The sequence below is a fragment of the Adiantum capillus-veneris genome, chromosome 18, assembly GCF_014529385.1.
Source record: "Adiantum capillus-veneris isolate H3 chromosome 18, ASM1452938v2, whole genome shotgun sequence".
Classification (NCBI taxonomy): Eukaryota; Viridiplantae; Streptophyta; class Polypodiopsida; order Polypodiales; family Pteridaceae; genus Adiantum; species Adiantum capillus-veneris.
The window spans coordinates 14,875,908-14,947,996 of NC_140948.1; the positions used below are offsets into that span (position 1 = coordinate 14,875,908).

Consider the following 72,089-nt stretch of genomic DNA (forward strand, 5'->3'; position numbering starts at 1 on the left):
CTGGTAGATTTTGGCCATCTGGGCATTCATTGGCTTTCTCTCTTGTGAATACATAGTTGCTTGCTCCGTGGTCTTGTCTTTTGGTCTCACAAGTCTGCCTTTCCATTCCTCTTTGTTATAGGAAAAGGGTACTCGTAAATCTCCACCCTTCAGAGAGAGTTCTAGTCTATTTGTAGTCCAATTTTGTACTGCTTTGTAAGTACGCATCCATGGTACTCCTAACACTAGGTCTTCGTTCATATGCTCATCAAGAAGACATATGAAATGATGCGGGCATGAGAATCCATTGACTAATAGGTTCAGGTTTATGGCCCCCAATGTGGGCATTAGATTCTTATTGCATCCTTTCACCTTTGTGTGGTAAGCTTCTAGTGGTTGAGTCATGGATTTTTTATATGTCGAATAGCTTACTGCATTGATTTTGGCACCTATATCCGTGAGAGCTTTGACTTTGACTTTATTTTTCAGCTCTACTTCTATGCGAAGATCCATTTCGTCTAGCCATTCATCATCAGTTTCTACTTCGTCCTCTGCTAGGGCTTGTGGGAATCTGATTGTTTCCATTTGCATAGTACTAATAGGAATCGGCTCTGTTGGAATCTTCATTGCAACTTTATGCTTCAATATTCTAATGCGAGCTTCTTCTTGTGCTTCATCAATCACTTGCTGTCTTTTCATCTTCTGACCTTTTGCTGCATGCATTCTTTCTAATAGTTCATTGGTTAGTGGCAAATTATATTTTCTTAATCGACATCCACTAATCCAATTGGCCATTACCTCACCATCTACTGTGGCAAGTTTGACTGCTCCACTTGGCGATACATTTTCAATCACAAAAGGTCCGTTTCCTTTCTTTTTAAGTTTTGGGACGTGCTGTTTTAGTGAATAAACCAAAACTAGATCTCCTTGTTTAAAGATTTTTGTGAGTAAGTGCGACTCATGAAATTATTTCTGTTTTCCTTTTTGGACATAGATATGCGCAACAGCAGCAAGCCTTTGCTCATCTAACTTTTCCAAGTCCTCTAGTCTCTCATATAGTTCATGTCCTATCCACTCTAAGTCTTTTGCTACTCGCAAAGTTGGTAACAAAAACTCTATTGGTAGAATGGCATCTAGTCCATCCACTAGATTGAAGGGTGTAGCATTAAGTACTGTCTTGTATGAGATTCTATAGGCCCACAAGGCTGCATGTAGATTCATTTCCCAATCTGTTCGTCCTGAGCTAACAACTTTTGTTAGCATTGAGCTAGGATTTTATTGGTATGTTCAATTTTTCCATTTGCTTGAGGATGATATGGAGCTGACTTGTTGTGAATTACCATGAATTCATTCAGCAAGTACTCAATCACTTCATTTAAGAAATGAGTTCCCTTGTCGCTTACCAATTCAATTGGTAACCCGAATCTCGTGAAAATACATTCATATAAGAATGCTGATGTTGTTCGTGTATCATTCTTTCTTGTGGCTTGTGCTTCCGCCCATTTGGTTAGATAATCCATTGCCACAATGATATATTGAGATTGTGTTTTATAAGTAGGTGGCTGGACTGGTCCTACAAAATCAATTCTCCATTTTGCGAAAGCTCGTGCCCCATCATTGGCCTTAGTGGCATGTTATCTACTCTCGTTGGCATTCGTGCCCGTTGATAGGTATCACATCTCCTTATAAACTCTTTGGTATCAGCAAATAATGTTGGCTACCATGTGCCAGCCATGAGAATAGCTCGAGCGGTGGTACCACTAGAAAAGTGTCCTCCAGCTAAACCTGCATGTGATTGTTCTAGGATTGGAAGTTATTCATCTTCATTTACACACAATCGTAATTGTTGATCTTTACCCCTTTTGTAGAGTTGATTTCCAATCAAGGTATAATCTCTTGCTTCAGTCTCTACTTACTCATGTTCTCAGGAAAACTTCGATCCCTTAAATACGCCACTAGGTAGTTGCTCCATTTAGGAACAATTATTACCCGGAACATAGTTACATAAGGGATTGGTTCTCTTTCTTGACATTGCAAGAATTGTTTTACAAATATATGAACATCTCCCCTCATCATTGTGGCCAATATACACCCAAGCGCACTAATCTTTGAAGAGTTTGGTCTTCAACAAGGTGAAATCTCACTATAGTAGAGCGAGCTTGTTGTAAGTAATGGTCTTGTTCTTTAGGGTTAATACATAAAATTAATATCCCATCTCTATTTTGTCGATACAATCTTCCTGCTAGCAATTTGTACGTAGCAGATTGTTTAATCAATTTTGGACTCAATGGAAGGGGTAATTGGGAGTCTAATTGAGCTATGGTCAGGAAGGAAACTATGTTCTCCGACCATCGTGGTATCATCTCCGCTGAAAACAAATAGGAATCCGGTAGGTCATCATTGACTCCTATGGGTGGTTCTCCTGATACAATTCTGGATAGGTGATCAGCTCTTTGGTGAGTCGTCCCTTTCTTAACTACCACTGTGAAGTCAAATTCCAGAAGAATAATGTCTGTGGCTATACCGTTTTTGGACACTCTGTGTCCCAATATTTTGCCTTGTCTTGCCATAAAGACACATTTTTCTGGGTTCAAGAAAATTCTATGCAATCTGCATATTTCAAATACCTTCTTCAAATGCTCAAAATGGTCTGCTCTTTGGGATGAATGCACACATAAATCATCCATATACACTTCTAGGAAGATCCATAGGTATTCCTTGAATGCATGGCTCATTAACCTTTGAAAGGTTGTTGGAGCATTGATTAATCCAAATGGTATCACCTTGTAAGCAAATATTCCCCATTTGGTTGCAAAAGCAGTTGTATATTGATCTCTTGGATGTATCCCTAACTGGTTATATCCAGAGAAGCCATCTGAAAAGCTATAAGCTTCTTTCCTAGCTACTCTCTCTAAAACATGCTCAGTTATAGGAAAAGGATAGTTGTCCTTTTTGAGGTTTACACATACTCTCAAATTTTCATTCTTTTTAGGTACCACTACAATGGGTGACACCCAGTCAGTATGTTTAATCTCGTAGATAAACTCTGTATCCTTTAGCTTTTCTATTTCTTCCTTTATTCTTTTGGCAAATGTTTCATTGTATGTGCATGGTCTTTGTCTACTGGGTTTTGCATCATCTCTCATAGGGATGGTATGTTGACAGATTTCCGGGTCAACTCCCTTGAGATCCTTATATGACCAAGCAAAAACATCTCTGTATTCCTTGAGTAGTTTAAGAAGTATTTCTTCTTCTTCTTCTTCTTCTTCTTCTTCTTCTTCTGGGCTTAAGTCATTGGCTATGTAAGCGGGTTTAGGTTCTCCCAGTTCTGCTAGATCAACTCTTTTGGTGTTTTCTGGACCCTCATAAGAGTCTTTTTGTTTTCCCTTTTGCCCGACAGGTTGTTCGATTATGGTTTTGCGATCTTGGATAGTGTACTTCTTGTAATGAGAAGGTACACTCATTGCGTCACTGTTTTCCTCTTCAATTTCAGTTGCTATTTTCCAAATATTTTTTAGAGTTTGTTTCAACTCTCGGTACTTGGCTTTTCGCTCTAATCGAGTCATTGTTGGTTTATCTTCATTCTCTACTGATTTCTTTGGTGCTTTTTGGGTCTCGGAAGGGACTTTTGGTTTGCTATCAGTAAGAAATCTCCCCGTAATTTTGTCTTTCACACAGTCTTTAGCATTGATTTTTAATAGAAACTGTGTTTTCCCAGTGATTTTTGGCATAGGCCTTGTTCTAAGTTGTTTTCCTTCTTGTTTTTTTTTTATATCTCCTCTGACATCTAGCTTTCTCATTCGGAAAGTCAAAATATTTTTCTTCTCCTTCTCTCAAGAGTAATTTAGCTCTAATGTGCTCTTTTTCCGAAATCGTATCTTCAGAGGTACACAAGTCTTCTTCTAGCTCATTCGTGGCATCATAATAGTGATCCGAGAATACTTGTTGGGCCATTAGTAAGCTAGGTGGTTCAAATTCTACGTCATCCAACTGCACAAGGGTAACCATGTGAATTGGGACTATATCGTATCCTTCTTCCTCACAAAACCTTGTTGGTGTAGATTCGTTAACACATACATCCATTGTGGCCAAGATTTGAGTCCACTGAAATGGCTCAAATAGATGTTCTGGAAATGGTTCTAGAACATATGTGGCATCATCACAATCTCGCTCTAGTATACAATCTTCTTGTCTTAGGCTCCCATGTTCTGAAGCTCCGCACATCTAAATTGGAGTATCCTTGTTAATCCAAGTAGGGAACTTAGATTCGGTTGATGAGATTGAATCAAACTCTTGGATTGGCGCTTTCATTACATCACGATAAGAGTGATCTTTCAGATTAACTCGAGTGATAGATCCTACTTGCATCAAATATAAGTAATTGTTGCCCCAATCATGAATCAACTGGACTTGTCTCATGAATGGTTCACCTAGAATGATTTCATAGTTCAATTTCTTTTCAAAATCCACAATCACAAAAGTACGTTGATAGTCGATTCCACAAGAATTGACTATTACTTGTTCAAGTAGCCCAAGAGGTCGTTCACTATGACCATCAACTAATTGTAATTTCATTCTAGTCTTTCGGATGGCAGGTTTTCCCCACGACTCTTAGACAGCCTTGGTTGCTATAGCAATACCCGCTCCACTGTCTAGTATAGCCATTGTTTCTACATCGTTATATTTCACAGGAAGAGTAATGCTCCACTCTTTCCCTTCACAGTAGTCTCCTACTTTGTTGATAGGAACTGACTTGAGAACCTTTGATTGATGAGCATCAGGCTTGATACTCTTCAACTGTTCAGGAGTTAGTCCCTTGATTCCCACTTTCTCTAGAGTTTTTCTAAGATCAATCCACAAGTATGAACGAACCTTAAGCAGTTCTCCTAGAGTGAGGGTACATTGGATAGGTGTCGACATTATGGATTGAAGATTCTCCACCTTCTGTGTTTGCTTCGCACTGCTGATTTTCATAGTTTTACACACTATCGAGCTTTCTTCGTTATCCCCTAAGTATGATGGTAGTGTCCTGATGGTTATAGGCTTAGAGAAATCTGATGTATCAGATCCCCAATCTCTATCCAATGATGGTGCTTTGATACCAGTATCAAATGGAGGGCTATCTAGCCAAATATGATGTATCAAATCTGCAATCTCCGTCTAATGATGGTGCTTTGATACCAGTATCAAATGGAGGGCTATCTAGCCAAACTTCTTCAATAGGAGCTGATTTGAAAGTCAAACTCCCATCATTGACTTCTCTTACTTTTCCCCATAAGTACTTTGGCCAATCTTCTTCTACTAGAGGAATCCCATCCTCACTATCAGGTATGATACGCTCTGAAATTTCATGTTTCTGGTGAGGTTCTTCTAGGATTTCCTCTTTTTTACTTTGGGATTTGTATCTACGTTTTTAGCTTCTTCTTCAATTTCCTCTTTTGTTCTCTAGCATTTCTTGCATGATTCTTACCAAGCTTTGCAGCTTCCATGTCTGGGGTTGGGTAATTCTTCCACTTGGTTTCCATGTTTTGGCTAGCTTTCAATCCTGCTTGAAATGCTTCCAAAGCAGCATGAATTGGCTCATAAACTTTATCAACAAAAATAGATCCTCCTGACTTGGGCTCTGATTCTGTAAATTCAATCCCGGATTCTTTAATGCGTTCTTCAAGCGGCTTTTGAGCTTTCTTTTCAATTTCTTATTTTTGTTTTTGTTTCTGAATCTCATATCGTTGACGTCTTTTCCTCTTGGAATCCTGTGAAGATTGCTTAGTACTTTCAAGTTCATCCATAGAGTTTTGTTTTTGTTTTTTTGCTTGAGCTCTAGTAACCACCTTTATTGGGATAGTTTGCTTGTTTTCTGATGAACGCGGGGTTAAAACTTGCACTATATTGACTATAGTTTTACCCTTGTTGGCTAGGTTTCTAGGACAATCTTTTGGAAAATGACCTCCCTTCTTGCCAGATTGAAGGCAATATGCCTCTACAGGATTGGCATTTTTGTCAGATTTTGGGCATTCATTCTTTCAGTGCTCATGTGATGCACAGTTGTGACAATTCCCAGTCTTGGGTTTCATCATAGGTTTCACCATCGGCGATCTTGGGCCTGGGTGAGCTACATAGTAGACCGGAGTTGGTTCTTGGGGAGCGTAATAAACTTGTTCCTCTATCGCTGATGGATGTGAACTGTACCAGTCCCCTTCCATCATGACAGTAGATGGAGTTGTGTCTTGATAAGGAGTGACTGACACTAAATCCTGTTCATCTCCTGCTCCTTCAGAATGCATATACTTCGCTGGTATGGCATTATTTCCAGGTAATGGTGGCTGATGTCCTAAGACAGGTTGAGGTCTATCCATGGCCATAGGCATCTTTTGTACATGTGCTACATTAGGTGGATATCTATACATTTGTTGCCCTTGTGGTCTCATGGGCATATATTGTACATTCCCATCATGTTTAGGCCTGTGATAGCATTCATGGGTTTCATGATTGGTCCATTTTCCTTCTACCGCACACCATTTTTGGGGTCTTCTAGGTTGTCCAGGTGGTAAGCCTTGACCAGGTCCCCTAACTGGCAACTTCTGCAGGTTACTCACCACCTCATTCATCCTCTTTAACATATCCTCTATGGCAGTCATAGGAGCTGTGGTTGTGGCTCCTACTTGAGTTGGTATTGTCGATACAGATTTTTCACTTTGAGAATCTTTCATCGTGACTTCCTCACTATAGATATCACAATTGTCTCCCAAATCTATTGCTTCTGAAATACAAGCCTCTAGAGTGGTATGTTTCTTGCTATAAAGCATGGCATGTAACTCTCTATTCACTAATCCTTCTAGGAACAAAGAAACTAATCGTTCCTCAGTTGGGATTTCTAATTCTAGACATCTAGCAATATATTGCTTCATGCGACTAGAACAGTCCCTCACTGATTTCCCTTGTTTCTGCTTGAAGCTATAGATTTGAGCTATGTATTATGTTTGATCCTTGTTTTAGAACAAGCAGCAACAAATGGGATTTGGGTGTTTTGAGCATTGACCATTGCTATAGCAACTGTGGGGGGGGGGGTTGCTAAAATTGATTTGCACTAGCCCAACAAACTTGCGTGGCCATCTCCAATGAACCTTAGAAGAAAAGCTGGGCTTGAGAATGGTGGATGATTGTTGATTTGAGGATCTTGTGGATAAATGGATCCATCACATCAGATATCTATATTCTTTGGTCCACAACATCTAAGGGTATTCCTAATTAAGAGCCCTATAATCTACGCACATCTGCATAGATCCATCTTTCTTCTTTACTAGAAGAATGGGTGATGTCCATGGACTCGAACTAGGTCTAATATATTAGGGCCAAAAACGGCTCAAAAGGGCTGTGTAACTAGTTGAAAAGTTGGCATTTTTGCAGAGGTTTGACTGGTCAAAATGGTTTTATATTTAGCCATTGAGCATATATTTTCCATATCTAGAGCATTTAAGACATTTGTAGAGATAAAACTTTAAAATTAAGAAACGTCACTTTCATAATTGGTATCCCTTGATTTTTGTGCACCGTTAAGAGTTTTGGCGGTGAAGAACGTCTCTTTTTAAATTTCAAATGATAAAAACTATAATACCTTTTTCTCACGTTCAAATGATAAAAAGCATAATACCTTTTTCTCACCTTCTTTTACGACATAACCTTCTTCACCTTTGCAGTCTTTTGCAGCATAACCTTCTTTTCCATAAGCAGAACCATCACCATTTCCATTTTTATATGAAATGGAGGATTCAAACACCTCTAATCATAAATTTCACTTGAATATCAAATTACACCAGGAATATGCAACTACTCGAAGTGTCAATCAAAGGCCTTGTAAAGATGTCCAAGAAGCAAACCAGCTACAAAGAGAAGGAAAGAAGCATATTGATTTATGGACAGATGGTAGCATTTATCCACCGGACCCACAAACAGGAAGGTACCCCTCATTTCATTCGTCTCATGACTTAGTGAGATTTGTTGGAGACGGAGATGATGGTTTGTTTGGCTACTGTACTAGGCTCTTTCAATCACATAATTACTTTGTCCACTATATTTCTTATCTCCAAAGCTTGATTGGTCTAAGAGAAACACAAATGAAAGGACTAGAAGGAAAAGTTAAAGATTTGATTGTTAGGAAATAAGACGTAGCGAAATAGATAATTGAGTAGATTACTTAATGGAGAGAGACAAATTTATATACACGAGATTATAGAGAGAGAGAGAGAGAGAGTACACACGATATACGTGGTTCACCCAATGTGGGCTACGTCCATGGGAAAGCAGCCACTCAATGGCTTTAGTACTTCAAAACAAGAAGTAGTTTACAAAGGGATTAAACCCTTGATAGAGCTCCCGCCTTGCTTCACTCTCACCACCTCACACTCACGTTGTTGCATCAACTTCACACTATGAAATGTGTGTAGAAATGGCCTCCTTTTATAGGCCAAAAGGGCTGCCCTCTCTTATGAGAGACAGCCATGTGTAGCCGCCCTTGTGCGAATAAGTCCAAATCGGACCCTCCAATCCGCCCATGTGTGGCCGCCCTTGAGAAGACAAGTCTGCTTTTGAATTCGGCCACCGGCCACCGGTCATTGACTTCCGACCACCGGCCACCGGCCATCGGCCATTGACTACCAGCCACCGGCCAACCGATTGGTTGTTTTCCGACCACTTTCCGGCCGCCAGCCGGCCATAATATTCTGGAGAAAAAGAATATTCCGGTGAAAAAAAAAGTCTCGGGGGCGGAGGCCCCCGAGGCCTTTAAAGTTGCCCCTGATTCTTGTCCGTGAAAATTTTGGTTTCCTGTGAGTGATTTTCCTTCACGCACGATGGCTTCTCCTCATAATGGGGGCCTTACAAATGTGCGCTTTTACCACAGAAAATTACAAGGGTAAATCGGGATCCATACTTAACAATCTCCCACTTGGAGACTGATCTCCAAACCAAACCTGTGACTGCTTTCCATTCTGGCTTCTTATCCTTGAATGCCGATTGAAGATGAGCAAAAGCTCAACTTCTCCTTGTTGACCACCTTTGTAAACATGTTTGCAGGATTTTCACTTGTATGCACCTTTCCTAGCTTTAGTTGTCCCTCTTCCAAAAGAGTGCGTATGAAGTGATATCTCACCTCAATGTGCTTTGTCCTTGAATGAAAGGTTGAGTTCTTCGCAAGATGGATAGCGCTTTGGCTATCACTGTACAAGACACAATTGTCTTGTTTGAATCCAAGCTCTTCTAAGAATCTGTGAAGCCACATAATTTCTTTGCTTGCCTCCGTCATTGCTACATACTCTGCTTCCGTGGTAGAAAGTGAAACCACTTTCTGCAGCTTTGAAGCCCAGCTTACTGTTGTGCCTCCAACCGTGAACACATAGCCACTAGTGCTCCTTCGAGTATCTTTGTCACCTGCCATATCTGCATCAGCATACCCTTCTAGAAAAATATCAGTTCCTCCAAAATACAAAGCATTTGTTGTTGTCCCTTTTAGATACCTAAGTATCCACTTCACAGCTTGCCAATGCTCTTTACCTGGGTTGTCCATGAACCTACTCACAACTCCCACTGCATGTGCAATGTCTGGCCTTGTCCAGACCATAGCATACATTAGAGAACCTACCGCTGCAGCATATGGAACTTTAGACATATAGGCTATCTCCTCTTGTGTCTTTGGACACATATCCTTCGTTAATTAAAAATGACCAGCCAAAGGTGTAGAAACTTGTTTTGCATTTTGCATTGCAAACCTTTCTACTACCTTCTTGATGTAATCTTCTTGAGATAGCTTTATTGTCTTCTTCGTCCTGTCCCTTGATATTTTCATACCAAGTATCCTCTTTGCAGCACCTAAATCTTTCATTGAAAAAGATTTGGACAGCTCCTCTTTTAGGTCTTTGATGTCTTGCATGTTAGCACTTGCAATCAACATGTCATCAACATACAACATTAGGATGATGAATTTCCCATCTCCCAAATTCTCCGTGTAGACGCAGTGATCCGAGTTGCATCTTGTGAATCCGTGATCCAACATCCATTGATCAAACTTCAAGTACCATTGTCTTGATGCTTGCTTTAAACCATACAAGCTCTTCTTTAATCTACAAACCATTTTCTCCTTACCTTTTACTTCATACCCCTTTGGTTGAAGCATGTAGATTTCCTCCTCTAAGTCACCGTGAGGGAATGCCGTATTTACATCCATTTGCTCGAGATTTAGATCATGAGCAGCCACAAGGCTTAAGACAAGCCTAATTGAGTTCATTTTTACAACAGGAGAAAATATTTCGTTGAAGTCAATACCTTTCTTTTGAGAAAACCCTTTTACCACAAGCCTAGACTTGTACCTTTTCTTCCCACCTTCTTCTTCCTTCAGCTTGTACACCCATTTGTTTTGAAGTGCCCGCTTATCTTTAGGCAACTCAACCAACTCCCATGTTTGGTTGCGATGTAGTGAGTCCATCTCCACTTGCATGCTCTTCGTCCATTCTTCTTTGGATTCATGTTGCATAGCTTCTTCGTATGATTCCGGCTCTCCAGAATCTGAGATAAAGAGATGGTTGAAGGAAGGAACAAACCTTTCTGGAGGTCTACTTGCTCTTGTAGATCTTCGAGGAATAGGTTGAGGCTCCTCATTTGGTTGACGTTGTTGCACATTGTCACCGTTTGCAGTCCTTGAGTCTTCACCGTCCTCAAGCTCCATGTACTCATCACTTGTTTCTTTTGTTTGTTTTCTTTCCAAGTAATCTTTGTACATATTTTGTTCGTTAAAAATTACATCCCTACTCCTTAAGATTTTACCATCTTCAGGATTCCATAGGCGATACCCAAAGTCTCCTTCTCCATAGCCAATGAAGAAACACTTTTTGGACTTTGCATCTAACTTTGATCTTAGGCTTCTATCTATGTGCATGAAAGCCTCACACCCAAACACTTTGAGAAATGCATAATTCACTGGTTTACCTGTCCATGCCTCTTCTAGAACTCCCCCATCCAATGCCGTTGAGGGTGACCGATTGATTAAGTACACAGACGTACTTACAGCTTCCGCCCAAAGCTCAAGCGGTAGGCCTGCATGTAGTCGCATGCTTCGTGCTCGTTCCATAATTGTCCTGTTCATCCTTTCCGAAATCCCATTTTGTTGAGGTGTCCTTGGGGTTGTCCTTTGCCTCCGAATGCGATTGCTAGCACAAAAGCTTTCAAAAGCTTGGCTGCAATATTCGCCTCCATTGTCGGATCTGAGGCATTTAACCTTGGTACCTGTTTCATTCTCCACAAAGGCTTTCCACCTTTGAAATATGGAAAATACATCGGATTTATTCTTCATGACATAAACCCATGTTTTTCTAGTCGCATCGTCTATGAATGTTACATAGTACAATGAGCCACCAAGTGATGGTGTACTTGCAGGACCCCAAACATCAGAATGAACCAACTCAAGTTTTTTATTTTTTCTTTCATTTCCTGATTTTTGAAATTTTACCCTCTTTTGTTTACCATAAACACAATCTTCACAGAACTCTAAGTCCACTTCTTTCAAACCTGGTAGAAGCTTCTTTGTTTGAAGGATTTGCATTCCTTTGGCACTCATATGCCCAAGTCGGTAGTGCCACACCGCACTGTCAACTTCTATAGTTGCTGCACAAGCTGAAGGTTGCGTGCTAATAGTACACAAGTAAAGTGTACCGACTTTTTCACCCTTGGCAACCACCAAAGATCCCTTTGAGATCTTGCACCGTTTGTTTCCGAATGCAATGTTGTGACCTTCATCGTCCAATTGTCCTGTAGAGATCAAATTTTTGCGAAGAGAAGGAACATGCCTAACATCTTTAAGCTTCCATTCATTTCCGTTAGCAGTTTTGACAGAAAGTGTACCTTTGCCGACAATCTCACAAGCTTCATCATCTCCCAAGTATACATTCCCAAAATTACCTTTGGTGTAGTCTTGGAAATGTTGCTTGTGTGGTGTCGCATGGAATGAAGCCCCGGAATCTACTATCCAGGAATTAGACACATTGTCTAATGAGAGAATTAGAGCATCTTGCTCTACTTTACCTGCCACATTGGCCTCCGATGTTGGCTTGTTGTCTTGAGACTCTGTCTCCTTCTTCTTCTTGGACCAGCAATCCTTCTTGACGTGGCCCTTCTTGCCGCAGTTCCAACATTCAAGAATTGACTTTGTGCGTGACTTGCTCCGCCTTGAGCGATCACGACCCTTTTGGTTTTTGAACCTCTCCTTAAGCCTTCCTCTTGTTTCCACTGATAGTGCAGCACTTGATGATTCTCCTGTGCTTCTCCTTCGCATTTCCTCGCTTAGGAGAACACCCACAACATCATCAAACTTAAGAGTATTTGTGCCAGAGATAGAATTACTTACAGCCATCACAAGGCTGTCCCAACTATTCGGTAGAGATGATAGTATAAGGAGAGCTCGCACTTCGTCATCGAAATTGATTTTCACTGATCGAAGTTGACTTATGTTTGTGTTAAAGTCATTTAGGTGTTCTGCAACTGAACCATTCTCTGCCATCTTTAGATTGAACAAGCGCTTCATAAGAAATACCTTATTGGATGCCGATGGTTTCTCGTAGAAGTCGTCAAGTGACTTCATCAAGTCCTCCGTGGTCTTCATCTCCGAAACATTGAAGGCCACCGTTGACGCCAAGCTTAACCGGATTGTTCCCAGTGCCTTTCGATCAAGGACAATCCATGCTTCATCTGCCATTGTTGCTTCTTCGCAAGACCGCCTAGTGGCAAATAGAGGTCCTTCTGGTAGAGATAGTCTTCAATCTGCATCTTCCAATGTTGGTAGTTTTTGCCGTTGAACTTCTCAATCTTGAGCTTCCCTTCCTCCACCATAGCTCCCACTCAATTCAAGGAATCCTTTCCTTGAGATAATTTAGCTACGAGCAAACCTTGCTCTGATACCAGTTGTTAGGAAATAAGACGTAGCTAAATAGATAATTGAGTAGATTATAGAGTAGAGAGAGAGAGAGAGAGAGAGAGAGAGAGAGAGTACACACGATATACGTGGTTCACCCAATGTGGGCTACGTCCACGGGAAAGCAGCCACTCAATGGCTTTAGTACTTCAAAACAAGAAGTAGTTTACAAAGGGATTAAACCCTTGATAGAGCTCCCGCCTTGCTTCACTCTCACCACCTCACACTCACCTTGTTGCATCAACTTCACACTATGAAATGTGTGTAGAAATGGCCTCCTTTTATAGGCCAAAAGGGCTGCCCTCTCTTATGAGAGACAGCCATGTGTAGCCCCCCTTGTGCGAATAAGTCCAAATCGGACCCTCCAATCCGCTTATGTGTGGCCGCCCTTGAGAAGACAAGTCCGCTTTTGAATTCCGCCACCGGCCATTGAATTCGGCCACTGGCCACCCGCCATTGACTTCTGACCACCGGCCACCGGCCACTGACTTCCGACCGCCGGCCATCGGCCATTGACTACCGGCCACCGGCCAACCGATCGGTTGTTTTCCGACCACTTTCCGACCGCCGTCCTGCCATAATATTCCGGAGAAAAAGAATATTCCGACGAAAAAAAAGTCTCGGGGGCCTCCGCCCCCGAGGCCTTTAAAGTTGCCCCTGATTCTTGTCCGTGAAAATTTTGGTTTCCGGTGAGTGATTTTCCTTCACGCACGATGGCTTCTCCTCATAATGGGGGCCTTACAAATGTGCGCTTTTACCACAGAAAATTACAAGGGTAAATCAGGCTCCATACTTAACATTGATGACCTTATTGCCCTCAAAGAAAAGCCAATTGGATTAAGAGCTAGAGTTAAACCAATTAGAACTTTAAGCAATCTGATAGAAGGCTTTGGTCAAAGAAAGAAAAGAATGAAACTTGCTAGAGAACATGTAACAAATATTTTGGGATTTGATATGTCTAATCCAGCAGAGAGAGTAACATTTTTAAATGAGATTATGAATAAATCAGATATTTTAAGTCTGCTCAGTTTGCCAAAAAATGAAGATATTAAAAACCTAGTGCTTACGCAATTGCTAAAAGATAAACATTTGCTAGTTAATCCTTTCCAAATCCAAGAGGTATGTGATACAGTGGGGGTGAGTAGAAAGGGATATAGAGCTATTTCCAAGAGTTGGTTTCAGGTTTTAAGACACCATAGGGTTAAAACATTTGGACTTCCTAGGCCTTTCAATGTTGGTAAGGTAAGGCTCATGTTAAATGCAACAATACCTACGCATTTTGGTACATATAAATATATCGAAGGAGTTATGTCATACAAAAAAGCAAACAAAAAGTCCTCTTTTGAGTATAATGCTTTTAATAATATATGGATGGATATAAAAAAGGTTCAAATTGCTATGGTACAATACTATGGAGTGACACAGGCTGATTTTGAGGGTAAGCTTAAATTTGTCATAAAGTTAGAAGAGGCTCAAATACAAAAAAGTCAAAAAATGAAAAGAAATAGTATTTCTCTGATGAATAGAGCTTTAGACTATAGCCAAGGCAATCTTGACTCTCCATTAGCCTACAAAGTACATTCGAAAATGGAGTTATGGTGGATAGGGTTATCCCAAGTTCCAGTGGAGAACCATGCCACTTCAAAGTGGCTCTTCTCTCAAACTGACATTCCAAATGTTGTGCAAAGCCAAAATACAGGTGAGCTACTGCAGGTTGATCAGGTTAGGACTTTCAAAGTAGAGTGGTATTTAAATGCAGACTTGAAAGCCTTGAAGGATATTTTTGGCATCTGTGGAGGAGCCAATTCAAAATATCGTTGTCTATATTGTATGGCAAGCACAGGGAAAAAACAATGGATTGCAGAAGCTGAAGTTGGTAAGACTCCCTCCAGACATACAATTAATATTAGAGATTATCCATCTTCCATCATGATCTGGGATCCAATACTCCCTATAGACTTACAAAATGTCCATATATGTACATTGCACGCAGAAATTAGAATATTGGATAAATTACTTCGTTGCATCTAGATTATGCATACTCTCTCAAACCACCAAAGCTTGCAGATGAATGCATTGAAAAATGTGAAGCTTTGCTATCAAAGATGGGCTTTCACAATGGACAGGTTCATCTTAGAAAGGATCCAAAACTTTCAAAATCAACATGTGATGTTCTCCAAGATGTATAAATGGGAGGTGCCAAGGCTAGAAGATTTCTTAGCAATCACGATGGCAAGCAGGTCAATGCTATGTGGTGTTGCTGGAAAGAGCTTTGCTTGATAACTACATCTGTAAAGAGTCAACCATATGTGTCCAATAAGAGAATGGATGTTTGGAAGAGATTGGACCAATTTCTTAAGATCTTAAGAGTACAAGTGTCCACAGCTAACTATGCAGAGGAATATGCAACCACAATAAAAGCTTTGATAAACTCAATTATAGAAGCTTGGGGTCAAAAGGATATCACATATTACTTGGTGAGATTACTCATTCAAAATTGATATGTTAGTCTTGTTATTTTTTCTTATACCTGTTTTTTTTCAGCATATACTATACTTACATGGTCCATATTTTGCAAAGAAAGGACCACTTGCTACATGGAATACATAGGGGATGGAAAAATCACACTACCAAGCACGCACTTCATTTTTTAGACGTACAAGAAAAGGAGGTGGTCACAGAAGGAGTAATCCTCTTATAGAACTATTCAATTGGTTTTACAGAAGACAACTTCAAAGGAGGTGGTCACAGAAGGAGTAATCCTCTTATAGAACTATTCAATTGGTTTTATAGAAGACAACTTCAGAGGATGCAGTACAATAAACAGTCAGGAAATCAGGACAATTGAAATCCTCATTATTTTGACTTATGTTTCAAAAAAATCATTTTGTATTAATTGAAAACAATACATCAACATTTTAGTCTTTTTGTATCACTGGACTCTGGCAACTCTCCTCTATATCTAAGAAATTTTCTTCTTTTGTAACCACCAAGTTGTTTCACATCTTCATGCCTAGAGGCCAAGGCATAGCCAGAGTAACACAAAAAGTAACCTGCTCTAGAACCATGGAATCCAGGAGCATAGCCAAAAATCCTAAAAGCAGTTGTCCTCTGTATAAGAAGGATCTTATTGGCATTCATGGGGATGGGATCAAATCCCATGAACCTTGACAAGGTCTTTATGGCAAAAAGTGGTAGCTCACGATGGTCAAAAAATTGAGCATGGATAGCACAAAACACATCCTTGTCTATCCTTGGTAAGTAGTGAATGAGAGCATGGGCTATATGTTTGGAGGTTCCCCTTGAACCTCCAGCTCTTCCCAAGAAGTTATTCTCATCCAAGAGTTCAATTTGCAAAATCCAAATAAAACCAATAAGTCAAAAAAATAAAAAGTACAAAGTACATCCTAGTGAACCTGCATATACCTTTTGCAACTCATCTAATTCCACCTCCTTGGCATGCTCTAGGTTGACAGATCCACCTTTGTCAGTACTGATATTGTCTAATACAACAATATTCCTTTCAAATTCTCAACTCCAACCTCAACAAGCCTGGCTTCAAAATCTTCATCCTTAAGAGTAGGTTTCTTCTCAGCAACTCTACTTAAACAGAGGCCAAAAGCATCAGGAGCCTCAAGGAATTTTGAATTAGATGTCTCCAAGTCAAGTTTTAGGAACTCCTCCTTGGGCTCTCCTTCCATATCAATAAAGTCCTTTACCAACTGTGAAGCTTCTGCAATTACTGCAAGAGAATAGTCCTCTCTCAAGTTTAAAAGAACTTGAATTGAGGGAAGGGGTATGTAATCCTTGCCATTAAGATGATATGGAGATACTTTCAGTGGATGGGATGAAGGTATCAGTAGAAACACTAGAATGCTCCTCAGGATGTGTGTCCAACAACATATTAAGAAAGAAAAGAAAGGCAACTTACTTAGGGACAAGATTGTATCCTCCCTTTAGATGCTTTTCACAGACAACATTAAGGGAACAGAAAGGTGAAGAGTCAACCTTGCACTTTTTAAACTTTCTAGCTACCTTGCCCTTGTTTATTGGGTCTGATGTGAAGTCTGTAAGATGGACATATTCCCTACCATCACAGACAAGACTAAGATCTTTAACATGACTATCAAACTTTTCCCACTCTTCTACCATGAAGTCCTTGATACTGTCCACCAAGAGTGAAATATTCACTCGTGGGTTACACATGACTGATGGCATCTGATAAGGAACTCCCATCACCACCATCTTTGATAAGAGCATCAAGTAACTTTTCTGATGGAGACTCATCAAGAAGCTCAATTAGCCCTTCTAGCAACTCGGACATGGTTGCAAAAGAATGACCAAACAAAGCGAAATGTACAATTGGACGCTTGGCTGAAGCTCCTACTCGCACCGTATGGTTGCCAAACGAGGCCGTAGGATAATGTCAAAAGAGGGTACGTTTGTACACCAAGGGTAGTGCTACAAAATATCCTCAAAGAGGCAAATTTGCAAGTACGCACGTGAGTCTTGATCGGGTAAGATTTTGACAAATTGAGCTTCAATCGTTATATAGGTGTCAAAATAATGTGACTGTTGATGACACATGGCACTTTGCATGGATGCCACGTGGCACCAACGGTCAAATCAAACTATATATATTGAAAAGTGGGTGTGTCAGACACACATTTTGCCAAACTTTTTCGGAGGTTCTACAATCATTAAGCATTGAATCTAAAGCCTTCCTCCCATTCCAAGTGACCACAAAAAATTTTCACAACCATACGGAGCGATTGTCATCCTTGGCAAGCTTCTCAAGGTGTTTTAAACTATCGCTCCATTCGGTCATCTTTGATACCTCCGACCATACGGCGCGAATAGTTGCAACGGAAGCCTTGCACAAGTTCTCCATCGCTTGGTTCGGTCACTAACCATACGGAGCGAACATCATAATTGGAAGCCTCAAGAAACTATTCACTCGATACGGTCATTTTTGCTTGTCCACCATTCCTTCATCGTGCTCCATCGCCAGGTTCCGTCACCGACCATACGGATCGAATAGCATTATCCGAAGACTTCCAAAAGAAACTATTCACTCGATATGGTCATATTTGCTCGTCTACCATTCCTTCATTGTGTTCTCATTGTTGGAAACTTTTTTCATGCATGGAAAGGACTAAAAAGACTACCAGAATTTGAGGCCTAACCCACCTATATCAAAACCACCATTTGTTCCTCCACTAAACCCTCAACCATGGGACCCTCTTTCAGTGTCTCCTCCATTAGAGGATCTCCCAGAGTCTCCTCCATTAGAAGAGGCTCCCCCGTTTGATCCTTTGTCAAAGCCTCCTCCAGTTGAGCCTCCATCAGAACTCCTTGCAACCCAATCACGAAGGACCAAGGGAAATGCAAGGAAAAGACTTAACCAATAGGTGAAATCTCTTAGAGAGATAAGAAATGCACAAAAAAGCACTTGTTTGCTTATACTACCTCCTTCTCCAAGCTTGTGAGAGTGAAAGCCTACACCAACACTCTTGTCTATGGAATGCAAATCCAACCCCGTCTATTATTCATGAGGGTGGTAAGGGAAAATTCTGACAGGTTCTATAGAATGATGAATACCAAAGTCTTTCAAGTTGCAAGGTGGCAATCATAGGCATTGCTTTGCTTACAAGAAGCTGCTGAGGACTTTCTCATTGACTTTAAATGATGGATTTATAGCTGCTGCATTTGCACACGGAGTGACACTGATGACAAAGGATTTTGTGCTAGTTTCGAGGATTAGGTACAGATTTGATAAAGTTTTGGAGCCTATCCCAAACCAAGATATGCAAGCTTTCCAAATTCTAAATATACCCCCAGCTAGGGCAAGCAAGAAGTCAAGTGTTGTTATTGAGGATGTTAGCCATCTGTACCCAACAAGAAAAGCAGAGGTCTCAAAGGAAAGGAAGAAGGAAAAGCAGGATAAGGTGAAAATGGAGGAGCACCTTATAGAAGAGTCAATCCTCTCCTAGGAAATCAAATCTCTGATAGCTTCCAACTTTTTGGCCTACCAAAAGATCATAGGACAGATCATAGTGAATGTGTCTATGTCTTGGGAAAAAGAGCACTACCTTAGTATGATGCAAGAAGACACAGAAATGCTTGTTAAGCATGACATTGAGATAGGAGATACTATTGTCTTGTGTTCATTGAGGTATGTTTAAGAAACTTGGTCTATTTTTTTCCAAGCTCTTTTGTCATGTGTAACTTTTTTGCACTCATTTTGTAGATTATTGGTAGAGGAACTCCCGGAAGATATTGGGAGGAAACTTTTCATTCTTGATCCCCTTGTGACCCAATGCTTCTTCAACAAGCAAGGAACACTTGGCACACTTGGGACATTCTTCAAGAGTTTTCACCCACTTTGCACTCTTATCATTTACCCCTATGCTGAAGGGTAGGCATATTGTCCTTAATCACCTTTTCATTCTATATTGTTTTTACTTAATTTTTGCTTCTTGCAGGAACCATTGGAGTCTGATTCTTTTCAATCTTTTAGAGAACTATGCAATGTTCATGAACTCCTTGCCAGCCTTGCATGGCAAGCATAAACTGTGAGTATTTTTAAGCATAAAACTCCTCTGCCTTTTTCTATTATTATTTGCATTAGTCATTTAATTGTAATTTGTGTTTGTTTCAGTGCTGCAAAGCTTATTTTCAATCATTTGAGCAAGAACTACAGTACATTCAAGCTTGAAAATGAAACTAGGCCTTTCAAGTTCTTCAATCAAACTGTTCCACTGCAGCCTGACTCCACATCATGTGGGTGGAGGGTGATTGCAAACTCCTAGAGATACATTGAGTCAAAATTTAGATGAAAACCCTTGGGTGTAAGCAATTATAATTCTATTCTTTCCACTTAGATTGTTTTGCACAAATGTTTGATTACAACCTTTTTTCAGTTTAATGACTATACTGATACCTGGGTACAATGGGTGAGGGAGAAGTCGATATGCCTTATTTTATCAAGAGAGAGAAGCCCATTTCAATGATCCTGACTCTCCAGTGAAGCCCAAGGGCATAAAGAGAAAAGAAAAAGGCACCTCATCGGAAAAGATGGATAAGAACCTCAAGAGGAGGAGAAGCCAATCAATGTACCCAAGGAGACACACCACAAGAAGAGACAAAAGAAGGGAGAGCCATTTCACTCTCCTTTGAAGTTCAAGCCACAAGGACAGAAGCCCAAGGCCAAAGTTCAATCACCACTGAAGCTCCCATTCCATCCTAAACAAAAAAGAAAATTTAAAAGGGCCATGGATTTTTCTTGATCCACCTTTGTACAATCAATACAAGTCTTTTGTACAACCTTCTATTGTAATATTTTGTGAAATCAATCAATCTAAATCACATATTTATGAAAAAACATTTTAGAGTTATTGAATCTTTGTTACATGTTTGGATTCTTTGAACTCAAGTACATTTACCTGAAATGAAGCCAAACAAAGATGCCCAAAAACAAGTAAATTTATCAATAGACATTGGAAATTACATAAGTGAAGATTCCAGACTAGTGTTGCTTGATCTTCTTCTTATTGGCTCAAAAGTAATAACTTTTGGAGGAAGAAATGTTGTAGTTTATGTTTGTATTCTCTGCTCTTGAATTGACTACAACACCATATATCTTAAATCTATACTCAAGAGATGTCTCATCAAGAAACTCAAGTGAATCTCATATATCGTGTAATTTCCAATTACTAGTAACAATTAGCCTCCTAGGTTCAAGGAAAGGGTGGACTGTAATCTGCAATTCAAACTCTGGACAATCCTCCTCTGAATCCAGAGGAGGATCCAATTTCCTAGATTTCTCCTCCATCTCCTATAGTCATAGCCTAGTACTAAAGACTGACGAGCTATCTGATAGGAAATGGATAATGAGTTTGGACTTACCCTACAATTGATAGTATCACCAATATGAAAAGTTTCTTTTGACTTCTAATCCTCTCCAAGGATAGAGTCCACTTGAGGTGTAGCTAATCTTCTGTTCAACCACATGGTACGTGTTCTGTGCAAATCCATAGATCTGAAACATGCCACAAAGACATATATAGGTAAAAATGACTATATCCTAATCCTCCTTGATATCCTTCCTGGTGTCATTGCTTTTAGGATATCATTTTGATTCTAAATTTAAAACTTTCCATTGTATATTGATCAGGAACTATCCACTCGAATGACCTTATGGTAGGTTCTGAAAGCTCTTGCAACACTCCATATCCACCCTCTGTGGTTGACACCCTATACTCTACAAAATAGACAAACATGTTTATTGTTTTGTAAAAAGATGGTGGCTTATCTGCGTACATAACATCTACAATTGCTTTATGGATGGCTTTGAAAGTGCTAGTGAGACTTGCTATAGGTTGCCACTCCATTGTTGTTGATGGAAAAACATCTATCCATAAAATTAAGATTCATTGTGAGATACCATCACTTACAAATTAAGACTTCACATTGTCCACTCACAATATGAAGGTAGATGTTGACCATGTTTGAGCACCATATCCTTGGCTAAGTAGACATGTTGAAATCTTGCAAACCAACCACTGTCTGATACTTTGAAGGCAAGAATGCGGCCCTTCCAATGATTCTTTACTTCATCCCGCTTGGCCTTCTTGACTCTGTGTGCACCTTTACAAGATGGCAGCATGGTCACCCAGTCATTTACATGGTAGCACATTGGTTTCCAAAGGTCATCTTCTTTCATATTGTAAAGATTACAAGAGGTTATTTCATTAGCAGGACGACATGAGGAAGACAAAGCCATGAAAAGAGAGAGAGAGAGAGAGAGAGAGAGAGAGAGAGAGAGAGAGAGAGAGAGAGAGAGAGAGTTTTGCAATGAGAACAAAACCATTTTCAAAATGAGAGCAAAACCAAAAGTGCCAACGTCTCTTTTTGGTCATCAATGTCCTTGATTTCAGTGTTTAAAAGTCGATTTCGAATCTTCTGACATTCACATTCTCAAGGACAACACATCTTAGAGAGTGTAAGAAGGACCATTGTATTTTGTGCCGAAGCTTTAAAATTTGAAGGTTCTCAGCTAAAAATGTCTTCACAATGCTAAGTTAGAGGAGACATGGATGCCATACTTTTGTTTACGTGTCATCTTCCTATTCACTATAAGAAAATAGCAAACATCCCATTTTTGCTCGTTTTTGGCTCTAATGAAACCTTTGTTCAAATATTTCGTTAATTGTTTCCCCACTTCCTACGCTTTTAAGTGGCTGGGTTTACTTATATGTTTTGACCCTGGGACTACAGCAATGCCTTGGTCTTTGATGATCACTTGCTACTTGTAATAGTTGTAATTCTCTTGAATAGAATCTTACTTATGATCAGTCCTGTCTAATTCTATTGTTGAATTTAGTACTCTACTCCATAGTACCAAAGCTAATATTCTACATTACAAAACTTTGGTACTGTGCTTTATAGTAATTGGTCGATTGCTATATTACTGTAGCACTAAATTTTGCTACTATGCTTTTTTGTTTTCAGCTAACTATTGTAGTACCAAATTTGATACTCTATATTACCAAAATTTGGTACTATTTCCTACCAAATGTAGTACCAAATTTGATACTCTATACTACCCAGCTTTGGTACTATTTGCTACATTTACAATCATTCAATTACTACTTTGTTTGACAGTACCAATCTTTGGTGGTAATATACCACCAAAGTTGGTACTATAGTACCAAGTTTTGGTACTGTGCTAAATATTTTTAGCTGATTGCTTTGTACAGTAATTTTGTTGCCAGAGTTATAAGTAGCCTTTTTGGTACTTTAGAATAACTATCCACTTCCTCTCACTCGTCCTCCCCTCCCTGGTTTTCATCATCTCTCTCCCCCTTGCTTCCTCTTACCCCCTTCCTTTCTCTCATTCGGCCTTGAGGAGGAGCTACTAACCTGGCAGCCCCTACTTGTCACCAACTCCAAAGTCACCCTTGCAATCAAGAAGTAACAAAAAAGTAACAAAGCAGTAGCACCATTAAAAATTTTCCAGGGACCAAGGTTCACACACAATGATAATTTTCATAAGTGTCATGAAAATGCCAGACGCAATGTTCAAGGTTACAAAATCTTTTACACATAACAACTGGTGGAAAGCAGCATGCAAGTTGTTGCATACCCTTGTAAGTGTGCATTTATCACGGTCGTTCCCACCCTTTTTTATCTTATAATATTTTAATTCCTTTTTACTTTAGTAATATTAAGTTTATCTAGTGAATTTTTCAAGCAATCACATATAATCCTTCAGGTATATCCAATCCTCATTCCAAGACCTCAGATACCCTATCTTCTCTACCACTCAATGGTAGCTCCTTCACATATTATTAATTTAGGTGTGGGAAAGGCTTTAAATTCTACTTTAAGATTCCTTTTATTTATACTAAGAGGTGGAGATAGTCCAAACTAGAATGGACTAGCGAAATAGCCCAAATGGTTCCTAGCCTTTCCAGGGTTCGCAAAACAAGCAATCCAGTAGGGAGATCGCACTTCACGAAGACAGAGAGAAGAGCACGGACTGCACATATGTATTTCATTATCCAAAAACTTGGCTTTTATACCTTAGCCAAGGTTTTTAGGTCATAACTAACTTACATGAGCCTTAGAGATAGAATGAATTGGGTACAACTTAGGTGGGTACAACTTGGAAGCATATAGCCCCGGCTCCAATTTACAAGATACTTCACTAATTATAGGCAAAATCGGCTTCCAGATTATACCAAAAATAGTGAGTTACAAAGTAGGGCTCATAAAAAATGCCTATTACAAAAATATTTCCGAGCTTATGTTAGCTTACTGCTAACAAACCTACACACAAACAATTAAGATTAATCTATGCACATCCATGTTCTCAATGGAGAAGATAATTTTGAACGCTTCAGAGGAAAGTAGATCTATTCTAAAGAGTTCAATGGAGAAGGAGCAGGAAACCTGCGAGGAAGAAAAAAGAAATATCTAGCAAATGAATATGTTGCAGATCCTAAGCTTTAGGTAGAGGTGTGTAGTGAGGTTTGTAAAAAAATGGAGAGCTTCAGCTTGGGGAGAATGCAACAGGGATGAGCAGCAATGGAGAGCATTTGGGGAGGAAGCTTGAGGAGGGAAAGGAGGTTCAAACTTTTGCTGCAGAGATTTTTGGGAGGGAAAAGTGACAATAAAGAAAGAGATGCAACTTGCAAGGTGGAGTGAAGAGAAGTGAGAGATGGTACTGTAGAAAGAGGAGGAAATGATCAATATGTTTTTGGAGGGATCCCACTTTTAGGAGAGAGGGGGTGAAACTGACAGCCACTAGAGAGAGAAAGGATTGGTTTTTATCCCAGCTTTTTAGAGGAAAGTATAATTTTTTGAATTTGTAAAAGATTTTCTCTTTATATGTTATAAAAAGTACAAGTTTGACCACTTACTTTTAGGCCCTGCCATACCCACCATTTTAGTCCACATGGCATCCACCCATTTGCCCCCTCCATAATCTCATTTTTAATCCCATGACCAATAAAGAGGCCCCCTTAGACCCCATTCCCTTCCTAATGTTTTGAAACTATAAAAACAAAGAATGATTTAGCATCATTGCGTGTATTATTTTTTTTTAAAGCAATCATCTTCTTGAGGATCCTCAAGGAAGACAAACATTTCGAGGACTTTTTGTTGTGGTCCCTTAAGATTTTATCCTCCTTTCAAAACCAATGAAGTAGTCAAAATCTCCATCATATCAAAGATGTAGAAGTTAGATTTTTCTAACAACTATCTCTTTTGCTCTCTACATGATGCAGATTTGCTCACTCATTCTTTATCATCGTTGTCTTCTTGTAAAGCATGATGAATTTCTATAATAAAGTGGTTGAAGGTATTCATGCTTATTATAGTGTCTCCTTATAAATCTTTCCTTATTGCTTCCTTATACTAAACTAGCTCCAAGTATAAGGAAGCAATGGACAAAGATGATAAGCATAAAGCAACCCAGATCCAAAATGGTAGTCACCATCTCAAGTCATGACCTAAAAGATATTTTACACGTCATGGATGCCCACATCAAGGGGAAGCACATCTCCATGTCTACATAGATGGGGAAACATAGATTTTTGTCATTAATGAGCAAATGTTAATGTTGTTACCTTTCAATCAAAACATGGATATTATTTTGTATATACATTAGATAAATCATTTCACGTGAAAGATTGATTATGATTAGCATACACTCACTATTACGCATGAGGGAAAAAAATTACATTACAAGGCAACCTAAAGTTTGAAATATAACTTAGTCACACTCATGCTAAAAGGTTAGCTCAAAAATATATAAGATAATCGTGAGTTCTTATCAATCAAATGGAAATGCTGAGGATATGTTATCTCCTTTTCCAAAAGAATAGATGAAGTATAATGATTTTTTTTGGAGAGCCACCTCCAAGAGTACCTTTCTCCATAGTAAAGGACTAACTATAGAGTTAATTCCACATAGTGCACCACCATGTTGAGCACCATATCACCAAAATCAAATTGAACAAAAGAAAATTTAACAACAATTAAGGAATTATTAAATCGTGGCTTAATGAATCTCATATGATAGAGGAAAGTAAAGTCCATAGAACCATATTTTGAACATCCATCTTAAATTCTTTATCATTCCTTTTGGTTTGACAAGTACCTTTTTGAAGCATCAAGATTGTGCAGTCATTTTCTTTGATGACAAATACAACAAAATGAAATTTATTTGAACCTTGAAAAAAGTTCTTTTTTAAAAATTGAGATTAAATATTTAGGCTACATTGTCTCTAGTGTGATGTTATTTGTGTGGATTCTAAGAAGACTAAATATATTAATGAATAGCCTAGACCTCAACTGTTCACAAGATTTGTCCTTTCCTTGGATTTTGTAGCAATTAAGGAAAGTTCATTCCAAAAAAGAAATGTATCTTGAGTTGCCACTCACAAACCTTTTAAATAAATCCACATCTTCCATTTTTTAAGCACATTATCGAAATTTCTCTGAGGCACTTAAATATGCACTCACACATGCTCCTATTTTGTAACTTTTTTTTTTTTTTTTTTAAAACCTTCTTTTTGAACAAAATGGGATCAAATGAAATTTCTCACTCTTTGCTCTTAACATCAAAAATTCTTGGCTAAAAATTTGTTATTTTTCTCCTTATTACTTATGTTTTTTTATGGGTCCTATTAATACCCATTACTTATAAAAACTACCATGCTTGTGCATGCAAGAGATCACACTAGAGGTATGTTCCTATCACCTTGCAATAGACACATGAGACGTCTCTTATAGGGACACGAGATGGGTGAACTATATAATCATGGTAATATACCACGTGAGTTTAGCAAGAGGGGTGTTTTAATCAAAAAAAATCGATAAATTAATAGAGATACATTAACAAAAGGGGCTTTTAAATTTTATTTTGAAATGAGAATTCATTTTATTCATTCCAACTTGTTAAGGCATTTGTTTTTTCAATACCCTCCAAATGCACGTTCTATAGGTGAGTTCTCAATGGTCAATGCTGCACCGGCTGAGCTTAGGGATCATGATTGCCTTTGTTGTTGCAAAGATGTTATAATAATGTAACCATCTCTTATGCATCATTCCCTTCATGGAAAATCCTATTTGGATTCTACAAGGAGAATTAAAGTTGAAATTAAACGTTGGATCAACCTTCAACTTCACTTGCTCCATCATCAATTGTTGACTTTGTGGAAATTTTCCTCTCGATTGTCAGGGCCCCCACATCCCCAAAGAGAGAAACAAGAATCTTTTCATTAATTACTTGTCCAACTTAGCCCATAGTGTTATTGCCACATTGGAAATCTTCCAAGTAATTATCTAGGCATGCACCACATTGCATCGCCATCATTGGCTACTATTTATGCGCACAAGGAGCATCCCTCTATTGATGACTTTTTGCATCATCTCAATCAAGTAAATTTCCCAAATATTATTATATTGCATATGTTCTCAAGCTCATTCTATTGCCTATTTATCAGCATTATAACTTCTCTATTTCTACTTAACGCTATTGTATATATTGTTCTTTTTTCTTTGTTCGGGGGGGGGGGGGGGGGGGGGGGGGGGGGGGGGGCACCTTCAATAATTGATGCATCCACATATGTTTAAAGAGCATTAAAGAAACCCCTTATTGGCATGAGGTAATATAATAATCCATTTTTGTTAAGAACTTGGGACTTTTCCTCAATTTTTAATAGAAAAACACTTCAATAAATGTAATATTATACAATATAAGGTTCTATATCAAATATTAGGCTCTATATGAAATAACTATCCCTTCTTTTGAACGTGTGTGGTATACTTGGATTTTTAGAGGTGCATCCCTCAAGTTCCAAATATTCTCCTTCTAATCGTAGTACATCTTTCCCAGGTTCCATAATTGTGGTATATTTGGATTTTTAGAGGTGCATCCCTCAAGTTTCAAATATTCTCCTATTAATCTTATTAGTACATCTTTCCCAAGTTCCATAATTGTGAAGAATTCTCTCAACTTAGTCCTTGCCAATTTTATGACAATAAGAAGCAAATATCGAAGGGGTCATCCCAAAAAGTTACAATCTTCATCCCATTGGATGCAGTTATGGGCTTGCAAAGATTAAAAGGAAGCATTTCTGCAAAATCGTGGCAATTAAATCCTTGGTACTATGAATTTGCAATTACAACTACCTAGGTCCTCTCTTGACCTCGCATTTGGAACTTCTTGGTATAGAAATCCATAAAATGACTTGTAGGAAAGTGAAAGATAATACGATACAAAATTGAACAATAAATTTTGAGTTGTTCAAGATCATTGATGAAGCATGTTAGAATCTCGACTTGGGGCCGTTAGACTTTAAACATCTACTCATTTATTTTAAGTAGACGCTTTACTAAATCTCATGAATAAGTTCAAAGGATTTTACCTTTTTATAATGGTATTAGATATCCATTCAAAGGGGATTCATATCTAGATTCAATTGAAGTTCATGTGCACTCAACCTCTAAACAATGAAGCACGTGCCTGTGATCCAAGATGGATTTTGTTTAGCTTTTTAGCCATACATGTTGCCTATGATTCTTTATGTGAATCTTAGTCACGTGCTTTGTTGAATTGTTTAAGAACCATGCCAGTTTTCACTTATCCCTATCCTTTGAGCATTTCTTCTACTCATTTTAGTGTCATCTCCTTGGTTAGTTTCACCAATGAGCTAAAGGGCAAAACATAGACTAGGTTTCTACTGTCTAGCATCAGCTCTAATGTGAGCCCTCCCTATGCTAGCATTCTATGCCATAACATAATCAATCAGAAGGTCATTTGGACACACACTTGGGCTATATAAGCCCACCACTTGTACATCCTTGTTGTAGATTATAAGAGTTGATTAGCATTCAGTATGAGTGTTTATTTGTTCCATCTTGCGTGGTGTTATCTATCTTTCTCCTTTTAGCACCCACAAAGCCACATGTAGCAAAAAGTCCTGATTTTCTTCAAAGGTATCAAAAACATTATAATTAGTACTGTGAGTGGCATTCTTCACATTACTGATATGTTATATGAGCTTCATATGAGTATAGCTACACTTGCAAGATATGATCTTGTAGTAAATTTGTTGGTGGCAAACATATACTTTATGATCTTAGCTATGTTGATACTATTGTTGCATTTGTATATTCCTTTGTGGGCTTAATAATCTCAATATACATAAGAAACATATTGAAGACATTACGTATGTGAATTTTAATTTAGGGTAGTTCTATATGGAATATCATGGCATGCTTATTTTGAACATCTCAATTCAGTCAACCTAATCTATTGCATAGATCTAATATGAAAGATTTATTGCAACCACCACAAGAGCCTTTTAGGCATTTTTGTAAGAGGTATACAATGTGAAAAATATAACTCTTTAATTTCCAAAGGTGGTATGATTAGAGCTATGCAAATAAATAGCTTAAGCACTACAATATTTGAGGCCCTACTCAAATAGGGTCTCTTGGGAATTATCTTAGTCTTTGACTTGTTGATAACTTTTCAATGCATACATAGGTTTACTATATGAAATCAATGTTCAAAGTGTCTCTATGCTTCTAAAAGTTTATCACTATGCTTGAGATTATGTTTAGATATTTTGTGGAAACCTACGCTTCTATCAAGGATGAAAATATATGATGCATATGTTTGATATATTTATAGCGTAGCATTGATAAAACACTGATGCACAGTGAATAGTACTACTCCACAAGGTGATGTCGCTAAGCGAAAATAAGGCATTCATGGAAATGGCATAGTCCATCATTAAAAGTTGGGTCCTACCACATGCTTTTTGCCCAAATATTGGCACGTGTGCTATGTACATTCTAAATAGATGTCCCACCAAAGCCTTATAGAAATCCTTGTGTCTTGGAGTTTTTCACTCTATATAAACCTAAGCCTTGTTCACTTTCATTGAAAGTTTTTTATAGACATTTTATGAAGAGCTGGACTTAAAGATTGTAAACCTATGGCCACACCTCTTGCAATGGAGTTAGGGATCAATTATGTATGCATTTTGAGTTGCAAGATTTATGTGAAAGTGGAGTTTATGTGCTTGGAAATGGTGATTGAATACATGTCAATGTATTTGGGTGTTAAATACCAGATTGCCATCACTTCTTGTTGTTGATAGTTGAAGCACACTGGCAATTGCACGGAATCATTAGTGTTCTATGCTCTAAAGATGCACATAAAGGTGCATTCCCACTATGTGAAGGAGGGACCAAAAGCACGAGTACCCTTGTTGGTATATTTACAAAGGCGTTGCTTTTGAGAACTTTGAAGCTTTTTGAATAGCTTCTGGCTATTGGATTTATTTTCTCAAGACTTAGCACTTTTCTATACACAAGTGCTATCTCTTGCGTATAGCATCATTCTGGGGGGGGGGGGGAATTGGTTACCATGTGGTGGTAGAGAAGTAGATGACCACACTTGGACCCCAGGGTAATTTTTTCCCTCGTTGCAAGGCTTTTTCCAAGATGCATGGTATGTGCACCTTTCATTGTACTTGCATATTAATGAGAACAATGTCAGGTGCTCTTGAGCTTCTTCTCCTTTTCCTCGCAATTATACACTTAATAGTCTTTAAGGAATCTATTTGAGAGGTCTCCCCTCCCCCTCCTCCAGATTTGCACAAACCAAGATACTATCTAAAAATTAGTGAAAGCAAAACTACGTAAGCAACATCGTATCACTTTTGTGTACTCCTCCTTGTATGCCATGTAGAAATCCAATCTTGATACAAGAGTCCTACTGCTATAATATACATGACTAGGCTCTCCTTTTCTGATCCTTTTTTAGGATGGTACAACTATAAATAAGCCTTTTGAGCACAAATATGAAAAGGCTAACAATATAACTCAAAAGCAAGCATTCTTCCAAAACTAAAGTTGAGCATAAACTTTCGTCAACATGTTCTACTCTTTGAAATAAATCTTCAAAGAAACTGCTTCAATTTACTAGGATGGTGTAGGGTGGCCATGCCAACTTTCCTAATTTTGGATCCCCCGACACATGGCTACTCTTCTCTACCTACCTATTGAACCATAGATCATTAAATCTTCAACCACCTAATGAACCATAAATTATTGAATCTCCAACGATCTTCAATAAAAAATTTATGAATCACAATCATAGAAAGATTTTTTTGCCATGCTCAAAAAGAACAATGTATACCCTACGTTGCTCAAGGTGTAATATCATCACATTAAGTATTCCTTATGAGATATTGGTGGACTTGACAAAGATGGTAAAAATGTGCATGTACAAGGGCAACCCACTGCCTAACTTCCTTTGAGCAATCAATATCCATTTACTTCGAGTTTGTACATTTCCTTCCACTTTCTTTACAATGCCTCATAGCATCAAACCATTGTTTCTAAAGACAATGTAGTTGAATGTTTAAATGTACTCCCCAAAGAGCTGTGTTGCCAAAGGAAGACTAATCAACAAATTTCCAAAAGTCACCCTAAATCCCTGCCCACAAAAACCAATACAACTACATCTCTTAAGTGTGTCAATTGTCTGCTTTTGCAAAATGGTCTTGACAATCGCCTTGTAATGCATCTTGTGTACATCATTTTTATTCTGCATGGTATAGCCCCAGGGGCCCACACTAGCACAGAAGTCTCCCCCAAACACACTACAAGAAACAACGATCTCCAACTCCTCCCAAGAGGAAAAGATCGCCGCAAAGTCCTCCTCCTCGTTACCACAAAAGGGGAGAGAGGTACCAAAGGAAGAAAAAAGACAGAAAGAAGTCACCCTCTTCTCCATCTTCATCACATTCCTCTTCTTTCGATGAAAGTAGCGGCTCTTCTCTCAAAGAGCCCAGGAGAAGAGGCCATCACAAGTCCTATCCGGCATGGAGAAGGTCCAAGAGATTGAAAAAGTTCAAGGAGGGAGGAAAGAACATCAATTTTCTTACCTATATACCTTTGGTGCTACATACAAGGTCTAGACCTTCATCCAACAGTTTGATGTGGCCTTTGGTGATGATGGCTTCACATAGTTTTCCAAGCTATGTCACGTGGCTATGTATTTCTAGAAGTCCACCCATCAATGGTGCACTAACCTACAAGCCCACGACAAAGCTCTAAGGACATGGAAGGCTTTAAGGGCCTCCATCATGAAGCAATTACTGGCAAGCAACAGCAAAGAGAACGTCAATAGAGAAAAATAGTGTAAAAACATGACGAAATTACCTATTGTTAAAAAAATTCCGCTTGACAAAATCGAGGAAAGGAATTTTGCATGTTTGGAAAAATGAGCACTGACTAGAAGTCGTCTCTTGTTAAAAAATTTCCGCTTGACAAAATCGAGGAAAGGAATTTTGCATGTTTGGAAAAATGAGCACTGACTAGAAGTCGTCTCTTGTTAAAAAATTTCCGCTTGACAAAATCGAGGAAAGGAATTTTGCATGTTTGGAAAAATGAGCACTGACTAGAAGTCGTCTCTCTCTCTCTCTCTCTCTCTCTCTCTCTCTCTCTCTCTCTCTCTCTCTCTCTCTCTCTCTCTCTCTCTCTCTCTCTCTCTCTCTCTCATGCACGCAGACAGTTGGAAGTCGTCGCCGGCAAGAGAACAGACGGGTTGCTCTCTCTCTCTCGCTCTCGCTCTCGCTCTAGAGCTCTATCCCTCCATGATTCCATCAAAGCACTGGATCATTCCGCACTCTGGAATTTCTCTCTCTCTCTCTCTCTCTCTCTCTCTCTCTCTCTCTCTCTCTCTCTCTCTCTCTCTCTCTCTCTCTCTCTCTCTCTCTCTCTCTCTCTCTCTCTCTCTCTCTCTCTCTCTCTCTCTCTCTCTCTCTCTCTCTCTCTCTCTCTCTCTCTCGGGCGCGCGCGCACGGATGCATGGAAGGCACCGCATCCGACAACACACTCTCAGCATCAGATCCCCTCAGTAACCTTCACCACCAGTACCCCCATCGCCACCCTTCAAAGGGTGTGCACATGTATGATTCAGTAAGCCGCAGCGGCTAAAATTCGTGACGTGGCAATTAGATTCTTGCCGCCACGGTTTTCGCGTTAAAGTAGGGCAACACACACAATTTGACGCTGCGGCTACACAATTTTCGCAGCTCGTTTTGCCTCTGCCACTAAGCGAGCGGCGTCGCCACATGAGCCTAGCTGGTTGGCGCAACAAAGTCCCCGCAAAGAAAAGTTTCCTATCCTTTTCTGTGCTCATGTGCGCAAAAGAGCTCCAGCGGCTTCATCCGGATTAGATGGAAGTCAAAAAAGTTCAAGGCCTCACAACGCACGTGCGCACCCTTTCAGCTCTCCACCCTCGACATGCTCTCTCTCTCTCTCTCTCTCTCTCTCTCTCTCTCTCTCACACACACACACACACACACAAACATTCTCTTTCTACAACCATTCGAACTCCACCTTCTGCATCCCTTGGGCTTGAGAGAGAAATATCCTTTGCTTGGTAGCACCTTCAGCTTATCTTCTCCATATACACATATAGATACATCTTCATTGATCCTTACATGCCTGGGTTTTATGTTCTCTCTTCTACACTAATAAGCAGAGTGAGTTTTCAGGCAGGCAAGGAGCATTGGTAGCCTTGAAGGCTCTTCGAAGGATACGATATCTTGCGGATGGCGCCCTTCATCTCTCATAATGGCGATGCTGATGGATAATGAGATGGCAGTATTGCCTGCCTTCTTGGAAAAATTCCCAGCCTAGAGGAACCTCGCAACTGGCCTGCACATCCTTGTTCTAGATGAGGATGATCTTTCCCTTTGGCAGGCTCGGATGAAGCTGGAGGCTTGCAGTTACACAAGTATGCACCCACATATTGAGGCTTCTACAATGGTGGGCACATTACATCTCTGTGCTTCTCTTCTACGATGCAGGCGAAGCACATTCTCAGCCATGGGCGCTTCCCACACTACGTACCGCAGCACCCATCGACCTCGTCGAGCCTGTCAGGCGGTTGCAGCAAGCTCTACAGGACTCTCTCTCTCTATCTCTCTCTCTCCCCCCCCCCCCCCCCCCTCTCTCTCTCTCTCTCTCTTTGACTCTGAGTCAATGCTTCTGGCTGATTTGACTAGCGTTCTTGTTGCGAGTTTTAATCCATCTTTCTAAGCTTCTCTCTCTCTCTCTCTCTCTCTCTCTCACACACACACACACACACACACACACACACACACACACAGAGTTTCGCTCAGACCACACTGCCTAAGCACCGGAGTGAGGAGGTTTGGACACGTGTCTAGGGGGAGGGGCCGGAATCCCTTCCCCCATTACCTATTAGTATAGATATATTTGTTTTACACACACACACACATATATATAATCAATGAGAAAACCATGGTAAAGGGAAGAAGAAAAACTGGTGAAATATATGAGAACTTAGTTCAAAAATCTTGCTTCTTTGCAAGGAGGAAACTCAATCGCTTCATAAAAGAGACATTCCCGAACAATGCTTCGCCTTATAAAATTCTAGTTAACTCAGCCTAATGATTTTATCACTTTCTTATTGTTTTAGAAAGCCACCGTGACCCTTTCACTTGTTTTCCTTAGAAGTGGGCATTGATTGATGATAAAGTGAGAGAAAAACCTGCTTTCTCACAAGAAGATTGTTTATAAACTTCTTGTGGGGAGACCAGGCTATTATTCCTTATGTGCAAGCTTAGTTTAGTGAAAGCATGAAGGTGTCGAAGGTACTATTATTCCGTTATGTGCAAGCTCTGTAGAAAGCCTAAAGGCCTTTAAAGGTAGTGGTTGAAAGTGGGCATGTTATGACCATCTTACATCAATAAATGGTCAAAATATTTAATGCATCCCACTCACAACTTAATAGGTTTTTAGAATCTAAAGGCCTTTAAAGGTAGTGGTTGAAAGTGGGCATGTTACGACCATCTTACATCAATAAATGGTCAAAATATTTAATGCATCCCACTCACAACTTAATAGATTTTTAGAATCTGCAGTTTGCTAGAATTTAGCATCTCCGAATCCCAAATGCACATGGAACTAAAATTTTACTATTTCGTAGATCCACGTGGCCACCTAAGGTGCTTTTGCACAGGTGACCCCCTCTCCACTTTGTTTTCACAAGCTAGGCCTACCTAGTTGCTTACATGTCAACTTTGAATTGTCTTGTTTTCCATTCATTAATAATCCAATGCGACTGACTGACTGACTCTCTCTCTCTCTCTCTCTCTCTCTCTCTCTCTCTCTCTCTCTCTCACACACACACACACACACACACACACACACACATTGAAGGCCACATAAAGTCTATATAAAGCACTCTTTTGAAAAAGCTTTTGCCTCAACATCAGTAAATCTCCACTATAATATTAGTTTTCATCTATTGCTTGCTATATTAATTCTCACAAATACATACACATACACTCTTGACTTTGCCTTTTTCACAAGCAAATGCACAAATATACACACACACTCTTGATTTTGTGTTCTTTTTTGGTTTGAGAAACCATCAATTTTTTGTTAATGCATACATTCTAAATTGTCACGATGTATTTACCTTTTCTTGTTTTTCTAAAAAAAATGTCCATATTATGCCTCTCAACTTTCTTCATAAGTCATCCCTAGAGGGTTATTCACCATAGTGGGACAAATTCATCACATTCCTCTTTTGTTCTTTTGTATGTCTGAAGATAGGACTCAATACAAGCCAGAATTTCACCTTCCTTTCTCTTACGAACATATGGAAGATTCATGGGATGATGTTCGTGTTTGGTACAATAGGATCAAGGATGTTCTCCTCCCTTTCCTCCCTTTTCTTGATAGTAGGTTCAAAGTTGTTACGAGCTTTCTTGATTGAGAAAGTGTCTTAGTCTCATATTTTTGTTGTCTAGACATTGAACCAGTTAACCAAGCTCTACAAATCTCTTGTAGTAATTGGATGCTTTTCTTAGAGCCTATGATGGTGGGTCTACCACTTGCACTTCAAGAGTCAAGCAAGCCATGAAAGCCAAATTTTATTTCATACAATCTCTCTATTTGGTGTTTCACTTTGCTGTCACTAGAGTTCAAGAGCCTAACGGTTTTTCTCCCATGCATTGGGATACTTATGGCTTTAAGCCCTCTAGTGGAGTACATAAATGCCAAATCTCCTCCTACTAATAGACACGGAAAGCAAAGGAATCTTTGTAGATATGTGCTACAGATTGACAAGTATATGCAAAGGCACTTGTATGCTTACCCTACCATGAAAGTGTGTAGATGATTGTTAACCTCCATGGAGACCACGTGGATCTTGGAGCTAAGGAGGAATAATGAGATGTAGATCTCTAAGAGAATTTATGGCAATCAAAAGACTCCAATTACATTGAAAGAGGTGAAAATTTCATTGACCATTAAGAGTTTTGAAACTTTTATTTTTTGAATGTGACTTTTAAATGTTAATTAATCATCCATATAACTAACATGATTGCTCAAATAGACCTTGTATTGCTCTATGGTGAAGTAGATGGCCGGATGAGTGGCTAGGTCTTGTTAATATGTCTGTGTCTCGTTGAAGGTAACAATTCAAGTGTTTTAAATGGCCACAATAAGTTAACAAGACTGGATCACTCATATCCCAGCTTCACCATAGCGCAACACAAGGTCTGTTAAAGTAATCATGTTAGTTATGTGACACGTAGAGCAAAGACGCCTTTGTAGCTATGTGCTACATATTGACAAGTATATGCGAAAACACTTGGATACTTACCCTATCATGAAAGTGTGTAGAGGATTGTTAACCTCCATGGAGACCACGTGGATCTTGGAGCTAAGGAGGAATAATGAGATGTAGATCTCTAAGAGAATTTATGGCAATCAAAAGACTCCAATTACATTGAAAGAGGTGAAATTTTCATTGACCATTAAGAGTTTTGAAACTTTTATTTTTTGAATGTGACTTTTAAATGTTAAGCAATCATCCATATAACTAACACAATTGCTCGAATAGACCTTGTATTGGACTATGGTGAAGTCGACAGTCGAATGAGTGGTTAGGTCTTGTTAATATGTATGTGTCTCGTTGAAGGTAACAAATTCAAGTTTTTTAAACGGCCACAATAAATTAACAAGACCGGATCACTCATCCTCCAACTTCGCCATAGCACAACACAAGGTCTGCATGAGTAATCATGTTGGTTATATAGATGATAACTTAGCATTTAGAAGGCACATCCAAAATAGAAAAGTTTCAAAACCATTAATGGCCAATGAGTTTCTCACTTCTTTCAATGTAATTTGAGTCCTTTGATTGCCAGAGATTCCCTTAGAGATTCACATTTCATTATTCCTCATCAGGTCCAAGATCCGTGGTCTACACGCAAGGCAACAATCCCCTATACACTTTCTTGTTACGATAAGCATCCAAGTGTTTTTGCATATACTTGTCAATATGTAGCGCATAGCTATGAATATGCCTTTGCTTTCATGTCCACTAGTAGGAGGAAATTTGGCATTGATGTACTCCACTAAAGAGGGCTTAAAACCATAGTATCCCGAGGCATGGGAGGAAATCCCTTAGGCTTCTTGAACTCTATTGGTAGCAAAGTTGAGCACCGGTCAAAGAGATTCTATGCAAGAAAATCCGGCTACGACAGCTTGTCTAACTCCTGAAGTGCAAGTGGGAGACCTGCCATACTATGCTCTAAAAAAACCATCCAATTACTACAAGAGATTTCTAGATCTTGGTTAACTTGTTCTATGGCCAGACAATAGAAATAGATATCTAAGCTCCTTCGCAAATCAAAGACGCTTGTAAGGACTTTGAACCTATTATCAATAAAAGAGAAGCAAGGAGGGGAACATCATTGATCCTATTTCACCAAAAACGAACATTGTCCAAGATAAAGGAATGTGAAATTTTGGCTCGAATTGATTCTTAGCTTCAAATGTACAAAAGGGCAATAGAGGAACACGAAGAATTTGTCCTACCGTGAATAACCCCTGAGGGATGCCTTGTGAACAAGGTCAAGAGGCATAATACGGAATATTTTTTTAGAAGAGCAAGCAAAAGTGAATGCATCGTGACAATGTAGGGTGTATGTGTTATTAAAAAAATTGACAATTTTTTAAAAGAAAAAAACACAAATTCAAGAGTGATTGTGTGTTTGTGTGTGTATTTGTGCATGTGCTTATGAAGAAGGCAAAGTCAAGAGAGAGAGAGAGAGAGAGAGAGAGAGAGTGTGTGTGTGTGTGTGTGTGTGTGTGTGTGTGTGTGTATTTGTGGAAACTAATTTAGCAAGCAATATATGAAAACTAATATTATAGTAGAGATACACATGTAATGAAGCAAAAGCTTCTTCAAAAGTACTTTTTATAAATTTTGTGCGGCCTTCAATGTGTGTGTGTGTGTGTGTGTGTGTGTGTGTGTGAGAGAGAGAGAGAGAGAGAACCGCATTGGATTATTAATGAATGAAAAAGAAGACCGTCTAAAGTTAACACGTGAGTAACTAGGTAGGACTAGCTTGTGAAAACGAAGTGGAGAGGGGTCAAACCGCACCCATGCAAAAGCATCCTACATGGCCATGTGGATTAATGGAGGAGTAAAATAGATACTTTCATTTTTATTTTTTTGTACATTCGAAATTTGGTGGTGCCAAGTTCCAACAAGCAAGCCCTTTAGATTTAAAAAAGCTACTAAGTCTGTCAATTGGGCGCATTAAATATTTTGATCATTCAATTACGTAAGATGATCCTAGCATGCCCACTTTCAACCACTACCTTTCAACACCTTTAATATTCACTTTATACTATACGGCGCTTGCACATAAAGGAATAATAATATCTTCAACACCTTTAGGCTTGCACATAAGGAATAATAGCGTGGTCCTCTCACAAGACGTTTATAAGCAATTTTCTTTTGAGAAAGTAGTCTTTTTTCTCACTTCATTGTCAATCAACGCACACTTGTGGGAAAGAAATTTTCATGGGTTGTTTCTATCATCATAAGCACTCAACTTGGCAGGAAATACATTGCAAAATCATTGTACAACATATACACTACTTTAGCTACTCACAAGGGTGACGCTATGAAAGGATTGCCCACCCTCTTCTACTATATTGTCAACTTTTTCATGCTCTATAGATACACTTGTGTTTTGAAATGGCTAAAGAACCAAATGGAAAAAGAATTTCTTTAAGATCGTTATTTACTAAAGATGAAGTATCATTAAAACGTCAATGTAAGTCACTTATTGCCAATTTCAACCTCAACTCATCTTATTGCTTGCTAACTGTGGTAATCTAACCCCTAGTTGTGTCTATGAACTCGTGTGCAAGTTAGATGATATCAAGAATTTATTGCAAGCTGTAAATCTCAACCACAATAATCATCTGCCACGTCAAGGATGGGCATGGAAAGCTTACTTTAGCTTTGACAGGCTACCGAACTTTGATGAAGACCTTGGGGAAAGGTTGAATAGAAAATGGAATCTTAATTGGAATTTTGGGCAATGGATGTACAAATTCAAAAGTGTCTAGAATTTCGCTATTCAAATTAAACACAGCTTCTTAGCATGGCTCATCATCCATCAAGAAATATGGATTGGTACAGAGCAAATGCAAAAGATGCCAAGGTGATGACCTAGAGCATATATTTTTGGGTTGCCTGCATAATGGTAGAAAATTGCAGATGTTACATAGCTACTGTAGAGAAGTACACCCCCAACCATTTACAATCAAGGAGATTCTTTTAGGAGAATGCATCAAAATGGATATTCCACTTTGGAATCTATGGAGATTCTGTTTTCTCTGGCCTGCTAGAACCAAAGAAATGAAGCTATCTTCAACCACAATTCTGGAGACAATTTATCATTATTCCTAGAAAATTGAAATGCCATAGATGGTAGAGTTGGAAGGATCTGATGTTGATGTATTATTCCAAGGACAAGCTTTCTATGGCTTATGCTTGCTTGGATCTATAATTTTTTTCCTTTGGGATGCCTCTCTCCCTTCATGTGAGGCATAGTTGTAATTTGCCTTTTCCTTAGAACAATTGTTTGTTCTCTAAAAAATATATATATATAACTTTAATGCAATTAATGCACATGCAAGGCAATATAAATGATAATAAGGAAGCAATTATACACCTCAATTTGGTAATAACAAAATCTCCAACACGTCCGGACATTACTTATCTATATGATATGATTCACAGAAGCATTTTAGATTATCATAAGCCCCTTGCAATTCATTAAATCACAAGTCTTTTGATTCATTTATCAAGGTTTCAATTTTTAGTAGTTTAGGGACAAGCGACCCACTATTACCCATTGAAGTGATTTACTAGCGCTGACAAAGTTCTAGTTGTTGTGCATGAGCATGTATATATCTAAGCTACAAACATTCGATTCTACTATCCAAAATGGCAATCATATACAAGGCAACATTAGAGGTGAGTTGACACTGGATTTTTTTTTAATGCAAGGAATTTAAGACAGTCATAAGAAATGAGAGCGGCTTAATGTATCAATGAAGCAATCATGCCTAGTGTTTCATTGAGAAGGGTTCTATGGGAAGGCAGACCAAATAAGAGTATTCATTGAGGGTGAAATACTAATGATCCAAGATGTCCTATAGTAAACCTTGTGTGAAAGGCTTTTGAGCTAGGACTACAAAAAAGCAAAGAGTAAACAAAGGCTTCACAACAACCTGATTGTCTCACTAGCAAGGTGAAGCCTTGTTCATTAGCTAATGCTCAAGGAGTGGCCTTGACCTCCTCCATAAAACTATGAGAGCTCCATTTTCAAGTCATACTAGCTGAATCATTGAAAGGACGCTAGGGTTCTCAACATAGATGCAAGGATAGACTGAGCACACATAGGTCATCATGCTCATGTCGCTATACATATGTACCACATGACATGTTTAAGCAATGATTGTTCCCCCTCCCATGATGATGGAGGCCTTGTTTCAACCATGTACTTCATCATTTATGTCATTGCACCAAGACACGTCACCCCATACAGCATCACAATGAATGTCTAGGATAGGCATACTTGATCAAGTACAAAGCAATACAAAAGTGGTCTTGCCAACATGCATTGAGTAAAATTAGATTGCCGTCATGCTATGAGACATCACTCTTGGTGCATGATCATCCTTGGTCAAGAACACAAAAATACATTTGTTATGGCAAGTCCTTCAATCAAATGCCGGTTTATATGTTCCATCTGATGATAATGTACTGGCAACAATACCTCAAGAATTATAAGAACCTGGCAAACATAGTCACCCATAAGAATGCCTCCAATATAGTTATATCACCATAAATCAAAGAGCATTCAGAATGAGGAACAAGGAGCATTCTTTTTAACTATAGGCCCATTTCTTGTGTAAGAATCAATTTCTTACTATAGGAACTTTGGGCACCAAAGATTAAAACATTGCAGAGCCCCTAAGACATGTCCCAAAAATGACCTGTCGAGTATCAAACTGCAAGCCAGGTCTTGCCACCCGCTCTTTTTGTGATTCTTACTCGTTTCAATGTTTAGTTTGGAAGTCTTACACCAAGGTATTGTCAGCCACAATGATCATAAGAACTTGTCATGTAAAGCTTGCATGATACCTAGTTTAATTCTGAATACTGCATGATACATACTTTAAAGAGAAGGTTTTACAACATGCAATTATTAAAGTTCCTTCTCCCAGGCTTCTACGTATCTCTTTTTCTAGCTAGGGGTTCTCTTTTCTATTAATCTACCAGGATGCTTAACCCATGCATGCTAGCTGACATGAATCTCAGCTAAAATTTGCAGGAACATATAGATATGAAACATTACCTTGTTCACATTGCTCGCAAAACAGATAAGGATTCCAAACAAAGTGTTCCCGAGGCAACAGGTAAAGCTTCTGCAAAAAAACTCAGGCCATGAACATTATCTACCTCCACACCTACAATTCTGCTCAGTGACACCCTTTTCAACACAGCTGTTGCACAAGCTTCAGATATATCTAGCAAAGCTAGTTGCTGAGTCACCCTTAACTTCAAGAGTTTGTAGCATCTGTAACACTGGGACAGGACAAAGATACAGACCAGATAAGTTTACAAGGAAGCTTTCCCACTAACTCCTGTGTTGATATTTACATCTCTTTACGATAAATAGCCTGCATGGGATGTGCTGCCGACAATCCACAAACCTGTTTTGCTGTAACAGTGAACTCACAAGAAGAGGCTGGGAGATGTGGTGCAAAGACTACTTGCAATGTCCTTTTCACTCTGCAGGAAGGGAGACTGCTTGAATTCGCAGTCCAGCTATTTTTGCTTGAATATGCATTCTGTGAGCTATCACGGCATGATATTTCATCTGCCTCTGATCCATCACAACAATATGATACATTTGGCTTGTCTGCAATCCCGTTACACAGCAGCGCAGGTCCCTGATGAGGGAGAGTAAGAAGAAGATCATCTGGAAGCTCTGACTCGAGTTGATCAAGAACAGAGACATGAGGCACAGACTTCATGCCACCAGATTTTAACTTAGTATAGTGTGGATTTGAGCTACTTTGGCAAGAGATCTCCGTTGTTCCTGTGTGTCGATCTTGAGAGTGTTCCTGCTTGTCTGGCAAATATGTGCGTGAAAGAAAGAGTCTTGTGTTGACACAATGTGACCATCCTATACCTAATGCTGGAAGCACTCTTCTCCCTGCAGATATCAAAGGTCCAGAGCTCCAATTTAGCATGGCACTGACAGAGTTTTTCCTCTACACTCTCACTGTCTACATCGTCAACAGCTTGGTTGGTAACCAAGATAGCAATGTCATAATCATGCACATACTTCTTCAGCTTGCTTGATAGCTTGAAAAACCAATTTGTGCGCATGGTTAAGTCCTTGGCATTGTTGTCGAAGTCAGATCAGAACAGAGCAGCCATAGAATCAATAACCAGGAGCCTCACTGGCATGGCAAGAGGACAGGTAAGGAGCACATGCACTTGGTCAAGAAAACTGCATAGCTCTTCAATATTTCGTATTGACTGCACAAAAATGTTGTCACAAGGATGTGTGATGTCCTCAACCTCGACATCACCATAGAAGTTCATAAACACTCTATGCTGTTTTGGCAGAAGATTGCTACTATGTATCTCAACACATACATCAGAAATTCTATTTAAGACATTCGCGCCCGTTACTCCATTCTGTGCATTGCATTGGTTGCCCCCTTTGTCATGGATGGATGATGGCTGGCGAAGATAACATCGGATGATACACTCTCCTTCCTCGTGTCTTGCCAATCAGTGCCATCTCTACCATTTGGCAGTTCATTCGACACGGATGGCATAGCATTTCTGCGCTGGCTATGGTGATGATTCAAATTAAGGATGAAGCCATTGTGGGAGCTGAGATTGGTGCAGACCCTGCCTTCAAAACCGTCTTTTTCAGAATTTAGCAGATTAGGGTGATTGTTATGAGAAAGGGGAAACCCAGGCCGGAGTTTTCCTGCATCGAGGAAGCCTTGAGCAAGCTGCTGGAGGCGTTTGGAAGGAAAATAAGTTTCTGTGTAGATGTAGAGAGAACTTGCGTGGAGGCCGCCATGGGAGACGGGCATCTGTGCAGAGAGAAGAAGTTGAAGGCAGATCTGCGTCTTGGCGGAACCGCATTAACCCACGAGCTCGGTGATGCTACCACAGGGGATTCCGCCCTTTAGGAAGGAGTCCAAGATGGAGCAGCCCAAGCTGCACTTACGAGCGAGCCGAGCCATCGATGGCGATGCAGCATGCACGCTCTCCTGCTCTCTTCGTCTGCTCATGCTCTCTCATCCTCTTGCTCACAACTTTCTTCCCGCCTAAAATGTATTTAAAACTAGTGCCCTTTTTGTTTGAACAAGATGGATCCTTTTTGTTTGAACAAGATGGATGCAAAGTATAATTAGGCTGCGTTCAGACTGCTCTTCCCGCACTTTTCCACCCTCGAAAACCTCTTCCGCAGGTCTACCCACTCTTTGAATTCACACACCAACTCTGCATGCACATACAGAGACAAACACTTGTGTACACTGATTAGATGTCAATGGAAGGGGCAGCACATGGGCGGGATGGGCATGCCGGAAGGCTTGATGCTACGCTTGGGCTTGAGTCAGCATGCCGCTAGGACATGGCGGGTAAAGCATGTTGCACAGTGTGAATGAGAGCCTTAGCAACGCTCACTCTCATTGACTGAAGCGCCCCATAAAGCATGGCGGGCAGGGCATTGTGAACCCGACCTAAGATTGTTCACTAGAAAAGAATGTTTGCTAGGGTTGCGGGAGCTCCCAGTCGCTCCTCTGTAGCTGCTGGGGTGGTAAAGCCCAATGTGCCGTGCCTAAGTGTTGGGCGGCTAGAGACTAACTGGGAACTAACACTAACAATTCATTCTACATAAAACAATAAGGATTCATAACCCTAACACTATTGTCTTTGGAGTAAACATGTGTCTCCTCTCTTCTTTCTTCTCCATTGCTACATACACACACACGCTCTCCCACGTGCACTTTAACTGGTATCACGGCTCAGGGATTGGGAGCACCATTGGAACTCAGCAAGGAAGTAGGTGGAGAAGCAGCAAAAATTGCAACACGTTTTTGCATATCTATTTTGGCCTATCAAAATGTCTTCATTCAAGCCGATCCTCACAAAATTTGACCAATTTTTTGTCCTCTTCAACTTTGCAGAAGAAAGTTTTCTCAAAATCTTCACGAATTTTGAGATACGTCACTTAGATTGCCTGTAGATCGTGAAGTACAAGCTGTAGATTTTTATAGATTTGTTTTGACCTGTAAAAACAACTCATTTGATGTTCATTCTCACAATCTCCAACCGTTCTTGAGTGGTCTACAACTTTGCAGAAAGAAGTTTCTGTAAATTTTGCACGGTTTGAGAGATATTCAGTTCAGACGACAAGGTGCTCTACCTTCATCGGTTCTTCTGCGTACAGGTTTTGGTTGCAGACTCTTTCTGTAATCTCTGTCACATGCATATTTGATGCAAGATCTTGAGCTGTTAAATCAAACAATCTGTCGCAGCAGTTACAAGAAAGGGTTTCTGTGGTTGATGTAAGATCTTATGCCGTTTATGTATTTTGATGAAAATATGCAAAGCCTATTGTTGAGGGTCATGGTAAGTTTTTATTGAGCTAGGGGATTCTCAAATGTGGAAATCCTTTCGGTGATGCAGGTTTTGGAGTGAGCCCCCGACATCCCCATAGTTTCGGCATCGACATAGGATGTATGTTTATGCGGTTAGTGCAGTATTGATGTGCATTTGCTGATTTCAGTCACACACGGCATGGAGGTGGTGTTGACAAAGCCAATAGCTTAGAGGGGCTACACCAATGGATGTATCAAAGACTTTTGCACATGTCACATCGCAAGAAACAAGTCAAAAACAGTAAGATTGGTCATGCACTGAGATTAGCTAAAAAAACGATGGAGGAGGGAGAGTCTTCCTCTATAGCATCACGAGAGTGGCAGCTACAGAAACAACATGAGGGAAGGGTTTCAAACACCATTGCAAGTTGAGCCATAGCTCCTTACACAAACCTTACTGTATCAAAAGACTTTTTATGTAATTACAAATTTACATGATGTGAATGATGGTTGCAAGAAAATAAAATAATTTGAAAGATTTGGTTAAAAATCAACGCGACTTTGATAAAAAAAATAAATACATTTTGTTGGTTTTAGTCATCGAAAAATGTTACAAATTACTATGGTCCCTTGCCTTTATTTGAAGAGCCTTCCTCCATGTGCCTAGGATGTTTTGAGCAATGTGTTTCTATTTCTTCATGCGCATCTATTTTATGAGTATGTTGAGGTCAGGCAATCTGGTCTCCTCGTTTGCATCAAACTGCGGGGGCCTCTTCTGTAGCTTGAAGTACTGGCTACTTATGTTTTAGCAAATCATGTTTTCCATATTATGCTAATTGACATGGGTTTGTGATTCCACAAGCTAGACTATACGCAGCATGTGTCAAAAAGTAGCGACTACGAAGGCCATACATGTTAGGCCCAAGACTAAACATTGAAATTGTTACTTGCTTCTCCAACATCATAACCTTGTCTGTGTTCCATCTGATAGACGTGCCTCCTAGATATCTTGAGAGTGTCTTCAATACCAAAAAAGAAAATTCAGCTCTATCCTCGGGAAGAAGCTGGAATGAAAGCAAAGGAAATTTGGGGTGCTCAAATTCACTAAATTCTATCCCAGAGAGGAATTCTTTTCCAAATTTCCCTTGCCTCGTCCAGGGGGTGAGGAATAAACTCATCATCATAGACTACAAGCTGCAACAAATGAAATGCAATTGTTGATACATACACAATAAGCTCGTAATCTATATACACTAACAACATGAACGAAAAAAAATATTCACACAAAAATTTACCTTCTGGTTTTCATCTTCTTGGACTAATGTAGAGTTCCATAAGTCAATTGTGCTATTAACTGTAGAGGAAGAAGCCGGTACAAACGACATAGTTCTCCCCAATTCTGTGATCCCTAGCCTTTCATGTATCACCTTAAACTCTAACTTCGTTGGAAGCGTCACAGCACGTGCGGCTACCTTGAAAATCATTGCTAGTGCCTCCGCTGGCTCAACAAACTCACCTGCTGTTACATGAGCATCCATGAGAGAGTAGTTATCATCGTCAAGGTCAATAATAATGCCATCTTCTTGTGGATTCTGAGAAACTATCGCAAGGCAATGGTCTTCTCTAAAATCAAAGAGTTCCATGATGTCATTAAGCGCCACATAGTGATGATCATCGATGGGGACAGTGGGGAGGACATTCGTGGGCAACACTCCCTCTGGCAATTGGACACCTGATAATTTACGTAACCCACCACTTGGTTGCTCCACCAACACTTCACCAGTGCCTCGGTGCTTACTGCTCTCTACCTCCTCCGCTGTGTCTCGGTGATCATCTAGAATGACATTCAAGAACAGTATAAAGCTAGCATCGTATTCCACCACACGACATTTTCGGCCGTGTACAAGACATTTGATGCCATTCCTACGTAGATGCACTGGGATTTTGAGACTTCTCCAAGAGAAAATATGTTTCTTTGAATGCTCAGAACTTATGTCGTTCATATAGACATGTCAAGAATCCTCGAACTCAAATGTGCCGCCGGCCATTTGTTGCTCGTATGTTTGTTGAAACTCCACAAGGTAATGTTTTGCAGAAGCCAAAAACTCTCACAATGAGAAGCCAAGGTTGAAAATTAGCTTGATCTCTTGCTCCCGCTGATGAAGGCCATTTCGGTAGAGAAAGTGGGAGATTTTGTCCATGGGTGGCTCGTTAGAGTAGGGCACCTCCTCCTCTCTCGATCTCGAATCCATAACCTGGCAAGAAAATGCTATAAGATAAGGACGAGGGTAGGTAGGCTCTGGGCAAGACTCAAGAGAAGGCAAAGGAAGAAGGCTCTCGCTAGGACAAGGGAGTACAAAGATAGCCATACAGGACATCATATTTATAAAGGCTCCACCACGTGGTTAATTAACAACGCACAAAAAACGACACGTGACACCGTTGGAGGCACGACGTGAGAATATTTGATTGTCGCAACACAACGCGAGAACCTACGAGGATGCAAGCATACCTGGCATTGGGCGCGTTGTGCCGCGACATTAATAAGGCGGAAAATTTATATGCCGAAGATATGCTCAAGGGTGTCGCTTCACAACGCGAGGACAAGCTTTTTTGGGTACGACCGTGCTCTCTTCGCATTGTACCCTGACAGTCGCCTTGTCGCTTCACAATACAAGGACAAGATTTCTTCGGGTACCATCGTGCTCTCTTCGCGTTGTGTCATGACAGTCGACTTGTCGCTCCACAACACGAGGATAAGGTTTTTTGGGGTACGAACGTTCTCAGCTCGCGTTGTGCTACGACATTTATCTTGTCGCTCCACAACGCAACGCGACTTAAGACTGGAAAGAGAACTAGCCCTATTCGCGTTGTGCCACGACAATTGGCATGTTAGAGAACCATTAGAGAACATTTGTATCAAAGATATGCTTAAGGATGTCGCTTCACAAAGCGAGGACAAGTCTAATTTTGATATTTTTCTATCGCGGCACAACGTGATAGTGCGATTACTCTCCAAACATAAAACATTCTTTGCATTGTGATGCGACATATTCCCTATCGTGCCAGAACGCGGTATGGAAGGTTCAGTCTCTCCTAATCCCCCATATCGCGTTGTTTCCCGACGGTCACCTAATTCTTCCTAGCCGCATGCAGGCTGATTTATGTTGCCACGACATGTCGATCATGCGAGGGTGCACACTTCCCAACAACTGGAAATTAATATCACACGACGAGTGATGATGATTACATCTACCCGAGTATATAACCGAGCACTTCCGTTGATCATCACACGACGAGTGATGATGATTACATATACCCGAGTATATAACCGAGCACTTTCGTTGATCCCAGTGTTCATTGATCACTCTTCTCCACTCTCAGAGCCAACACAACCACTTGAGCTACCTATTTGCTTGGTCTTCTCCTTTTCATGCAATCTGTCATTTCCAAGCCCTATTCTTAGTCTTTCATTTTTCACACCCTATTCTCACTTTTCCATGGCTCGCACAAAGCAAACATCGAGGAGGGTATACCTGCAGGACAGCGAGCCTTTAACTTCCCAAGTTGCAAGGAAAAGCATGAATAACTTGCGCTCAACTATGCGGAATTGAAGGTACGAGCAGAACCAAAGCATTTTGTTCGAGATTTGAAAGCTCCAAAAGCATATATCTCTTGCTATTCCAAAGCTTCCATTTCAGAGGCTTGTGTACGACATCTGTGAGAATACAAATTTGGATTACCGGTGGGCCAGATGCGCTATGGGTTGCCTTCACGAGGTGGTTGAGGACTTTTTGATTGAGCTATTCCAAGATAGCTACGTCCTTACAGTGCATGCGCACAGGATTACTATGATGCCTTAGGATATCTACACCCTTAGGTTGCTAAGGTTCAGGTACAAAAGGATACTTGTGCCTATCGCTCTTTCAGATAAGAGGATGAGAGAGAGAGAGAGAGAGAGAGAGAGAGCAACCCGTCTGTTCTTGCCGGCGAGTGTGTGTGTGTGAGAGGGAGAGAGCAACGTTCGGAGGAAATCAAGGAGAAAATAAACCTAAATTGCCTTTGGGGGGTAGTTTCAAAGAGAAGAATTTTCAAACTAGACCAACTTTTTACAATTTTAACTCCATTTTCTTGAATTTTCCAAGCGAGCTTTCTCCTTCTCCCCCTCTCTTCAACCGATTGTTTTGTTTGTTCAACCAGCTCAAGGCTTATGTGACACACTTTTCTCGAAGATTGACACACACACAGAGAGAGAGAGAGAGAGAGAGAGAGAGAGAGAGAGAGAGAGAGAGAGAGAGAGAGCTCTGCGACAATGCGATGTCTGCCACACACAGGTATGGTATCTTGCTCCATGCTAATAGTATGTGATGCAAACGTTGATTTGTTGACGGGATGCGTGTTGGTTTGGTGCGCACTTGCAGACAACGGGCTGCTTGATGTTGCTGTGTTACGTGCTAGCGATGTGAAGCTCGCCCACGAAGCTAGGGGTTGCTTTTTTCCATGGTTGGTTGTGAGCACGGGGGGTGTAGTGTTTTGGCAAAATTGTGTAGGACCTCAACTTGCATGACGAGTTGCTATGCAATTGCTCGGTTTCTCGATCTCGCTAGCTACGTGCTCGGTCTATGGGGTTGTGGCAAGGAGGTGCCTTCATCTTCTCCTATACAATAGGGGACTTGGGTGTTTACAGGTACAACCTGTAGGTTTGATGTTGTATCTGTCTGCAACAATATATTAGGGTCAGTATTAGTGCCCTTTATCAATGACAGAGATAGATTGTGATTAACCTGGCGATTGAGAGAGAGAGAGAGAGAGAGAGAGAGAGAGAGAGAAGAGAGGAAGAAGCAGAAGAGAATTTTAACGTCGTAGGAAACTATCCCAAGAGACCTTAAAGATCTAGCCGACGAGGAGAGAGAGAGGTTGCCAATGTGCGTGATGAAGGGGAGAGAGAGAGAGAGAGAGAGAGGCGGGGGGGTTGCCAATGCGCGTGATGAAGGGGGAGAGAGAAATCTCTTTGATCATTCAAGCCGCAATTATTTATCCAATTGATACGCCTAATCACTAAGCTTCAAGATGATATCTCATGGGTCATAAGTGGTGGCATCCAATTCTTCCTTAACGGGCGGTAGGCTCCAGTGCTGTGTGTGCAACCACGAAGCTTGAAGAAGGCTTGGCGACAAGGCTGTCTCAGAAACCGACAGCTTTTTGAAATCTACTTCAACAACTCTCAATAAGTTTCTGGATCCAAAAGTGTCTGCTTCTGTATGCACAATCTACAATCCTTTGATGTCGTCGTAGGTGATGATGACGATGATCGGAATTGGATCTTCGCCTATAGAATAGGGGGACTTGGGTGTTTATATGTGACTTGAAACCTGTAGTTTCGATGTTGTATTTGTGATCTACATCAATATATCGAGGTTAGGATTAGCGTCCTTCATCAGTGAGAAGGAGAGATTGTGATTTTTGTGGGTGGGTCGGTGTGGGTTTTTTTGGGGGAGGGGGAAGGGGGGAAAGAGAGCTCATGCGACCTGACGACTTTGTGTGAGAGAGAGAGGCCGTCGAAAGCGGCCGGCCATACTAGTATATATATGTGTATACGTGTGTGTTTGTGTGCATGTATGTATGTATAAGTATAAAATTTACTAGAATTATGTCAGAAAAAGCTTCACTTTAACATTCTAAAATAATAGAATGTAAGAGAAATCAAGCCATGTGAGAATGTGAAATAAAAGATGAAATAAAAAAATTTATTTAATAATCTAAAATAAAAATAACATTTAAGATAAATTTCAATCATCACGAAAAACATTGAAAGTATGCGTAACTCAACCTAGCTTCAACTTGCTTCAAGGCTTCTTCTAGAAACACATGGGTTTTTTTAGATCACTTGGTAACAAAAAGGGATAAGTAACACCTTAAAGGATTAATGAATTTAAGCTAATCTCTCAATGCAAGCACTAGGGAAACTTGCACGTAGATCGCATTTCATTTGAGAAAATACATGTCTCTCATGTTAAATTTGAGAATACTACTTAACGAGAATTCCTTATGGAAACAACGTGTGATAATTGAGGGACTTTCCCCCACTTCATTCACTTTTGTTAATGTGCCACTTGGACCCATAAGATTTTCTCATGGCAATGTTTTGTTTTGATTAAAAATAATGCGGCAATGTTTTGTTTCAATTGGAAATAATGCATGTTTCTTGTGGGATGGCACTTCATAAAGCACAAAAAGTGCTTGAGGAGCTTCCTATTTGGGATGTCGTCTCTTGGAATGCACGGATTGTGGGATATGTCCAACTTGGGCCGCACCAAGAAGCTCCAGGCTTTTGTGGATGCGAAGCCAGGGTGTCTCGCTAGATGCAATCACATATGCTTGCATCTTGAAGGCAACATTGAGGGTCAGGAAAGCTTTGTGTTTTTTTCAGCAGGTGCAGAGGGTGGGCATCACATATGCTTACACCTTGAAGGAATGTGGCATTACACAAGATATTGATATGCGAAGACAAGGTGTCTCGCTAGATGCAACAATCACATATGCTTGCATCTTGAAGGCAACAGTGAGGGTCATGAAAGCTTTGAGCTGTTTTCAACAGGTGCAGAGGGTGGGCATCACATATGCTTGCACCTTGAAGGCATGTGGCATTACACAAAATATTGATATGCGCATGTGAAACCACGATGACATTGTTAGTCAGGGGTTGTTGAAAGAATGCGTCGTGCTTGGCACTGCCTTGGTTGACGTGAAGCAAGGGTGTGTCTGCGGAGAGAGAGAGAGAGAGAGAGAGAGAGAGAGAGAGAGAGAGAGAGAGAGAGAGAGAGAAAATTGACCGCATTTCTCTCTCTCACACACACATGGCCAAATTTGACAAAGAACTTCCGGGCTGTTTTTGACGGATGCGAAGCGAGGGTGTCTCGAGCTGTAATCACATACACTTACATGTTGAAGGCAACTGTGAGGTCAGGGAGCTCTAGGCTATTTTCAACAGATGTAGAGAGAGGAAATCTCCTCTGGCGGTGCCTACGTACTAGGGCAAAGAAGGTTTGGGCTATTTTCGGCTGCAGTGCACTTCTTCATAAATCACAAAAAGTGCTTGAGGAGCTTCCTTTATGGGATGTCATCTCTTCGAATGCACTGATTGTGGGATATACCCAACTTGGACCGCACCAAGAAGCGAGGGTGCCTCTCTTGATGCAATCACATATGCTTAAAATAAGGAGAGGTAAAGAGATATAGCTATATAGGTATAGCCTCTGTGTGTGTGACTATACGTTGGTCGGTGTCTTTTTGTGTGCAGTCACTCGACCGTCACATCGGGTGATCCATTTGAGAGAGAGAGAGAGAGAGAGAGAGAGAGAGAGAGAGAGAGAGAGAGAGAGAGAGATATACATCTTGAAGACAACAGTGAATGTCAGGGAGCTCCGAGCATATTTTAATAGCTGCGGATATATTCCATCCAATAAAAAAGCAGGGTGACTCTCGCAAGAAGCGATAGAGCGACTATTTCTTTGTCATTTATAAGCTTAGTATCTTCTTATGAATTATAGATGAAACATGGTGTAGCCTCAAGCAAGGTATATTTGCTGAGAAGCAAAAGACTAAGATTTATTAGTGCTGCTAGATTTATGATTCATGTGCTTTTTGATGAATTTCTAATCCTTTATATGTATGAATGAAGATGGATCCTAACGCCTCTGTGACTTACACACTAGGAAGACGATCTCAACACGTCCGAGGTAAAATATTGTATATGTGTATTTGTGACATTTTGATACTTTAAAGAATTTAAATCTCACAGTCAACAATTATGTATTAGATCCACCATTATGGAGGGGTCCAATCACAGCCATGCAGGTGATTCATCTACTCGAGGACTTGGATGTAGCAAGGTAACAATGTTGATGTTGATATAGTAAAGTAATAGATTTTGTGTATCAAAATATCTATCTATATTAATAGCTTTTTGTTTGGCTATATATTACAATATTACCCAGAATTGTTGATGGTGGGTATATATCATGCTTCATATGATCCGAACTTGCTGTGCTACATTCAAGTTGCTATTCAGAGAGGATTCAGAGCACGTGTGATCATTGTAGAGTTAGGCAGAACCCGTCCATTCAATGTTATGTTTTCTCAGAATCTTAGTCTCGGTGCTTGGTTCCTACGTGTTTTTGTGTTAGGATCTCTTCCTCTAGTGATTGGTAGATGTGTTTTACATCATGGACCATGGGTGGTTCGATACCGCAGTAGGGCATGTCGTAGGCTACATTTTTGAGCGTAGAAAGCTTAAGTCTCTACGCATGTTATATTTTTTAACATGAGAAATATCACTTACTCTATATGTTAGTCCAAAGTTAATTTGAAAATATGTTGTGAAGACTTTTGTTTATGTTGCTGCATAAAGGTTTTCATGTGAACTTGCAAAGATTCAAATGTTGTCTTCTCAAATGCTTATTCTTCTTAAATTAAATATTTCATCTTATAAACTTCCAACACATACAATACCTCTCTCTCTCTCTCTCTCTCTCTCTCTCTCTCTCTGTGTGTGTGTGTGTCTCGCTTCAAGAGAGAGAGAGAGGAAAAGAGAGAGAGAGAGAGAGCTTTGCAAATCTCTCTCTCCATCGCTCTCTCTCTCTCTAGCTAGAGAGAGAGAGAGAGAGAGAATCCATCTAGTATGTAGACAAAGGAAAATGCTCGAAAAACATCAAGGTTTAGTGTAATCCCACCCACGAATTTTGAGATTTACCTCTAAATTTTAAATTTGAAGGAAGACTAATTTTAAATTTGAAGGAGGACTAATAAAGGAGGGCCCTATAGCCCTGATGATTGCGAGAGAGAGAGAGAGAGAGAGAGAGAGAGAGAGAGAGAGAGAGAGAGAGAGAGAGAAAATCCACCTAGTATGTAGACAAAGAAAAATGCTCGAAAAACACCAAGGTTTAGTGTAATCCCACCTATGAATTTTGAGATTTACCTCTAAATTTTAAATTTGAAGGAGGACTAATGAAGGAGGGCCCTATAGCCCTGATGACTGCGCATGTGTGTGTGTGTGTGTGTGTGTGAGAGAGAGAGAGAGAGAGAGAGAGAGAGAGAGAGAGAGAGAGAGGCACCAGAAGAGGACGGCTATACTAGATTTTAAATTCTTCGACAGTGTAGACTTCAACACTAGGTAGAGAGAGAGAGAGAGAGAGAGTAGTTTGCTTTATTTGTTTTTATGAAATTTTCCATAAGCAAAAAGCTTGAGGATAATAGAGACCATGCCGCCGCCGAAAACGATGCCGTTTTACTAATATGTATAGAATTTACTAGAATTATCTAAGGTAAAGCTTCACTTTAGCATTCTAAAATAATCGAATACAAGAGAAGTCAAACCATGTGAGGATGTGAAATGAAAGCTGACATAATCGAATACAAGAGAAGTCAAACCATGTGAGGATGTGAAATGAAAGCTGACATAGAAAGATTCATTTAATAATTTAAAATGAAAATAACATTTAAGGGAAGTCTCAATCATCATGGAAAACATTGAAAGTATGGCTAACTCAACCTAGCTCTAAGGCTTCTTTTAGAAAGTCAAAAGAACATGGGTTTTTTTCCTATCAATTGGTTTTTTTCGATCACTTACCTTAAGGATTAATGAATTTAAGCTACTCTCTCAATGAAAGCACTAGGGAAACTTGTATGTAGATCGCATTTCATTTGAGAAAATGCATGTCTCTCATGTTGAATTTGAGAATACCACTTAATGAGATTTCCTTATGGAAACAAAGTGTGAATATTGAAGGACTTTCCCCCACTTCATTCACTTTTGTTAATGTGCCACTTGGACCCATGAGATTTTCTCATGGCAATGTTTTGTTTTGATTGGAAATAATGCGGCAATGTTTTGTTTCAATTGGAAATAATGCACGTTTCTTGACGAAAGGATACAAGACAAAATTAAGAGGTATTAAATTAATCAATGAATAAAATTAAGTAGACAAGGATACCCTTGAGGTATTTTGAAATCCCCCACAAGAACGTACATTATTTTCAAGTGAAACAAAACATTTGTAACCTCCACTGTGAGATTGCTAAGAAGAATAACTAGGAAAAGGTGATATCTGCAGTGATAAGTGTTGGCGATCAAGGAGTGTGCTGTGAGCAGGGCTCTCTCCTTGGTAATAACCCCAAGCCAACCTTTGTCCACTTGGTTTAATCAGTTTTAGGTTGGCACCCTTTATCACTTGATGTAAAAGTTCCCTTGTGTCTTTGGTGACTATTGATGCCATGGCTTGGTAGGAGCATGGCTTTAGATGTAGCTTTTTTGGTTTCATAATTTATACATACACTCACTATTGTGAGTTTGGCAGAAGAAAAATGTATTCTTTAAGGGAAAAGAAAGGTATACTTGGATGATGTCATAATATGCAAGGGTTATATTTGCTTTTAGATTTTGTGTAAAGATTTTTAATTTTATTTGTGCTTGTTCACAGGTCTTGTAAGACCTTCCGAATGAGAGTATGCTTGATACACTATCTATCTATCTCTCTCTCTCTCTCTCTCTCTCTCTCTCTCTATATATATATATATATATATATAGTTTGAGAATATTACCTAATGAGATTTTCTCATGGAAAGAAAGTGTGATAATTGTCGGAGTTTCTCCTCCAATTCATTCACTTTTGTTAATCTCCCACTTGGACTCATGAGATTTTCTTGTGGCAATGTTTTGTTTCAATTAGAAATAATGTATGTTTCTTGTGGGGGGATTTCTATACTTCTATACTTTGAAGCAACTTAAAATTTTCAAGGAAGGAGAGGGTCTCCACTTGTCACTCCTTTGTTCATTTTTAAAAAAACCTTACAAAAAATCTAATCTAAACTGCAAAAATAAAAGGTAAGATTGTAAGAAATGACGGCCTTCAGAATGTAAAAAATGACAAGCCTTTTGAAATGTACCGTCAAAGGACTTTTTATTCTACATAAAATAAATGTTTTAGTTTGATTGCACATAACAAAAAAGGGATAACTGTAGTGGAGGTTTTGTTACTTAATGCGAATTTACTTTTTGAAGATACACCAAAAAAGGAAGAATTTTAGTAAAAATTTTGCTATTTGATGAAAATGTAATTTTTGAAGATATATTTGGCTTTATCTTTTCAAGGAGCTTTTTTCAAAACCAATATTGAATTTTTAAAAAAGTTTTGGAAGTGTGTAATTCTTTAAAGAGCTTGAGAAAAAGAAAAAAGCTCGCTTAACGTTGACTTGGGGTTGTCTTGCTTTGAAGATAATGACATACAAATACAGGGGTCATTATCCACGCTATTGACCATGAAAAGAGAGAGAGAGAGAGAGAGAGAGAGAGAGAGAGAGAGAGAGAGAGAGAGAGAGCATCACATTGCATGTGTGTGCGTACACGTGCACATGCATTAGAGAGATAGAGAGAAAGAAGGATTTTATCATTGAGTTCACGCATCCTTCAAATTTTTAGGATATTATTTTTTGGCATTAGTGTATTTTTAAAAGGGTAGTTATAATTTTTCACCCTTAGAAAATGGATTAAATGCCCGACAAATGGGTAGAGAGATAGCCCAGTTGATGGACCTTTTATCAATTCTTGGATATTTTGTTCTTTTTATTTTTAAGGGAACCTGTGGACCATGCTTTAAAATATACAAATTCTTTAAGTTTTTCCAGGCAAGGGTGCAATCAAAAATCATCTTGAGAGAGAGAGAGAGAGAGAAGTGTAGAGAGGACAATTTTTTCGTGCCCAACAAATGACCTAGGAGGAGAGAGACACAGAGAACAAAATGTTCAAGGATGTATGAACAATCTAAAGAGACGTTAAAAGTTACAAGACAATTCTTCAACAAAAGTGAATATTTATGGGGAGGAGGAGGAGAAGGAGAGAGAGAGAGAGAGAGAGAGAGAGAGAGAGAGAGACAAGAAGAGGAAGAACAAAATTTCTAATGTCATCACAACAATCCCAAAAGATATATTTGACAACATGGGTGAGAAGAAAGTTATTTTTGTTTCATCTTCTCTCTCTCTCTCTCTCTCCACACACACACACACACACACACACATTTTGATAAAAGGAGAATGTGAAATGTTATAGGAATATCGGATGAGATCTCAAAGATCTATCCGATGGTCGGTCGGTCGGTAGAGAGAGAGAGAGAGAGAGAGAGAGAGAGAGAGAGAGAGAGAGAGAGATTGATACCAATTGTAGCCATCTTTACTTTTCTTTCAAAAAAATGAGAAAAAGGAGTTCGCTTTTCCTTTTTAAATGTCCACTTGGGATCCTCACTTCAACTAGAGGGTTTTGGGGGGGGGGGGGGGGAGGGGAGAGGGAAGGGACGAGGGGAGCATATAAATTTGAATGCCATAGTTACTATAGTGGAACAATAGCAAGATGCCTCAAGACATGTGACAAATCTTTACTTCAAGCATATATATATATGTACGTGTGTGTGTGTGTGTGCACGCTTGCTATGTGTACATATAGACATAATTGGAACAACAACAAGATGCCTCAAGACCTATGTAACAAATCTTCTATTCAAGCATATATATATATGTGTGTGTGTGTGTGTGTATGTGGGGGGGGGGGTTGTGTATAATGTGTACAAAACGATATATATATATATGTGTGCATACATACACACACACACACATATATATATGTATATTTATATATATATATGTATGTGTATGCATATGTATATATATACATACATAGATATATCCATGTATATAAGTATGTATACGTCTCTCTCTCTCTACACACACACACACATGCTTCAAATCTTTGAAATAATTTGAGACTTTTTCTATGATGTCAGAATATTCTATAAGTTATTTATTGACATGAAAAGTTTCATAAACTCTTGACTTCTTCATACGCGACCCTCCCCCTCTACCCTTGCATAGTGTTGATGAGATAAGATGCTCGTAGCCTAGTGTATCAACAAATAGCGGTGACCCCATGTGTGTCTCCCTTGACTAGGAAATGTGCCCCCCCCCCCCCCCCCCCCCCCCCCCCCCCCCCCTTCTCTCTCTCTCTCTCTCTCTCTCTCTCTCTCTCTTCCCCAAGCCTTTGTGAACATTTTGGCACCTTCTCTTTTGTAGTCGAAATGGACTTCACTTTGTTGATGCATCTATAATGCACATCTTTTTCCCATTAAGATGCACACCAGAAGCACTAGTAATCTCTAAACTTGCAATTTTAGAGCATTTTTTGACTTTTTTTATCCACTTTACTTCCTATTAACATGGTTTGAGACCGGTTAATCTAGACTCTCAACCACTAAGCTTAGGAAAGCCTTCTACAAACACTACTTGCAAGAAGTGGTCATGTTGCTTAGCTTAAATAAGACACACACACACACACACACACACACACACACACACACAATGTTTAACATCACCAGAATAAATAATCGAGTGACAAATACTATCAAATGAGTTTTGAGAGGGAGAGAGATGACAAAGAGAAAGAGAGAGAAGAAGAAGAAGACAAGAAGGCAAGAGGCCTAAAAATATGTTAACAAGTTTCGATTTTTGAATGCAAGTGCTTACACGAGTGCATACTTTCTCAAGGAGGGAGAGAGGGTGGAATTTTTAATATTGTAGAAACCCATCACAGTGACCTCAAAATTCGGGAGAGAGAGAGAGAGAGAGAGAGAGAGAGAGAGTAATCGTCCTTAAATGTTATGTATGTGCACATGTATAAATATCTATATGTATTCTATAATGGCAGAGAGAGTGTACTTTACATGTGTCGAGAACTGCGAAATGAAGGCTACAGTCTAAAAACCCTCTGCACACGATAAAGTTGGAGAGAGAAAAACAGAGAGAGAGGCCGCCGAAGGCGGCCGGCCGTACTAGTATATATATGTGTGTGTGTGTGTTGTAAGTAGTAAGTATGTATACACACACACACACACACACACACACACACACACACACACACACACACAAACATAGAGATAGAGATAGAGATAGAGATAGATAGATAGATTGAGAGAGAGGGAGAGCTTGACTTATGTGAGTCATCTCTGTATCATTTCAATTTTATCAGATGCTTTCAATCTTTGAAATAATTTGAGATTTTTTCTATGATGTTAGAATATTTGATCACTTCTTTATTGACATAAAATTTGTCATAAACTCTTGACTTCTCCACACGTAACTCTCCCCTTCTACCCCTGCACTGTGTCAATCAGAGAAAATGTTTGCAAACTAGTGTATCAACAAATAGCGGTGGCCGCCTGTGTGTCTCCCTTGACTAGGCAACGTGCCTCCCTCTCCCTCTCTCTCAAGCCCTCGATAACCTTTTGGAACCTATCCTTTTTGTAGCTAAAATGGACTTCACTTTGTCGATGTATCCACAATGCACATCTCCTTTCCATTAAGATGCACACCAAAAGTACTAATAATCTGTAAAATCTACAATTTTAGAGAAGTCTTTGCATATTTTTACCCGCGTTACTTCCTATTAACGGGGTTTGAGACCTGTTAATTTAGACTCTCAATGGCTAAGCTTAGGAAAACCTTCTCCAAACACTACGGACAAGGAGTCATCATGTTGCATAATTTTAATAAGACACACACGTGCGCGCGCGTGCACACATCATAAACACACACAAAGTGTTTAACATTAGCAAAATAAATAATTGAGTGACAAATACTATCAAATGAGTTTTGAGAGAGAGAGAGAGAGAGAGAGATAAGAAGAAGAAGAAAAACAAGGTAAGAGGCCTAAAAAATATAGTTAACGAGTCTCGATTTTTGAATGCAAGTGTTTACACGATTGCATACTTTCTCAAGGAGGGAGAGGGGGTGGGATTTTTAATATTGTAGAAATAATCACAATGACCTCAAAGTTTGGGGGGGAGGGGGGACGAGAGAGAGAGAGAGAGAGAGAGAGAGAGAGAGAGAGCAATCTTCCTTAAACGTTAGATTGACGTACGGGAACAAATACTATAGGTAGCATGTTTGAAGACCATGTATATAATGGTGGCAACTAATAAATTAAATCCATGAAGTTTCTTGGAGACAAAGAAATGTAGCCCATGATCCAGGCTAAAATGTAAGACAAGAATCCTCATGTGATCAAAAGCTGAGCACAAGTAGGGTATGATATTTATACTCTCAAGGTTTCAAGGGACATATGGTGTGTACGAGAAGAGGAGCGCTCTCCTACATAGCTTCAGTCTGGTCTCACATTTAAGTATACATGTAAGAAGAGAGTATTGATAGTGTTCCACTTAAAAGAGAAGATATCATTATAAAAATAAAAACGATGTTTAACAGCAACGCACGAGTCACATACTAGTTAGAATACCTCAAAGATGTCCTTGTCTACTTAATTTTATTGATTGATTGTTTCAATATCTCTTAATAAAAAAAAATCAATAAATAAAATTAAATGAACAAAGACACCTTTGAGATATGCTAAAGGCCCCACAAGAAAAGTACATTAGCTACAATAGAAACAAAATATTGCCACGAGAAAATCTCATGAGTCCAATTAAGTGCCCAAAATGACTTTTTTTTTAGTGAAGCCATTAACTGTTTAGGGGGAGGGAAAGAAATGAAAAGGGAAGGGTGGGGAAAAAAAAAAGGAAAGGAGAAGGAGGGGGGGGGGGGAATTGTTTTTTTTTAGTGCTAAAGGGAACTCCTAAGGGCAGCACAGGTGAATAGTCTAGTGGTTAAGCTTCAACTTTATACTCTCTACGTGCTGAGGTCAAATCCTAGCCATTAGGATTAGTTTTAAATTGTGAATTGAATGGAGATGCTAATTGAACATGCTAAAACATCTTGAGACATTCTATGTAATGGAAACCGAAGGTGGAGCCATTTTTTAATAAAAAAGAATGAAATGGATAAAAAGTTCCTCAATTATCACACTGTTTCTATGAGGAAATCTCATTAGGTAGTATTCTCAAATTCCACCTGGGACTCCGATGGGAGAGATGCATTTTCCCAAAGAAGAAGCCATCTACATGCAAGTTTTCCTAGTGAATTTGCCACGAGGAAGTACTTTTAAATTCATTAATCTTTAAGATCTTAGGTGTCCTTTTTTGTTTCCAAGTGATAGAAAAAATCCATGAATTTTTCTCCCTCAAAGTGGGTGTTGATTTACAATAAAGTGAGCAAAAAGCTTAGTTTCTCACAAGGAAATTGCTTATAAACTTCCTGTGGAAGGACCAGGCTATTATTCCTTATGTGCAAGTTCTATTTAGTCAAAGTATAAAGATATTGAAGGTACTATTATTTTTTTTATGTGCAAGCTTCTATCTATACTTCTATTAGGCAGCTTGAGATTTTCAAGCTCTTTGAGTCCCTCCACATGTCACATGTTGGAGGGGTGGACATTTTGTTTTGGTTGGTTTTTCAAAAAAAAAAAAAGGTTAAAAAAAACAAGCGCAGACTTGATGGGTTAGAGTCAGATTAGACTACTCATCGTGCATGCTGCGTTTAATGGATCCGACGAGCCCGTTGAGTCACTGTGTGTGTGTGTGTGTGTGTGAGGCCTGTCGTGCATGCCCTCCCCAATCAAGGCAAGTTTGTGCATGCACTGCCCAATCAAGGCTACGACGTTGGAGAGCCCAGTCAAGGCAAGCGCATATGCGTGAGAGAGAGAGAGAGAGAGAGAGAGAGAGAGAGAGAGAGAGAGAGAGAGAGAGAGAGGATCTCAAGGAGGGTGGGCTTCTTGAAAAATATCTCAGTCGATGGTCCCCTGCTGGCTGCTGCGTGTGAGAGTGAGACAGAGAGAGCAAAGAAGAAGAGAATTTTAACTTCTCTGCGTGAGAGAGGGAGAGGGAGAGGGGGAGCTAAGATAACATCAAGGGTTGTGCGCGGCTCGCTGTGTGTGCGGCTCGAGGTCAGTAAGGTTTCTCTCTCTCTCTCTCTCTCAACCAACTCCTACTGCTTCCTCCATGAGAGAAATGGTGGATTCATATCGTATGTGTGTCGTGTGTTGTCTCTGTCTAGCTTGCAAGGTGTCTCCTCCATCGTGCCCTGCAGGACTGCCCTCCTCAACACAAAGTGTCTCCTTGCATGATCTACAAACACAGCCCCAACAACCAACACAAACACCATCGACGACATCATGGATATGTCGTCTGCGTAGGTCTCGCAATAGAGCTGGGGGGACACAGAGAGACTGTCGCAGGTCTTGGAGCGAGAGTCGGAGACGACTCAAACGAGACACAAAAACGTGCCCTCCGCCCAACTTGGAGAGTTGTGCGTAGAGAGGATAGTGGTATGGCAAGAGATGAGCCTCATGGGCGTTGATGAGGGCAGAGGACATGCCTCACCCTGGATTCTCTCTCTCTCTCTCTCTCTCTCTCATCCAATGCAAGGCAGGAAGCGGGTGATGTGGCAAAAGAATCTCTCTCTCTTTCTCTCTCTCCTCCAAGGGGCCACCTCTCCCTTTTCTTTTACTACCCTCCAAACAAAGCATCTTTAGAAATTCCATGTAATAAAACATGCGTGCCAACCTATTGTATGGCTATTTAAAAGGGTCCATTCACAAAAAGACTTAGAAATTTTCTCATGTAGGAAAAGGGAGACTTTTTTAGTGTTTTTTATACAATGCAACATCATGAGCTTTTGCTCGGGAGGCACCGCGTACCTAGCTAGGTATGCCGTGCCTCCCTCACATAAGCTCATGATGTTGCGTTAAGTCATAATGTGGGAATTATTGTGAGAATCTATCCAAAACTTCTTGTGATTGAGTCTACCCTCCAACGCGAATCATTTGCGTCGTGCGTGAGACAATAAAAAGGCTTTGGGGTGGAGGCAAATCATTATATCTTTTTATTTTTGCCATAAAAGGAGAGAGTGAGCAAGGCGACGGGCTTGGTGGAGTGGTTAGATGCGTGCAAAGGATGGGGATGGGGGCAGGGGACACTCAGAGTTTGGGGTGGAGGCAAATCATTATATCTTTTTTTTGCATAGATTGCCAATGTGAGCCATGCGACGGGCTTGCTGGAGTGGTTGAGTGCGATTGACGGGTGCGGGTTAGAATTCCGACCTTTACTTTTGTAAAAGGTAGGAGATCCTTGGGAGAGAATCTGGTAGAAGAATCTGAGTGCAAATTGAATAAAATAGTAGAGGAGCGCGTAGGCACAATATAAGTAATTCATGGTGCTCTTTGATGACTCAAATTGTTTCGCCTAGATATGGTTTCTTTACCATAAGGATGAGACTTGTGAGACCCTTATAAATGGCACACACTTGTGGAGAAGTACTTCCAATGCAATGATGTTTCTTTACCATAAGGATGAGACTTGTGAGACCCTTATAAATGGCACACACTTGTGGAGAAGTACTTCCAATGCAATGATGTAGTTTTGCTATATGAGGGAAGCAACATAGAGAGACTTTATGAAAGTACTCTATTCGGTAAGCCTTGAGGATTTTGGAGCCTTGGTGTACCTATGCAGGTTCCATCACTTGAGAGTGCCCTTTATTTGATGTTACTGGTTGATGACTCCAATCATTTCACCTGGATATGTTTTCTTTATCATAAGGATGAGACCTTTGATAAATTGGTATATATGCTCATGAAGCAGTACTTTCGATGATTCAATCCATTTCCAAAGAAGTAGAGGGGGAACTTGGGAAGTTTGTCTTGAAAGTCCAATAAAATTATATATGCTAGCTATAACACTTTTTCCAAAAGCTAGCGCTTTTATGGTCTGGTGTAGGAGGATATCATAGTTAGGAGAGATGATGTCTTTGACAAGCATCTTCTTAATAAAGCAGCACAAAAAATATTTAGGGTGTAAAAAATGTTTTTCAAACATACAAAATTCTTTTTCTTTAATTTGCCAAGGGAAAATTTTGAAAAAATAAGTTTATTTTTTGAACTTTTTACACTATTTTTGTCTATTTCAGAGTGGAATTTCACCTTTTTGCCTTGCCCTCAACCGACAGTTTTGAAATTGAGAACGACACAATATTAAGTTGAAACACATTTTTCCCGAACATTGCGGGCCATGCGAGACGAACTCATGTCCTTTGACGGTTATCTTGCACTGATGCTTTTGGGGCGGAATTTGGCCTTTTCCCCTTGCCCATCACCTTATTGCCAAGCTTTGCACAAATTTTCTTGATTTTTTGGAGCAAAGTTTCACTTTTTCCCTTGCTCCCAATTGGCCCTTTTCGATTGCTAGACCGAAAGTTTATTAAAAAAAAAGGTTGTTATCCAGGGTTTTGCGGCGGAATTTCGCCTTTTCCTTGCTCTAAAATGAAACTTTGGGAAATAGTGGTTTTGAAAGTTTGGGCATTAAGGTGTAAAAACCTTTTAAAACATACAAATTTCCTTTCCTTTAATTTGCCAAGGGAAATTTTTAAAAAAATAAGTTTATTTTTTCTATTTTTACACTATTTTTCTCTATTTCGGGGTAGAAATTCTCCTTTTCCCCTTGCCCTCAATCGGCATTTTTGAAATTGAGAACGACACAATGTTGTGCTGAAACTCATTTTTCCTGAACACTGCAGGCCATGCGACGTGGACTTATGTACTTTGACGGCTATCTCGCACCCATGCTTTTGGGGTAGGATTTGGCCTTTTCCCCTTGCCCTCACCTTGCTTTTGGAGTATAGAAAACCGTTTTTCATTCATACAAAATTCCTTTCCTTTAATTTGCCAAGGGGAATTTTTTTAATAAAAGTTTACATATAATGCCTAATTGGTGTGCCAGGCACTCTAGAAAGAGATCACTAACTGTAAATGCCCTCGACTGGCATTTTTGACATTGAGAACCACACAATATTAAGCTGGGACACATTTTTTCCAAACATTGTTGCGAGGCGAACCCATGTACTTTGACGATTGTCTTGCACCCCTGCTTTTGGGGCGGAGTTTGGCCTTTTCCCTTTGCCCTCAAGTTATTGCCAAGCTTGCACTAATTTTCTCAATTTTTTTGGGGTGGAGTTTCACCTTTTCCCCTTGCCCCCAATTGGCGCTTTCCGATTGCTAGATCGAAAGTTTTTTAAAAAATTGGTTGTTTTCCAAGGTTTTGCACTACTTTTTCTCTATTTTGGGGTGGAATTTCGCCTTCTCCCCTTGCCCTCAACCGGGACTTTTTATTAACAATGGGAAAGTTTGGAGCCTAGGGTGTTTTTGCATTGTTTTCCTCGATTTGGGGCGAAATTGGTGTATAAGCTTAGGAATTCGTGTGATAGTGGACATAGTTGCACCACAACTAAGTCTATTATTATAATGGTAGAAAATGGTACGATGTTAAGCTGAGACACATTTTTCCCGAACACATTGTGTGTGTGTGTGTGTGTGTGTGTGAGAGAGAGAGAGAGAGAGAGAGAGAGAGAGAGAGAGAGAGAGAGAGAGAGAGAGAGAGATAAGATGCTAATTCCATATATTGTTTTTTGGCATTGACAAGGCCCAAAGCAAGAAGCCAAGTCCAAGGTTGAAGGCAAGCAAATCGGAGGCAAAGAGTGAGCAAATCCAAGGCAGCACGAGTGAATTCGAGGCGACAAAGGCGGAGGAAAATCTTGACTAAAGTTGAAGGTTTTCTCTAAACTTTATGCTATTCTCACCTTTGACTTGGGATTTCAAGGTCTAAATGAAAATTTGAAAATTACAATTTTTAGGCGTAAATATCATAATTTATCAGGTGGGATTACACTAAACCGGTCCTCTTGACATTGCATTTTCTTTGTGTTTTGTGGGTGCAATCACCTTATGGTGTTCTCAAGGTCAAAATGAAAATCTCAAGGTAAATATTAAAATTTGTTAGGTGGGACTACACTAAGCTGATCTTTTAGAGCACTCTCATAGCCAAATGTTTTTTTAAAAAACACTGATGATGAAGGGCACGACAAATTAGGCTAGCCCTCCACTATATTTGGAGATTTCTAAATTAAATTCCTCCAAGTTTCACGCGTGCTATCACCTTGGGGTGAAATTTAGAGATAAATCTCAAAATTCGTAGGTGGGATTGCACTTAAGTTAGGATGCTTTTCTCCAAAACACGGGTGCTTTGAGTTTCATGGGTGCTATCACCTTGAGGTGAAAGTTTAGAGGTGGATCTCAAAATTCATAGGTGGGATTGCACTAAACTTGGATTTTTCCTATGTGTCAATGAGTGGTGGTCTTTTGACGTAGTCTGTTTTCCCTTGGGACCAGAAAGAGAAGCAAAAGCCTTTAATTTGGTGATGGTTCAAATGGTCTCACCTACAGTCAATGTTGTGTGGTTGACTTTATCATGATTGAGATTATTTGGCCCTCTTTTTAAAAATAAGATATCCATAGATGGGAATACACTAAACCAGTCTTTGAGCACTCCAATACACAATGATTTTTCCCAAAATGTGAGTGGTGGCAAAGGGAAACCCTTGCCTATATTTGAAGTTTTTTACACCCTAAATTCCTTTGAGCTTTGGAGATGTTCTTGCTTTCCAGTTGGAATTTAGAGGTGAATTCCAAATTTGCAAGTGAGAATGCTCTAAACCTAGGTTTGAACAATGTTTAAAGGAAAATTATAGCTTTTGAGACAACTGTCTCCCTCCCCCCTCCCTCTTTCTATCATAGCCACTTTTGGCCACGAGCTATCCTCTATGTCTTTGTAGGTTTTCTCAGCTTCAAATAATGATTTCAAAAGTAAATTCAAAAGTAAAAGTTATGTGGGATTACACTAAACATAACTCTTTTTTGAGCACTTGGATAAAAAATATCAATGCTACAATACTTGAGAGCTTTAAGATTTCTTTTGGAGTGATTTAGTCTATCACCCTGCTCAAACATCTCTCTCTCTCTCTCTCTCTCTCTCTCCCTCTCTCTCTCTTTGTCACTTTTGACCACTAGCTACCTCTCTACACCTTTGCACCATAGCCTTCGGGGCCATTGGGACTACTGTATGATGTCTAAATTGATTATGCATATTGAACTACTAAAAGAGGCCCAATGGAACCTCGTCTCAACATCTCCAAGCATCAGGCAAGTGCATGATTCATGCTCATGAGAAAAGCTGCTCTATTTGTTTTTTTTTACACATGAAACATGAAATTCCTAGCCTTGTGAAGCACACGCGCGCGCGCAACACACACACACACACACACACACACACACACACACACACACAGAGAGAGAGAGAGAGAGAGAGAGAGAGAGAGAGAGAGAGAGAGAGAGAGAGAGAGAGAGAAAGAGGTCGAATACAACCTCATCTCAACATATCTTAACATCAGGCAAGTGCATGATTCACACTCATGACAAAAGGTGAGAGAGAGAGAGAGAGAGAGAGAGAGAGAGAGAGAGAGAGAGAGAGAGAGAGAGAGAGCAATCAAGAAAGTTTGTGCCAAAAACTAGCCTGAATATTTTCTATTTTAGAGGAAACCAAGTAATTCCTCATACTATAGTCATAAACGTAGAGCTCATTACCTCATTTGTGTTATTCTAAGACAGAAATATTGCATGAGACAAGTAAGGCCCCTTGACATGTCCACATGTCAATGAACTAGACTTTTCCTCTTAATCACGGGCAACATAGCTGTCCAAAATGGAGAAAGAGCCAATCTATTGCAATGGGGTAGGAAACTCTGATAACCAATCTACTAAACTTCAAGCTTCCTCTCCTTCTTAATGTATGTAGCCATGATAAACACATTTTCTAGCACCATAGAGAGAGATAAAAGAGTCCAAATGTAGCCTCATCTCAACATTTCCTACTATAAAAGAAGGCATTCTGCATTTCAAAAAAAACGCATGGCACATGCAATTCCTAGCATTGTGAGGTATAGATAGATAGATAGATAGATAGAGAGAGAGAGAGAGAGAGAGAGAGAGAGAGAGAGAGAGAGAGAGAGAGAGAGAGAGAGAGAGAGAGAGAGAGAGAGCGGTCAAGAAAATTTGTGACAAAAACTAACCCCAAAATTTTCTATTTCAAAGGAAACCCAAGTGATTCCTCATATTATAGTGGAAAATGTAGAGCTCCTTACCTCATTTACGTTATTTTGAGAAATATTGCATGAGATAAGGAAGACTCCTTGAAACTCTTGCTCTTAGCATAGCAGTCAAAAATGGAGAGGGAGCTGGGAGATCCAGTCTATTGCAATGGGGCAAGAAACTCTGATAACCAATCTACCAAACTTTAAGATTCCTCTTCTTCTTCATGCAGGTAGCCATGGTAAGCACGTTTTGTAGCACAATAGGAAGACCCCAATACGGGGCAGGTTTTGAATGTCATACGGGCAATGCTAATAGACTTGCCGATGAGTCTTGATACCTAAGCATACTACTTCAATGTGAATTGGGAGAACCAACCTACAATATTTGGAGAAGGAATTGGAAAAGCCATTCTACCACATTGGGTGAGAAAACCAACAAAACCACTCTTACCACACTTGGGCGGTTCAAGCTTTCTCTCCTTCTTCATACAAGAACCCATGAAAAATCTGTTCTTGATGTCATAGAGAGAACCATTGATAGGAGATGCTAAATAACCTTCAAGAAGGCTCACAATTGAGTCTTCAACTCCAATGGTATCATTTCATAATCAATTTATCCTATGACATCTATTAAATTTAATATATCTTACTGATAGAAGAAGTGGGAGGATGCATGAAAGGAAAGGTTTGTTAAAGCAATAGAAAGGATCTACCAAACAAACCTTGAACTCATGAGCACTCTTTATTCCTTCCTTGGGTATAATACTCCAATTAATATGATGTGTTGAGGGTATTATATGCTTGCATTTGGAAGTTAGTATAGATAAGGAACTTCCCTACCTTAAGTACACTACTTTAATTAATACTAAGATGTATTGAGGATATTTTATGCTTGCATTTGGGAGTAACTAAAATGATAAAACTTATGCACTCATTATGAACTTAGTGTTTTCTCTGTAGCTTGATAGAAGCATTTATGAGGACAAGGGACACATGCCTTTGTCTTCTTGAATCTACAAGTCATTCCTCTCATGTGCGTGCATGCTGAAAGGTTGCACAAAAGTATCGACGTCAACTCGCTATACAACGTATGATATACTTGCTAGAGGATGCCTTGCCATGCTCAACAAATGGCCATGGTCGTGGAAGGAGTCCCTCCACATTTGTGGAGGGTTCTATCCATGGTGATGTTACTATTCCACAAGTTCCTTTGCAAACTGTCATGCAAGGACAAGGATGAAGACAGCACACTCTTTCATGTTTGGATGCAATAAGAAGATATTGTCGACAACGGGCAAGGCAACGCACCTCCAACATAAGACAACAGCGCCATCAACATGACGGACACTTTTGCCCTCTCATAGACGCTCAAAATGAGGAACATGTCTTGTATGTTCATGACACATCACTTGGAGGAATTTCTTGCATTCTACATGCCTATCCATATCTACGAGGTGTCCACCCTTCCATGCTACCATTGATACATGTCTCATTGCCTACATCATACAGGAACCATGTCCTCCTTCTATGAGTTTTGTGGTGCACGTCTTTGGCCGTGTGAAATGAAGAAGGAAGATACACCATCAATGGGAAAATAGTTTTGCAAAGGTGGGAAAGTATCCCTCTTTCCTCTTGCAAGACCGCCAGATGTATTGGAGAGGCTACTGACTAATACTGATGCTTTGAGTAGGTCTTTCAAAAAAACATCAGGAGTTACAATAGTGTTATGGAATTTGCATCTCTTGGAGCTACCATTGATGAGACATTGATGGGTAAGTCTGGTGCATATTGCTTTCGTGTACATGGCGGTGTGTACCATCGAATTGGTTCTTTGCAACCACATGAAGCAGGGGCTCCAAAATTTGCACAGATAAATGAAGTTGATACTGAGCATGAGGTTCGGAATCGTATGAGTGCCTTGGATGGTTTGAATTTGTCCACTCTTGAAGCATTATCAATGATGATGCGATCATGTAATCCGTATGCGAATGCCTTCTACAATGTTGGTAGAATGTTACGTGACAGTCCTGGTGTGGAGATCAAAATGACAATTTGTGAGAATAGAAATACTTCCAGGCAGTATTTGATACCTGTTGGCAATGAGGTTGCTGCGATTATGCCAGGTCAAGGGGATGTACAAACAGTTGGCCATCGAGACATTGTGATACATTATCAAAATGGAAGGCTTTTCCTTTCAAATCTACATAGGTCGTACATGCCACTATTCTATGTTCTTCTCTTTCCACGGGGAGAAGATGGATGTCATATCAAGCTTCCTTATGATAATGTGCATGGCCCTTTGGATGCCTTGGTTGGTCGACAATGTGTCACTCAAAGAGAGTACTATGCATATCGGCTATAGGTTCGTGCTGATACAGAGTCATGCTTGCTTCGTGGGGGTCGTTTACTTCAACAATTTATGGTTGATGCATATTGTGCCATTGAGGAATGTCGTCTTGCATGGGTTCGTACAAATCAGCAGACGTTGAGGGCAGAATTGTATGCAGGCTTGGTTGACATGGTGCATTTGTCTAGGAGTGATGCTGTACTTGGACGGTCTGCAGGTCAAAGAATTGTCTTACCCTCATCTTTTATAGGCAGCCCTCGGCACATGTACCAATTGTATCAAGATGCAGTGGCAATTGTGCGTGCAAAGGGAAAGCCATACCTATTTAGCACATTCACATGTAACCCCAAATGGCCAGAAATAAATGAGGCATTACTTCCAGGACAGGTTTCCTCTGATCGACCAGACATAACCACCAGGGTTCTCTTCGAAACACTTGAGCATGATGAAGTATATCTTAAAGAGAGATATTTTTGGGAAAGTGGTGGCTTACATGTCTGTCGTGGAGTTCCAAAAGAGAGGCTTGCCACATTATCATACATTATCGATTCTAGATCCTCGATGTAAGCCTCAATCAGCATTTGACTATGACAAGATGGTTTGTGCAGAGTTGCCAGATAAAAATCGATTTCCAGTGCTGCATGATATCATTGTTAGTTTTAACATTCATGGTCCATGCGGTGAGATCAATAGTTCATCTCCTTGCATGGTTGATGGCCGATGTATTAGAAAATATACACGTTCATTTTGTGAGCAAACAGGCATGGATAATAATGGCTACCCCATTTATGTGCGACGAAACAATGGCTTCGCCGCCAAGGTTAGGGGTTCTACTATTGATAACCGATGGGTTGTGCCATATAATCTTGTTTTGTCAACACTATTTAATGCGCATATCAATGTTGAGGTATGCTCGACAATTTCAGCCGTCAAGTATGTCTATAAGTACATCTACAAGGGGCATGATAGGGAAACTGTAAGATTCCATACATCGGTACGTGATGCAGAAAGGGTGAACATTGATGAGATAGACATGTACACGGATGGCCGCTATGTATCTGCATCTAAGTCTTGCTGGAGAATTTTTGAATATCCTTTGCACAATGACGCACCAGTTGTTCAGAGATTGAGCGTGCATGTTCCGGCTGGTCAAATGGTGACTTTTCGAGATAATGATAGACTTAATGATGTCTTGCAAAGAGATAATGTAGAGAAGACCACTTTGACAGAGTGGTTCACATGCAACTTGGAGAATCCTGAAGCAAACGATAGTTTGTACATTGATTTTCCTCAAAAGTGTGTGTGGAATTCGGGTTCCAAGAAATGGACAAAGAGACGTCGTGGGGACACTATTGGGCGGATGTATTTTGTGCAGCCCTCTGCAGGTGAACGATATTATGTCCGTTTGCTTTTGACTATTTGTAAAGGATGTAAATCATTTGAGGATCTACGCTCCGCAAATGGTGTATTGTTTCCAACATTCAAGGCAGCATGCATTGCAAGGGGTATCTTGGAAGATGATGGGGAATGGTTCGGATGCATGGAGGAAGCTTGCAGTACACATACAGGCTTGCAATTGAGACATTTGTTTGTGACCATTCTATTGTTTTGTGAACCCTCCTCCCCTCACCTTGTATGGGAAAGATTTCGACGTTTTTTGTATGAGGACTATCAACACATGTTGGAGATGAGATATGAGTCGTTAGATGGTTGTACACAGGTTGCTGAAGGCCATGCATTGAGAGATTTGCATAACATTCTTGGTACTTTTGGACGAAGTTTAACTGAATTTCCTGGAATTCCAATGCCTGATGAACGCTTAGTGACACGTGAGAAAAATAGCTTGCTTTTCCAAGAGCAATGCCTTGACACAATGCAAGAGCTATCCGTGTCACGTGAAATGGAGCAGAGTCTAAATGAAGATCAAAGGATTGCTTTTGAGGCAGTGTTGCATGGATTGAGTATTAATGGTGGGGCTATTTTTTTCCTAGATGGTCCTGTAGGGACTAGGAAAACTTATTTGTATAATTTTTTGTTGTCACATGTGCGTGGAGAAGGAGAAGTTGCATTGGCCACAACATCTTCTGGTATTTCAGCATTGCTATTGCGAAATGGACGCACTGCACTTCTAGATTCAAGATACCCTTGGACCTTGATAGTTGTAGCACATGCAATATCCCTGTTCAAGGTCAACTTGCTGAATTGCTTAGAATGCGCAAGTTGATTGTGTGGGATGAGGCTCCTATGATGCATCGATATGCCTTCTGAGCTTTGGACAGGTCTTTGCAAGATATCATGTGCTCAACAAATCCA

At 39.9% G+C, this 72,089-nt stretch overlaps 3 protein-coding genes and 1 pseudogene across 3 annotated transcripts; 2 read left to right on the forward strand and 2 right to left on the reverse strand.

Annotated features, from left to right (window-relative positions):
• The first annotated feature begins 14,521 nt into the window (after positions 1–14,521).
• On the forward strand, positions 14,522–15,435 carry LOC147435259 (uncharacterized; annotated as a pseudogene).
• A 24,580-nt stretch (positions 15,436–40,015) lies between these two features.
• Positions 40,016–42,142, reverse strand: LOC147435260 (uncharacterized). The gene is made up of 2 exons (XM_086487933.1): positions 41,242–42,142; positions 40,016–40,677 (listed from the first exon to the last, which is right to left on the reverse strand). Exon 1 carries the CDS (start codon positions 42,140–42,142, stop codon positions 41,543–41,545), a length of 600 nt encoding a protein of 199 aa, XP_086344059.1. The 3' UTR covers positions 40,016–40,677; positions 41,242–41,542.
• A 444-nt stretch (positions 42,143–42,586) lies between these two features.
• LOC147435261 (uncharacterized) lies at positions 42,587–43,006 on the reverse strand. Its single transcript, XM_086487934.1, has one exon. The coding sequence runs from the start codon at positions 43,004–43,006 to the stop codon at positions 42,587–42,589; it is 420 nt and encodes a 139-aa protein (XP_086344060.1).
• Positions 43,007–69,155: 26,149 nt separating this feature from the next.
• On the forward strand, positions 69,156–72,000 carry LOC147435262 (uncharacterized). Its single transcript, XM_086487711.1, has 4 exons — positions 69,156–69,740; positions 69,792–70,226; positions 70,345–70,456; positions 70,538–72,000. Exons 1-4 carry the CDS (start codon positions 69,156–69,158, stop codon positions 71,998–72,000), a joined length of 2,595 nt encoding a protein of 864 aa, XP_086343837.1.
• Positions 72,001–72,089: the final 89 nt, after the last annotated feature.

Bases quoted from the DNA above. Each gene is read 5' to 3' on its own strand.
- LOC147435260 (XM_086487933.1), bottom strand. From the start codon at position 42,142: ATGCTAAATTGGAGCTCTGGACCTTTGATATCTGCAGGGAGAAGAGTG.
- LOC147435261 (XM_086487934.1), bottom strand. From the start codon at position 43,006: ATGCCCGTCTCCCATGGCGGCCTCCACGCAAGTTCTCTCTACATCTAC.
- LOC147435262 (XM_086487711.1), top strand. From the start codon at position 69,156: ATGGAATTTGCATCTCTTGGAGCTACCATTGATGAGACATTGATGGGT. The intron at 69,741-69,791 runs GTTGGTCGACAA...TATCGGCTATAG, and splicing joins ATGGCCCTTTGGATGCCTTG to GTTCGTGCTGATACAGAGTC. The intron at 70,457-70,537 runs GTGAGATCAATA...GTGAGCAAACAG, and splicing joins TAACATTCATGGTCCATGCG to GCATGGATAATAATGGCTAC.